Below are 70,656 nucleotides of genomic sequence, written 5' to 3'. Positions count from 1 at the left end.
CCTGTGTCCTGATCCAGAGCCCTGGACCTCCCACCAGCACCCCTGGGAATGGAAGGAACAACCACTCGGCCAAATTTGGGAAGGAACAACTCGGCTTAATACAAATATTGCCCAACGATGTGAAAGGGCTCAGGGACACATGGCTGCAACTCCTGAGCAAATCCAAGCCAAGGCAAGATCAAGGAATCCTGCTCTGTTGGGCAACATCAGCCAGAGAACAAACCCAAGGAGTCACTGAGGAACACCACGGCACTGGGAGACACGCCAGGACATCCTGGTGGGGCAGATCCGTGCCTAAGGGTAATGGTGACAGAGAGGAAGCTGTGAATGGAGTGGCCTTGCACACACTTCCCACAGCTTCGTGCTCCTCTGTTCCCTGCTCCCCACCTTCACCTGCACAAGGATGCTCATGCCCAACCCAGTGAGGTGCTTTAGGTTCGGCCAGGCTCTCCCAACATCCCTTCTGCTAAAATTCACTTGATATTTTTGCTATTGATTTTTCATCTGGTTTGTTTTTGTTTTTTTTTTTTTTTTGGTTGGTGTTTTTGTTTGTTTTTTTTTTTTTAATGTCCCCTGAAACAGTCTGCAAATGCAAATCCCGCTGTTAGGATTGTTGAAAGAAATCAAAAATTGAAAAAAAAAATAATAATAATAAAGAAAAATCAGAAGGAAAACATAAAAAGTAAGAGGCAATGAAATATCTCCCAGACGGAAAGGGAAAGAGTAAAACTGCAACAGTGGGTTGCAAAAGCAAAATCCATTGAACTTCACAATCCTAGCAACACATCCCTTTGTTTATGAACCATCTGAAGCAAGTTCTACCCTGCAAACTCCATGGGGAACCTTGATTTCTCTAGCCAAATTAACTAATTTTCCTAACACACACTAAAATCTGGCCATTTGATGTGTCGCTCAAAGCCTGTCCTCCAAGTAAATAAAAACACCCCGGAGTTCTGATTCCACAGCAGCCCATAAGGAGAGTGACAGCATCCCCAGAAACTGGGCGGTGTGAGGTGTGCTCCCCACCTCTCATCCAAGAGGGGCACCAAGAGCTCAATTGTGCAGGAAAAAAATATTAAAAATGACAGAAATTAACCCATTTTTTATATAGAAAACAGGTTCTATCTTTACAGCATGTATAAAATGATTGTCATTAAAAGTCACAAGTGGACTGAGGGGATAATAGTGGGACTTCACTTCCTTCACCTTGGAACCCCCGTGGCACCCAAGGTGCTGTTTCTTCCTCTGCCCCCAGGTACTGAGTAACTTCAGCTCCAGCTGGAAAAACCCACCCAGATGTGCATGGACACGGGCTGTGTGAGGGATTTACATGGAGCAAAACCTGGCTGTCAATATGATGGAATCACAGACTCGTTCAGGCTGGAAAAGACCTTTAAGGTCATCGAGTCCAGCTGTAAACCCAACACTGCCAAGCAATGGGCTGAACTTTGGAGGCACAGGAAGCCCACAGCTCTCACAGGATAAGGTCATCCTGAAGATTATTTTTCCACCCCCCATTTTTCCTACCCAAAGTCTATTTACTAACCTTGGAGAATTTCATTTCTTGATTCCAGCTAAGTACTGGGAAGGACTCCAGTGGCTGTGCATCCCTGAGGCAAAGTGCCTGAAATACTCCATGGAATCCACATCAGGGCAATAAGACAGGAGGAGATAAGGTCCATTCTCTGCCCCAAGGGGGAAAACTCTGGCCTATTCCTGCTCCACAGACTCAGAGTAATCTTCATCCAGCTCCTTCCTGGAGGTACACGGGTGTCCTGTCTCCCCTCACTCAGAATTTCAATTTGATGCCCTACTGGGTAGACTCCATCCCATTTGCTTCAGAAAAAAAAAATGAAGGGAAAAAAGGAGAAAGAAGAAATGATGCTTTGAGTGGTCCAATGCAGTAGAAAGACTTGGTGACATGAAAAATATGGTCCAATTTGTGTTTTATGGGATGTGAAATCCAACAGGTTCAGAGCTGCTTTCCCATCTTCACATGAGACTCCCAACAGCTTTGAAGCTGCTGCTGAAGCTGTTTTTTTTTTTTTTCTCTAAGAAAGCTTTTGTCCACCAGGACCAGATGGAGATCTCAAACCTCATTTGCAGTGAAGATAAAATGCCAGAGACAACATGAAGCAATAACCTAAATGGAAACGCTGATGATGGCTTAGGCTTTAAATATTCACAATATCACTGCTGTCACTTCAGTGTCAAAGTCTGCGTGCCCAGACAGACAGACAGGGAGTACACAGAGCTGTAACAGAACCTGGCCCATTTTTTTTCTTTTATGATTTCCAATCTGGTTTATAATTTCCCGATTATTCATGAATTATTTTTATACCGGTGTTCCCCCAGCCCCTGAGACATGACTAACCACAGAAGAGGCCAGACAAAAACTAGACTGTGTTTGAAATTCTTGTTGTAGTAGGTGAATGTGACTGGGCAGTTCAGTCCCCCTGAGCCAGTGACTCAGTGCCTGGTTTGCAGTGTCCAGAGCTGGATGTGACTGTCCTGCAGCCCCAAATGACCCATTTACTGAGGCCCTCCTGCAGACTGGGCTGAGACTGGAGTTATTTGCAGGAGAAAGGCAGAGGGGAGCACAGAGAAGCTGCTTTAGAAATAGGAGCAGGTGTAGAGAGGACAGGGGAAAGAAATGGCTTCACACTGACACATGACAGGGTTTGATATTTGAAAAAAATTCACCCCTGTGAGGGTGTGGGGAGACCCTGGCACAGAGAAGCTGTGGCTGCTCCTGGATCCCTGGAAGTGTCCCAGGTCAGGCTGGAGCACCCTGGGACAGTGGAAGGTGTCCCTGCCCATGGCAGGGGTGTTGAAATCAGGTGATTTTACGGTCCCTTCCACCTCAAACCATTCCATGATTCTGTGCAGACTGGGGAATGCTCTGCTGCATTCCCCCATCTTTGGGTGCTCTTTCTGCTATGTAGATTAAATCCAAAAAACGCACAGAAAGTTCTGCCAGCTTCAAAGAGGAGTTCCCAGTGGCAGCTCTGCCCCTCACAGGGTGCAGCTCAGTTCTCCCCTCCAGAGGCTGGGTGGGAGGCTCCCAATACATTTTACAGCTAAAAAAAATGATTTTTTTATTATTATGATGATTATTTAATGGGCTTTTAGGCAAAGCTGCTGCTGCCCTGTTTGAAAGCCCAGCTCTCACCCCTGCCTCTGACACACCCCAGGTGCACGGGTGGGAGCACATTGCAGCCACTGAGCTGTCACCAGCCCAGAGGATGTCCCCTGCTCCCTGGCAGTGCAGCTGTGCCCTCCTGGCACCACAGTGTGGAAAACCCCCCAGGCACAACGCTGCTCTTGGGAGAGCTGCTCTGCTCTCTGCTTGTGGGCCAAGCCCAGCCCCAGCACAGCAAACACCCAAAACTGGGGATGCTGGCAACTCCAGGGTTCCACTGATGAAAAGGAGCCGTGATCAGCCTCACCTTCTGCATCCTTGCCATGCAAAAAAATTGCATTTCCACTCATTCCCAGCAGAGCTCCAATGAGCCCCTCACAGCAGCACCTGTTTCATTCCAGTGGCACCTCTGAGTCTTATCCCTAATCCCTCTGAGCAAGGTTCAGGCACACAGTGCTCCAGTTTATTCCCCTGCAATGCAATTTCGTCTAAAACCTGCAGATTCTGGTGGTGCCACCATCTCGTGCGTTTCACCTTGCCCTGGAGCAGGCACAAGCTGAGGTTGTGGCCCAGGTGGGTCCCCATCGTTGTCCCCAGCTTTCCCCAGGGGCCATGCACACGCTTCTCCCTCCCCTGGGCAGGGATTTGGGAATTTCGCAGCAGAAATGAAGGTAAACAGAAAAAAAAAATAAAATTAAAACTCGGATTTCCCTGTGCAAGGTCTCCCTCTCACCCTGCCTTTGCCAGGACCTGCTGACATTCAGCCTCTGAGTTTTTCTTGGGCAAGGCAGGAGGAGGGAAGCATTTATTTCCCAGTTCCAGATTTTCCCCTGCACTTACATGTTTGTCCACAAAAACAAAAAAAAAGTCCTCTATTGTAAAACTTGTCAAATGAGACCACCCAAGTGGCCAGAGGGAGGGAATTGGGAAGGAGGAAGAAATGCCTTGAAAACCATTCTCTTTTTGATGGTTTAGAAAGGGAATTGAATGTTATTGTCTCACTTTAAATATGTTCTTTATGAGGAGGTCATGTAGCAGGCACATAATTTTCTAATTACAGCCACGCAGATAACATGGAAACAAAATATATGGAGATTTTCCAAAACAGAGGACGCCTTTTCAAACAATATACTGTACAATTCATCTTCCAGGGCCCAAAATAAAGCAGAGAGCTTTGCTCAGGAGGAACTGGATACAGTTGTAAGCTGCTAATCACTTCCTTTTACCCACTGTTTTATTGTCAGCAGAAAAACCTAAACTCAGTCAGCCACCAGATAATAACTGGGAAATGCTGTCTGAGCTTTGGTGGAGGTTTCTCATGATGTGCTGGTGCCATCCCTGGAAGTAGCCTCCCTAAACCCACTGGCAGGAAAAGAAAAAATCAGCCCCACTGTAACCCCTGCAAATCCAGAGAGTTTTCCCAGAAAAACCTGCTCACTGCATGATCACATATGATTAAATCGACAGCAAATGAGGCTTAAGTGAAAATTACTGCTCCTTTTCCTTGGGAAAGAGGGGACCTGGGGTCTGAGGTGGATCCAGGTGGAATCACCAGCTCCTGCTCCTCTTCCTGCCAATCCCTCCACTCCACCTTCAGGAAAGTCCCCATTTGGCACTGGCAGAGGCAGGATTCTCCCAGGGAATTTGAGATTCCAGTCCCTAGCTTGGGATGATGTGGCTCCCAGCGTCTTCCCAGCTGGAAGAAGGCACGGATGAGGAGGGGTGACAGCAGGAAAACGCTGCCCAGCTCCTTCCACACACACCTCAGGGATGGGAGGCTGCAGCAGCAGCCAGGGGTGCCTGCTTTCCCTCCAGAGTTTTGCTGGGATTGACTTTCCCCACCATCTCTCTGGTGTTTCAGCTGTCCAGACCGGGATTAGTGGATCAGAGAGGTGTCCACCTGCCCTGGGACACCTGCAGGGTCACCAGCAGCCTGGCTGCCAGGGTCAGCCGTGCCCTGGACAGGATCCCATGGACAGGAGCCCATTGCAGCAGCAATTCCTTCATGGAAAACAGGGGGACAAAGGTGGGAACGTGTCCCCTTCTTGGTCTTCTGCAGCTGCTGAGGTTGAAGGAGGGGAGGCATTTGGGTGCAAAACGGGCTCATTAATTATCTCTGGGATTTTAGAAAAAACACCCAGTGAGGGCAGTACTGAACATCCTTGTGTGCAAAGCTCCAGCTCAGGGAGGAACAGCAGAGTCCCAGAAAGCCAGGATGGAGCCAGGATGGAGCAGGATGGAGCAGGATGGAGCAGGATGGAGCAGGGGATGGAGCCAGGATGGAGCAGGATGGAGCCAGGATGGAGCAGGATGGAGCAGGATGGAGCAGGATAGAGCCAGGATGGAGCGGGATGGAGCAGGATGGAGCAGGATGGAGCAGGATGGAGCTGGGATGGAGCAGGATGGAGCAGGATGGGGCAGGATGGAGCAGGATGGAGCAGGATGGAGCAGGAGGGAGCAGGATGGAGCAGGATGGAGTCAGGATGGAGCCAGGATGGAGCAGGAGGGAGCAGGATGGAGCAGGATAGAGCAGGATGGAGCAGGATGGAGCAGGATGGAGCCAGGATGGAGCAGGATGAATCAGGATGGAGCAGGATGGTGCAGGACGATTCCTGAGCAGCCCAGGACCGCAGCATCCTCAGGACCCGGCCCGCTGACATCGGGGGTGTTATTCACAACTCTCCAGCGCACATTTTCCCAGCAGACAAAAACCTTCAAGTGCCACTCTGGCTCCATCCAGCTGGATTTGACCATAATGAGTGAGCAGGGTTTTGCAAAGAGGGTAATTGAAATGTGTTTACACTGCCACTAACCCCCCTGCTTTGTTTGCCCAAGATGCTCGGGATAAGGGGATGTGTCTCCGGGCTCTTTGTAGCTGAAGTGACCCAGTAGCAGATAATTGAGTGGATCATTTCTGGGCTAAACTGTCCTGCCTGCAATCCTGGATGACAATAAACGAGCGTGGAGTGAAAGGGCCATGGTGGCCTGGATTTCCAGCTCCTCGCATTGGAGGAAATCTTATTTTGGGAGATGCCACTCAATTTCTTTACTCATATCCCTCTCTGTAAAAAGCCATCCCATCCTGCTCCTTCCTCACATCTGTTCCTGATGCTCAGGACTGCAAATTTAATATACACAACAGTTTAAGCAGCTGGGGACTTCTGAGCAAGTACAAAATAATCCTTTATGGCCCGTAATAACCAACCGACCTGGTGCAACCAAAACCCCCACGGCTCTTTGCTGGTTCCAGTTTTACCCCTGAATAAAGTTCAAGCAACTCGAGTTTCCTCGTGGCCTTTTCATCAGAAATTTAGACCAAGAATATGATTTCAAAAGTTTGCTCCAGGATAAAAAAAAACAACAACAACACACCCAAACTAACAAAACAAAACAACAAATTAACAAATGAACAACAACAAAAAAAAAATCTAAAAAAGGGGGAAAAAACCCAACCCAAACAAATCCCACAATGAAAGAAGTGAAAGGAACCCACGTGGAATAAGGAAATAAAAAGAGCAGCAAAGGACAGAGGGGGAAAGGCAGGAGTGACCCCAAAGCAAACCACTCCTTTTGTTCAGTTGTTTTCTGTCCCAGCCTGCCCAGCAAGAAATGTTCCTTTTCAAAGGAATTCACACCTGGAAGCTGGACCTGCTGCTCCTGCCTTCGGGAAGGCCACAAAGCCCCGAGTCAGCTCGGATCAGTGTCAGTGCAGCGGGGGAATAAAGGGACCTGAGCCCTTTCCTTTCCACTGCGCTGCTCCAGAAGAAAGCTGTGTTTGTTCGAGGTGGGCTGGATGGGATTTGGGGGGACTGGTTCCTTTGTTTGGGGGGTTTTAGGTTCTTCTGTGGCTTTTTTTTTTTTTTTTAATGTTTGGGGGGATTTTGTTTCTGTTGTGGGTTTTGTTTGTTTTTGTTTTGGGTTTTGTTGGGGGGTTTTGGGTTTTTTGGTTTTTTTGTTTTGTTTTTTTGGGGTTTTTTTTTTACGTATCCACTTTGTATCTATTTCTGTCCCCAAAAGGGCAAGGAATTCTGCAAATCCACAGGAAAGTCTCCCTGGGAAGCTGCGGGGAGCTGTGCTGGGGGAATGCTCAGCCCCCTTGGGCAGGAGCACAACCCACTGCGATGCTCCAGCAAACCACCCATTCCCAAAAATCCCAAAAAATCAGCTTTAACACGGGATCAGCTGCTGCCTGACCAACCCCGAGCTCACTGATCTCTCAGACATCACCAAACCTGCTGGCTGGAATATTCCTAACCTGAGGCTGGGGCCATGCCTGATGCTCCAGGAAAGTTGCTGCTTTTTTAACATTTCATCGCCTCTTTTGGGCTTAATCCTGGTCCCCATCTCAGCTCGGCAGCACAAGTTCAGAGCTGGGCACACAGAGAAAATCGGTGATTTTCAGGGATGCACAAACCTGGAGCCCCTCAAGGGCAAATTATCAGGTGCACCCCCTGCCAGGATGTGCCTCAGGATCCATCATTCCCTCCTGACCCTTTACAGAAAAAAAACAAGTCCCCCCATCCCAAATCCCCTTCAGAGGGTTGACTACAGTCATTCTCCCAGCCCTAATCTGCTGCAGGAATTAATGACCACTGATGCTGTAATGCCTGTCCTTAGCTCAGGACCATGTGAAGCCCAGCATCTTCCTCATTTTGCACATTTCCTTCCACCACCAGCAATTCTAATGAGGTCAAAAATTATTTTCCTTCCTTCGCTCTAATCCCCTCGAAGAACAAAAAGAAGTATGAAAAGAAAACACAATATTTATTGTAAATCAGTGACTTCTGCATTAAAATGATCAAAGTGTGTTTGCTGCACACTTGAAGTTCAGATGCAAAGGGATTTCCAACTTAAATAAATAAAAGATTGTTTTTCTGTAATGCAAATCGTGAGGCTGGGAGTCGTCAGACACGCTCTGCACAAGGCCTGGCCCACTCCTGCACCCCACATATTTTGCATGGATGATGCTCTTCATCTTTTCAAAAGCACCACCACTCCACCAGGGCATGCTAATGCGAGCCGAGGGGGGAACTGGACTCCACTTGATGCCTGATTACAATGTGCAGCTTAATAATATAATTTCTCAGCTCAGATATTGATCCTTGGGAGCGAAGCAGCGTTGGGAATAGAGCGGAGCAGGGGGTGGAGAAACCTCTGCTGCCTGTTTTCTCATCTAACAACTCCCCAAAGAGACAGAGCCTTCCCCACCCCACACAGCCAGGCGTGACAGGAGATCAAAACTCACCGGGGACACGCTCGGTGCCTTTCAGGTGAGTTATACTATTATTAATGATCATAAAAGAAGCTATCAAGGTGTTTTACATTTCTTTCATCTGGCAAGGCTGCGAGCACGTTGATTAATTGAGGAAGCCTCACTTTCCTGTGAGGTAGACTTTAATATTTCTTTGCTGCCAGCAGGAAGTGGTGGCATGGGGCTGGCTCTGCTCCCAGGCAGGGCACAGCAGGGTCACCCCAGGGTGACATCAGCCTCCTGTGCCAGGGACAGGGACTGTCCTGCCCCCCCAAATCAGGGACAACACCCTGCCCTGGGCACCCAAAGCTCAGGCAGGTGAACACACCTGAACTCAGCCTGCTCCGGTGGCAGGCTGGGCTGGTGAGAGCAGAACAGCGCCGCTGAAATTTGGAAAATAATCCCTATTCCTGAATAAAAGGGGCCTTGTGCAGCCTGGCAGTGCCCTCCCTCAGGTGTCACCCTGCTGCACAGCCAGCAGCCGACACAGAGGTGCAGCACACCAGGACTCTTCACTTCACAAGGACAGCCAGCCACAGCTGGGAATATTTTCCCTCGTGGCAGTGGCACTCCAGCCATGGTGATGTTTTCTCCCTTCATGTGCTTCCAGAAGTTGTTCTGGTTAACCCCAGGACCAACACAGCTACTTGTGTGTCAGGAACACTCACTCATCTCCAGGAGACATCTGGACCCCGGGAAAAATCCCCACTGGAGATTAGGGACACTCACAAATCCTTGTGTCCAAAGGGCAAGAAGGGGATTAGAGCATCAAAGTGACTAATTAGGGCAGTTTCTGGAAAAGGACCAGCCCCAGTTCAAGGGAAAGTTGAACCTGAAATATTTGTGGCAGCCTCTTGGATGCAGCTAAAACCAGCACGTGTTTGGCTGTGTGTGAGTGAACACTCCTGGTAAGTGTGGGGAGCAAAACATGTGCTGTAGTGTTTGCAGGATGCAGAACTAAATCTGAAACTGGTGGGTAACAGGGGGATCAAAATCTGAGGGGAGTAAGTTCATTCACCCTGCACAGCTTCATGTAAACCAACTCCCAAGTTCCACCAAGAAAAGGCAAAGTTCAGCCACAACACAGCTCAAGCTCACTTGAACAAGCCCAAACTCTGTCAAAACTACACCAGGTTTTCACTTCCTTGCCAAAACCAGGAGAAGCCCAGCACAGCTCCAGGCCCCAGCCAAGGATCACGCTGCAGAGCTTGGATCCAGACTGAAAACTCCTCCAGATTTCAGGATTCCTCTGTGGTTCACAGCTCCACAACAGCTTTGCACTGACCTGCCCAGTCTGTGACAGCCTCGAGGTGTGTTGTGTGCTCCCCTTTCAGGTGACCACCTCGAGCTGAGCATTTTGAAGTCAGCTACAGCATCACCTGCTGTATTCCAGCACGGACTGGGTTCAGCAGGATGCTGTTTGTTTAGCTGGAAGTCCAGAAGACGTCTTCTACTTATGCATCTGGGTAAATTACTGTATTAAAGTTTTATTTTATTTCTCAAACAGAACAAAAATAGGCACTCACATACCAATTAGCCACTGCTTTGTGTGTATTGTGTACCCCGTAATTAGCAGGTAATATTCGCTCTTGAATTTAAGAAAAAAAAATTGTTATGCTAAATAGGAGGATTTTTGCTTAATTACAGGCTAATCCTATTTCCTCAGAACATGTGATATTTTCTTATCTCCCCAAATGGAAAAGGCACGTTTGAAAGAGAGGTATGCTTGTGTCCCATCCTCTGCCATACAGATCCCGAGGGATGTCCATTTTCTGTGGAGCTGGGAAACAGGAGGGCAAGCTCCAAATCCTGACAGCTCCTGGGGAAAAGAGGCCCCTTGGTTTGGCCACTTGTGTCCCTCGAGGTTCCTCTCTGAGGTACCCAAGGCTGGCAGTCCAGGCACAAACAGAGTCCAGGCAGCCAAAGAGGATTTTCATGGAGCTTTCCACGACACCTTAAATCTACATTTCAAGACGGGTGCTGGTTAAACAGGACATCCTACTCAACATCCTTTACTCCTCCAAAGGCATTGGGAGTGATAACTACACCCAACAAAGTGGCTGAGCGAGTGTTTTGGTGCCAAGTAATCGATGAGAGAAACCAAGGCCCAGAGAAGCAAAGGCACAAACCCTTTTGCAGGATCAGCAGTGGGGCTGAAAACAACGCCCAGGCTCGGCTGCAACCACCGGACTCGGTGGCTTTTGTGTTTCTCTTTCCATTATGCATACCCCTTCCTTTTTTTTTTTTTTTTTTTTTTCCCTTAATGATTTAGTGATGTTTGTTCCCTCACACTGCGTGCAGACCTCGCAGATCAAAATAGCCAGTCATCTAAAAAAAATTCCTCATCCTTTGTTCTTCAAAGAAACCAAATAATCTCAATCCTTTGAGAGAACTCAAAGGGTGAAGGCAAAGCATCAGGACTGATGAGAACAATAGCGGTGCGTCCCCCGACGGACGAGCATCTCCAGTGCTGTGTGGTTATTAAAAAAAATAATAAAAAAAAAAATAAAAAGAAAAAGAAAATTCCTTGTAGTGAAAATTCTTGGGTCAATTACTTGTTGCCACAGGGAGATTCCCCAGGAATTTTATTGTTGTTATCACCGTTGGGTGATTATCTGTAGCAAAACAACGGTGAATTTTGATGCGAGGAGATGCAACGTTTGGTAAATCTTAAACAACAGAAAGTGGAAGGGGGTGGAGTGATGGGAGATCAAAGTCCCTGTGATTCCTGCAAGGTTGTGGAGCCAGTGCTGGACATTCACTGCTGCTTTCAGGGGTCTGAAGTATTTTTTTCATCACTTTGGAAGGTTAAACAGTGGGAAAACAGCACTTGGCCATATAACCACAACATTTTTGCAGCAAGCATTGACAGTGCCAGGGTCTCACTGCCCATCCCTCACTCCTGGAGGTGGTGAAGGAAAACCCTTCAGTCCCCAGAGGACATGAAAATCCCAGTTTTCCAAGGCACACACCAGATTGTCATTTTGAGAAGGACTCAGATCTCTCTGGGCTGAGGACCCCATTTCAATCCATCACTTCCCTCCAGTTTGGCTTTTGCCCACCACAGTTTGAGCCCCTCACACTCCAGTGATGGAAGAGGCTGTGCCCACTCCTCAGAAAAGCAGGAACAAATGCAAAGTGAAGTGGGAGATGCTCCTACAGATCAATTCTCCCTCACAGAAGGAGCCTTTTGGCTCCAAATACAAATCACCTATAATTAATTCCCTTTTCCCACAGGTTTGCACACAGGGAGCAGCTTCCTCCAGGATGTGGCAGGGGCAGAGGCTGATTTGCTTTTTCTTTTGCGAGCAAAGGCAAAAGGAAATATCAGAGGGACAAGGCTAAAACATTTCCCACGCACTGGACCGGTGCCTTCCTTTGACAGAAGTAAAGCAGTAAAAGCAGTTGTCTTTTTTAAAATGAAAAAAAAAATAAAATAAAATACAGTATTTTCCACCCTCTGCTGTGAGCTGCTGTGGACTTTATGAATTGCTGTGGATTTCACATGGGCCAAGATGGAGGATTTTGAATGTTGTCTAAGTCCTTCACCTTCTTCCTCCTTCTTCTTCATGGGTTTAGGTGGTTTTCTGTAAATGGTTGATGGAGTCCACATTGCAGACTTCAAGTAGTTCGTTATTGGGTTTAAAGCGAAAATAATTTAGGTGGCATTTGATAATTGGAGAGATTGTCCTTGAAAAGACCTTTTCACACCAGGTCACCACTGAAATCTGCACGGAGGGCAACGCCTTGACTCGAAGCACTTCCTCAGGCCATGACAACCCAGCTGGAGGATTTGAGGGTCCCAACCCTTTTGGTTTTCTTATCCTCTTTTCTTCGTGTTAGAGCTGGGATTAATACATGGGAGTCACAGCTTTGTGTTTGGAGCTGGTGTTTATTAATTCTTATCCATAGTTCAGTCTTGAGTTATGAGCTCTAAGTAGCAAGGTAGAAAATGAAGGTAAAATGGATGCCTGAAACTCTTCCCAAGGTAACAGTGAGATGACACCTATATCATTTATGTTTTTGACCCAATAATGACCACCCAAAGCCTGCAATGTGGACCTTTTCCACCCAATTAGAAAAAAAAAAAAAAACCCTGAAACCAAGAAGAAGAAGGTGAAGAAGAAGGACTTGGACAATGCCCAAAATCCTCCATCTTGCCCCATCTATGTTACTAGATACTAAAATCTGAAATCCAAGGTTTTTACCCTGTGAGATCACACAATTCTATTGAAACTCCACACTCACAATCCCAGTGCCATCACTCAATTTTGGGAGCCTGTTCCACAGCCTCAAGTCAAATGTAGTGCTTGCTTCAGGGTCAGTGCCTTTTAGAACAGAAAGCCTGAAATTTTCAGCCCCCAGGGCTCCAACACAGCCCCACTGGTCTGATGGACAACCAGCCTGAAGAGCTCCTGGGCTGGGGCTGCACTGCCCCATCACACACAGATGGGATGGACAACTCGTGTTTCCCCCATCCCCTCTCCCACATGGCAGGAGATTGGGACTTTGCTCTGTTCTCTCTCTGCCACCACCACACAGGACTAACACTTTTCCCAGTAACTCCATCCTAAACCCTCCCACTCCTGCTCAGAACAAAATTTGCACATCTGAATCCCATCCCAGGGGATCCTGGGGTGCCTGCAGTTACTGACAGAAGCAAAGGGACTGCCATGGCAAGGCTGGCAGAAGCAGGGCTGGAAGAAGGAATGGCTCCCACTGAACTGGCTGCCTGAAGAGAATTAATCCAGTGAATGCTTGTTCTGGAAAAGAGACCCTGGGATATGAGGGCTGATAGGAAATGCCACCTGGGTATCAAACAGGAAGCTGAAATGTGTCTATCAAGCCCGTGCTCTTTGATCACCAGCAGTCACTTGTCATTTACACATCACAGGAGGATGCTCAACTCCACAAGGTGCAGTCAGCCAAAAAGGAAAGAGGATCAGCTGAGTATTTGTGTCCTAAAGATGTGCAGTGATTAAATAAATACCAAAAAAATAGCCCAGTCAGCCTCCCAAGGGCAGCAGCACCTTACACTCAGACAATTTACACATTTTACACAACTTTCAGCCCCACTGCTCACCAGAGTTGTTTTCATTCCTCATGTCAGAGCAATTTCACTCCCAGTTCCTCTTCCAAACCCGTCCTGCAGGATCTCTCCTGTGCTGTTTACAGCCAGACACCAGGACAGGGCTGGGGAGACACGTTTTGGGTCTAGGGATGCTATTCTCACCATTTATCCCATATTTCAGCAGCACAAGCTCCTGCAGCTCACAGACCCAGGACCCAGACTGGGGGATGTGGGGAGGAGAAGCTTTCCTGCACCTCCCCAGTGCCAGGACAGCCAGGGAAGGATGTGAAATACCGATTTGCTTTGCTTACACAACCAGAACTCAGTGCCACGGGAGGGACTTTTTAGACTATGTGGTTAAAACCACCCTCAGAGCAATATAATTTAAGGTTCAATCAAAGAGCAGGTGACTCAGAGGAGGGCAGAGCCTGGACACAGCACCTGCTCTGGGCACAGAACCATGGAGCAGGCTGGGCTGAAAAGGACCTTTAAAGGTCATTTAGTCCAAGCAGCAGGGACCAAATGTCCCAGGCTGCTCCAAGCCCCATCCAGCCTGGCCTTGGACACTTCCAGGGATCCAGGGGCAGCCACAGCTGCTCTGGGCACCCTGTGCCAGGCCCTGCCCACCCTCAAAGTGAAGGATTTCTCCCCAAAATCCCATCCCATTTTACCCTCTGTCAGTTTGAAGCCATTCCCCTCGTCCTGTCACTCCAGGCCCTTGTCAAAATCCTTCTCCATCTCTCTCAGAGCCCCTGCAGGTGTTGGGAAATGTCCAGCACAAAATCCTGGCTTCTCTTGGATCCTTGCAAGTCCAGAGCTCAGCTGAGCTGTTCCCAAAACTTTTTGCTCAAGTTTTCAACCTCTTTGAGCAAACCTGGTCACAATTTTGAGCAGCTTTGAACTCCATTTAAGCTGATTTGTATTTCAGCATCAAAAAACAACAACAACAACAACTCTTCTTTAAAATGGCAACTTTGGCCATAATTTATGTGAGTCCAGATGGAACTTGTTGTTGTCAATTAAGTTTCAGCTGGATTTTGTAATTTTATGGGGTTTTTTTGTTTGTTTGGAGCAAATAAAAAAAGAAGGAATTGAAATCATCAATTGATTTGCATCAAACTTAATGGGAGGGTAGTTATATAAATAAAAATTAATAATATATATATATTATATAATATATATAATATATATTTATAATATATAATATTATATATTATAAATATATTATATATTTATTATATATATATATATATATATATATATATATATATATATATATATATATATATATATATATATATAAATGTTATATAAATGTCTGGGGGCAGAGCAGTGTCCTTCCAGGTGCAAATGGAAGACAACAGTCCCTGGATTTCTCTCCCAACACCAGACCTGACTCTGTGGCCCCTTGGATTGAGCGTGCCATGCACAATGCTGTCTCCAAGACATTTTGACACCATCTTGTAGCTACTTTCCTTGAGATGCCGGTATTTTAATAGCCAGGATTAGCTCACAGCAAAAGCTGAACCTTTGACATTTCTTCCTCGCAAGCAACTCACAAATTGATGCTAATATTTGGCTGTGCTCAGCGGAGACCGAGTCAATACTTACAAAACTCCCTCCTCCCTGAGGTTCCAAGGCTGGGTATTTTGGTTTGGTTTTTTTTTTATTTTTCTTTCCTTTTTTTTTTTTTTTTACAGGAGGGGACTATCTGGAACCTTTTAATGGATTAAAAATAAGTTGCAGTTGATCATTTGTTTGCGAGACAGAAAAGGCTTCAAAGATGCACAAGCGGATTAAGCGGGAGCGCCGGGATGATTCACAAGCTGATACAGGCCACCAGGCAGGATGCGTCTCAAATGACTTGCTCCTTTGTGCCCGCTTCAAAGCACCCCCGAATGACTGGCAGCCCCTCTCCGGGGACACCGAGGTGGCAGCAGTGACAGTGCCAGCAGCGAGGTGTGCCTGCTTTGGGGAGGAAAAGGGAATTTGCCTCCCCGCTCGCCCCGCTGTGCTGTGCCTGCAGTTTGTGGGGGAAGCTCGTGCCAAAATGTGTTTTATAGCCACAACCTTCTCCTTGTGTTGTTTTCCTGCCTCGCTTTTCTTTCTTTGTCTTCTCATCCCTGCTTTATCTTTTTTTCCTTTTATTTTTGGGCTGGGCAGAGGACGCTCTGGATGTGTGTGTGTGTAAGAGTCTGCAGCCTGACCGAGTGTCCCCTCCTGTCCCTGCCTTGTGCCAAGGCTGCTGAGCCAAGGAATGCCATCCCAGAGGGAACAGGGAATGCCTGGTGCTGAGGGTGAGGGCAGCTGAGGGTCACCTTCAGGATTTATGGCCCTCTAAAGACAATGGGAAGAACATCCCTGACAGAACTGGGCTGTGCATGAAGCCTTGGGCTGACCCACGCAGGAAAATCTGAGTAAAGGCTTGGAGGAGACCATTATGAGTTGCAAAATTGCAGCTGGACCCATGGTTCCTCCCTTTTTCTATCTTTTTACTCTTATTTTGAAGATCCTGGGGGTCAAAAAGAGCTGTCTGCAGTACCAGTCCTCCAAAGCTGGGTGGGATGAGCAACAGTGAAGGTGTGGGATAATCCCAATTGCAGCTGCCCAGGAGCAGGACCAGCCTTGGCAGCCCACGGGGGCTGTGGCTCAGCAGAGGGCTCTGACACTCCAAAGGACACCTGGCCCAGTCCTCTGAGTCCCTGGGAGCTGGCATCTCAAAAACTGAAGGGGGATGTTGGGGGTTAGGTTTGGGTCAATAAGAGTCAAACTTCCCATCACTAGAATTTTCCCAAACACATCACAGCCCTGGGAATATTTAAGGCCAGGCTGGATGGGACTCTGGGCAACTTGTTCTAGTGATGTCCCTGCACGTGGTGGAACAAATGATCTTTCAGGTCCATCCCAACCCAAAGCAGGCTGTAATTCTATGAAACTTCTACTCAAAAGCTGCCAAGGAAAAGTTGGACCACAGGGCAAGAGGCAGAGAGCTCAGCAGATCCTGGAGGCTGAGGATTAAGCCCATTGATCTTCTCAGAAAGGCTGCAGGAGATGAAGGGCTGCCCACATTAATTCCAGGCAGATACACAAGCAGCAGCCACATGCACCATGTGGCAGCAAAACCTCCAGAGTTGGTGGCGAAGGATGGCAAGGATTTAATGGAGTAAACTGTGAAATCAGCTGGGAAAACTCTGCATAAAGGGAGGAGAGGTTTTACATATACACGTGTGGGATCATTATATTACAGAGACTTTCAACACCATCTCATAAGAAACCCTGAAAAAGACCTGACAAGAGACTAAAAAAAAAAATCCCACACCTCTTAACATCCTGCACTTTTAACCAAAGGTTTAACTTGCACAAAGAGCAATGTTTTTCATATTTAAATCCCATCAGCATGATGGCAGGCCAGGAGGAAACGTATCCTGGCTTTGGAGCCCAGCAATGAAGGGGAAACACATGAAAATGTGGAAATATTTTCTATTCCTCTGGGAAAAGAGGCTGACAAGCATCCCTGGGTGGCCAGCAGGTCAGTGTCTGGCTGTGAAAGGCAGCAGCCACTTCTGCTTTACTGGATCTCCTTCACCCTGTGTGGGGCTGGTGCTCCAGACGCTCTGTGAAGGAGCAGGACATCACCAGGAGAGACACACCTCAGAGCTCTGAGCTTTCAGATGGTTTGGTTGGAGCTGTAAAAGTGCTGGGAGGTCCTGGAGGTCTGTGAACGTCGTCTCCTGTGTCATCCAAAGGGATTTCTGCCCCGGGCAGGGAACACCGTGGGGTTGTGGTCCCAGTGCCCACCCCTCCTGCACTCCTGGTGAAGGTGTCTGTGCAAACCCAGCTCAGGAGGCAGCAGGTCCCTGTGCCTGCCCCTCTTGGATCCCTGCTCCCAGTGCCCTCTCCTGTATTTTGGCACTTTATCCCTGCCCCTCTTGAATCCCTGCTCCCAGTGCTCTCTCCTGTATTTTGGCACTTTATCCCTGCCCCTCTTGGATCCTTATCCCAGTGCTCTCTCCTGTATTTTAGCACTTTATCCCTGCTCCTCTTGGATCCCTGCTCCCAGTGCTCTCTCCTGTATTTTGGCACTTTATCCCTGCCCCTCTTGGATCCCTGCTCCCAGTGCCCTCTCCTGTATTTTGGCACTTTATCCCTGCCCCTCTTGGATCCTTATCCCAGTGCTCTCTCCTGTATTTTAGCACTTTATCCCTGCTCCTCTTGGATCCCTGCTCCCAGTGCTCTCTCCTGTATTTTGGCACTTTATCCCTGCCGCTCTTGGATCCTTATCCCAGTGCTCTCTCCTGTATTTTGGCACTCCAGCACACAGGCAGATTCCAGCTACTGGAGCTGTGGCTGCTTTCATTTGCTGCCAGAGAAAACTCTGAGCCCACAGCCCTGACCAACCACCAGGCCTGCAGCTCCCAGCCCTCAGAGCTCTTTCAAAGCAGCTCTTTCTTTTGAGTTCAGGGGAAACCACTGGCTTTGGTGAGGATCTGCTGCTTCCCTTTGGATCCAGGGTGTTTCTTCACGTGTGCAGACCCCTCTGCTCGTGTGGACAGACACACGAGTCACCCTCTTGCAGGGGGCAGGGGAAGGGCTGTGCCACCCCCCAGCCCTGCTCTGGGGCCCTGGCTTGGGTTATAATGCGTAACCAAAAATGGGAATTCTATTTGCCATCCATTGAAACTGGCTGGGGAGGTGTTTTTCTTTATCTCTTGTAAAACCCATTCCTCGTAACTCCAGGGGGATATCTTCTGTCAATGGGCAGCTGTTAAACCAGCTGGGGCAGTGTTCTTTATCCCTTCCAGGACCCATCCTCCCCCAGGGGTATCTGCTGTTCATGGGACATCCAGGCTCACTGCAGGGCTGAGAAAATCCCATCATCCCACTGGGAGAGGCTCCACCCAGGGGGAGGAGCCCAGCATTCCCCCCTGGATCAGCCCTGGGGTTCAGAACCCCAGCACAGCCTGTCTGCACTGGATTCCCAGAGGAGACCAGCCCCAGCTCAGCACCACTGGGCCCTTCTCCAGGATCATCTCTGCTCCCACAGAACCACATCTGTCACTGCAGGACGATTTATTTGGACTGTTTCCATCACCCTGACCAACAGGGGCCAGGCTGTGCTCTGACTCTGTCAGTGTTTCTAGGATTTTTTTTGTTTGCTTTTTTGTACTATTACATTTTTATTTTTAATATTCCTAGTAAAGAACTGTCATTCCTATCCCCATATCTTTGCCTGAGAGCCCCTGAATTGCCAAATTATAATCATTTGGAGGGAGGGGGTTTAAGTTCTCCATTCTAAGGGAAGCTCCAGCTTTCCCTGGCAGACACCTGCCTTCCCAAACCAAGACAGGCCCTCCTCAGCACCTTTATCCCGGGCATCACAGTGAGGAGGGTGGCCAGATGGACACAGATCTGGGCCCATCCTGGGTCAGCTCTCACACACAGACTGACACACACATCCCTCATCCACCCTCGGGGAGCTGCCACCCCCAGCCAGGGTCGGGGAGGGGACCTGTCTCTGACACATCTCAAAAGTTTACCTTTCCTAACAAGGCTAAAAAGATGGCATCTTAATTAGATGGGAAAAGTACATCAAGCTCATTAACTAATTACGAGGGAAAGTCCCTGCAGCAGATGCCTGGATTGCCTAAAGTACTGCTTACTCTTAACTGCTAACTTTGAAAAGGATTCTGCTATTAAAGCATTATTTTCTTCCAAAAGCACAACAAAGTCATTTATTTTTTATTGTGCCTCTCCAAACTAATCCCTTACAGCTTTTACAAAGCCTTGTGTGAGAGAGGCAGGGGCTGGGGGCACGGGGAGTCATCCTTAGAGATTGCTGGGACCCTCCCCAGTGGCACCAGCTGCCTTTGGAGGGACAACCCAGTGCCTGACACACTTCAACTGCCTTCAACTGGTGCCTCCACAGCCCTGCCAGGAGCAAAATATTAAACGACCTGAGGGATGAAGGCTGAAGCGTGGACTTATCAAGCAGCCAAGAATAAACTCAGCCAATAACCTCCCTGTGATCAGCAGGAGACTGTCCTCCTTTCCCTTCTAGTGGGAGCTGATAAAGCAGAAGGAGATGAATCTTGTGGCCACTCCTCATTGCACCAGATAAGAACATGAACTAGAAATGCCATTTCTATCTCTGAGCACCCATCCCTGCTCCTGCACCAGCTGGGGAGGCACTGCTGGGGTGTTGGGGCTGCACTTGGAGATGGGATATTGGGAAGAAGTCCTTCCCTGTGAGGGTGGGCAGGCCCTGGCACAGGGTGCCCAGAGAAGCTGTGGCTGCCCCTGGATCCCTGGAAGTGTCCAGGGCCAGGCTGGAAGGGGCTTGGAGGACCCTGGAACAGTGGAAGGTGTCCCTGCCCACGGATCTTTAAGATCCCCTCCAACCCAAACCCTTCATGCCAATAACATTTCCCCCCCACTAAGTCCCAGTGAGAACTGGGGAAGTTCCAGAGAACTGCAAAAGGGGACACACATCTTGCAACAGCCCAACCAAAGCTTCCCAAAGCCTGAGGAACCCCAACTTCTCCCTGAGAAGCAGCAGCTAGAGCTCACCAGTACCCCTTGGGAAGGAGGCAGTGCCCTCCATCATCATCGTCATCATCATCATCATCATCATCATCATCATCATCATCATCATCATGAGCGCTCTCCGGGTGTCTGCTCCCCAAACTACAGACAGCAAGCCTGAAATATCTTCCCACCACCCCTCTAAATACCTCCCACCTCCCTCTGGGAGGCTGAAGGAATGCCTCAAAACATTTCTAATTGTGTCATCTCAGCTGTCTAAATGGCCTCAGCAACAGAATATGGCCAGATTCAGAGGAAATTCTTTGCCTAAACCTATCACTAACTCCTCCCCGCACACACCCCCCGACCCATTTCAAACCAACAACCAAATGAAAGACCCCAACAGGGGTGTTGCTGCTGTTTTCCTTTCCCTGGGCAGCCTGAGGATTTCAGGGCCAGGAGAGCCAGAGCCCAGCTCTCTGAGGACGCCGTGGAAGCTGCCCTACCCCAGCCACCCATCCCTGTGCTCACGGGAGCATTGTCAGCCAGCAGAGCCATAAATCGCCCTCGGGACAGGAACCTGGAGACCAAAGCCATGTAACCCAAACAGGCTCAAAGCAAAAGAGTCCCTTTAGTGTGAGGGTGGTCTGTGTAAAGTTAGGAGACACCTGCTAGCAAGCCCTGAGACACAAGCATCTGTGTAAACTTGCCCCCTCCCTGCGCCCGCAGCCCTTAGAAGGTGTTGAATGAAGCAGCTTTCATGAAAAAGGCTCTGTTTGGGGCAGCTCTGAGGCTCCCACGTACCTCAGCAAAACAGAGGCAGGGCTGTGCAGCCCTGGGATGGATTACCAGGGACCACAGGGAGGCCTATTAATTATGGTGACACGCTGATCTGCTGCTCGCTGGGGGCTTGGGTTGGGTGTCGGGGAGATAAGAGCCCGCTCTGTGCAAGGGGCTGGGGCAGCACAACAAAACCCAGAGGATCTGGAGAAACCAGAGAGGGACGGGGGAACCCCAGTGAGCTTAAAGGGGGGAGATCAGCCTCAGCCCCCTGCACATCCCTGGGCCAGGAGTGGGTTGGCAGCACAGATTTTGGCCATCCCAGCTGTGGTCCTTCACCGCCTCGGATCAGCAGCCAGCAGGATTTGAGCACTGATTTATTTTTAATTGGGAAGCAAAAGCTAAACAGTGAACCCTCTATACACAAGGCCATCACACCTTCTTATGAATTAAACAGTGGAAATGCTTGAGCACTGGCAAAGCTGAAATCTGGAAATACCAATATTTCACCAAAGCGGTTTTTAATATGCAGAAGTGTCATACACATTGCTCTGAAGTTCCTAGCTGTAGGTGAAATCTTCTCATCATCAACTCTCAATATAATATGTGCTTATCTTAAAGGACATTTACTTTCCTGTGCTTATGGCCTGTATTTGAATTGTCAAATGACACTTTGCTGAAATTATTAAAACCTAGAGGTCACAGGGAGCCCGACTTGAAAGCGGGAACACACATTCTTTCGTCTGAGCAAAAGTGCATATTTGGAATTTTAAATGCAAATTTTTTTTGGAGGAAGAATCGCTTTTCTGGCAGCCAAGCACAGATGGAACATTTGAAAGAAGGTTCTGCTTTAATTTTTGACAAGAGCTGAGAATAGACACCCTGCTCTGCTGGGAGAGAGGAGGGATGGGGCAGAGCCCCGACCCCAGTGGGAGCCTGGTGGGGGTGAGTGGGGGTCTCACCCTCACCCAGCCCTCTCTGGTGGGTGTTCTACAGCAGGTTAGACCACACCAGACTGCAGGGGAGCTGGGAGGGGGTGAGGCAGGACAGGGAGGGCTCTGAGGGTGCTGGGGGCTGTCCCTCACCACCTCCAGCCTCTGGCTCTGGTCACAACCCCAGCAGAGAGCAAGGCTCTGGCTGATGGGATATCCAGGCTCTGGGTTCTGGGATAGCCAGCCTCAGGATTCTGGGATAGTCAGGCTCTGGGTTCTGGGATATTTAGCCCCTTGCTGCTGGGATATCCAGGCTCTGGATTCTGGGATATCCAGGCTCAGGCTGCTGGGATCCCTGCACAGCTCAGGCTGAAGGAAGGCAGGCAGTGTCTGGCTGATACACCCTGACTCCAGGAATGTTTTCTTTCTGAAGGATAAGGCTTATCTGTTCCCTTTGCTCCTATTTCCTTTTAGGGTGTTCAGTGAACAGATAGGAAAGGGAAATAAAGATGTTCAACATCTCTCTCTCAAAAAAAAGAAAAACCCCGAGTCAAACTCCTCATGTGACATTTGCAGATCAGCTGTAACCTTGCTGTTGTGTGGAGGCTCTCCTCAGGATGAGCCATGGTGCAATCCAGGACATGCCTCCCTGTGAGGCCAGACCATGCCAAAAACGCTCAGGCAAAGAGCAGGGAGGCAGCAGCTCCAGAGGGGATGAAAAGCCACTGTGCCCAGGTGCAGAGCCAGGTGGGTGCCTCTGTGGGGACCTCACCCTGTCAGTGAGGATCTGGAAACAAAAACCCCTGGGGCATTGCAGGGCAGAGCTTTCCTGACCACTCTCAGCTACCCCTGGGCTGGTTTTTGGTCCATATTGCACCAAAGCTTCAGGAAATGATTTTATTCTGCATGAGCTGCAGGGAAGAGCAGTAACACAGGGATGATCCTGTTCCTCCACCAGCCTCCTGCCCAGCCAGGAGCTCCCTTTGCACAGAGGGAACACTGGAGTGGGAAGAGCTTCCACAGGGCAGCCCATGCAGGGCTTGATCCGTGGCCACCATCTGTGAGCAGCAAGCCCAAAAACAGCAGGAGCCACCAGCCCTCTGAAGCCTGAACCCAGCCTGTGCTCACCCAGGTGTCCTCTCTTGGGTGAAGGTGGTTGGTATTTTAGCTGTGCTTAGCTAAACATTTGATGGAAAGGATGAAAATTCAGCTTCCTACAGCCCTGAGATGAGTCTGGTGATTCTGGTCCCTCACTGCAGAGCCTCCAGCTCTGCAGCTCTGTCCAGCCAGAACCTCTCTCCTCACTCACAGCACTGATGTGAACAAATCCTGCAGAAACAGCCATGCCAGGGATGAGTTTGCCTGAAGACAGACAGACAGACAGATGGACAGCCAGGCAGACACTGTGCTCTAGCATTTGCTGTTAGCACTTCGCCCTGAAAGTTGTATTCAATACAACCCACCTTGAGCTGATTTCTGGGTGCAAATCTTGGGTGTGGTGTCCAAAAAATTCGGTGACAAAAACCTGCTGCAACCCCAACCCCAGCACCCAGAGGTGAGCAGCAACAAGGCAGAGGTCACCCTGAAGAGGAGGGGATGGAAGAAACCTGCACATGGTGGCAGAGCAAGGATGGGAAGAAATTTCCTACCGTGAAGGGCTCTTCTCTTTTTTCCCCTTCTAGCACAAACAGAGATGAGGTTTGAGGTGTGCAGGCTCACAGCTGGTGACAGGGCAGTGGCACCACCATCACTACACTTCCCAGAGCAAACACAGCCCAGCCTCCAGCCACGCTAAAACCCAAGTTGTTCACCTCTGCCCAGGTGCTTCACCTGCCCAGCCTGAGCCCTTTCACACAGATCTGCTCACAGCCACCCCTTCATGTCCCTGTGAATCCAAACCCTTCTCCCCTAACATGATGTGACCTGACTTAACTATGACACTCTCCATCCCAGTGCCTGCCCAAAGAGGGGGACACTGCCTGTCAGCTCCTCACCCCCCTCTCCATCAGCACAGCTCCTCAGCCCCTTCCCATCCCTCCTGGAGAGCTCCTCAGTGCTGATCTGAAGTTTGGATGCAGTGTTGTTTTTATATATAAATGACATTATGACAAATGATGAAGGATTAAATTACACTTCAATCAAATCATGCCAAACCAGTAGGGATTGAGGTCCCAGTGGAAAGTATACATGGAGTTCCTCAGCTTCCTGATTTGAATGACTTTGTTCTTCTTCCAGAGAAAAGGGGAGGGGGGGGGGGGACGAAGGAGAAGAGAGGGAAAAGGGAGAGGAAGGGGGGATTTGGCCTAAAATGAAACATTTTCCTTTTAAGTTGAACATTTGAAAATGGCTGGGAGGAAAGAGCTGAAACACTGTAATGGCTGATACTGAAGAACAGCCTGGGACTTTTGCTTTTCGAGAACAGAAGCCAGGGAGAGAGCTGTGGTGTGAAAAAGGCAACGCTGTGTGCCTTGAAGGGGAAGGTGTTTGCAGCAGCCCACCTCCTGCAGACACTGAGAGCCCCCTGCAAGGCACTAACCCAATTAGCTTTGCTAGAGCTGTGCCGTGCAAAGGCAAAGGACTGACAGTGGTTTTGGTAAAGGCTAAAGACAGCTTCCCTCTGCCTTGCACTCCATCGGAAGCGCTTTATTATCTTTGTGTTACCACATCTTGCAAAGGTTGGCTCCAGAGCCTCCAGCTCTGCAGCTCTGTCCAGCCAGAACCTCTCTCCTCACTCACAGCACTGTTATGAACAAATCCTGCAGAAACAGCCACGCCAGGGATGAGTTTGCCTGGAGAGGGACAGACAGACAGACGGAGAGCCAGGCAGACACTGTGCTCTAGCATTTGCTTTTAGCACTTTGCCCTGAAAGTTATATTCAATACAACCCACCTTGAGCTGATTTCTGGGTGCAGATCTTGGGTGTGGTGTCCAACGGAGCCCATCAGTGGTCAGGCATTGGGATGAGATGCCCAGGGAGGTGGTGGATCATCATGGAATTGTTCAAGAGGCATCTGGATGTACTTGGGGTTACAGTTGAGGTGCTGGGTGATGGTTGGACTGGGTGACCCTGAAGGTCTCTTCCCACCTTGATTCTGTGATCAGTAGAAACTGAAATAAGTCAAGCAGAAGACACCAGAGACCCCTTTGGCTTGATAGTTGCCACTGAGCTGATTCAGGTGTGACACAGTCCAGGATGGCATCAGTCTGACGAGCTCAGAGCAGCTCAAAGCCTCCCTGGCAGATGAGAACAACATTTCAGTGTGTTCTGAGAGCTGTGGCTCCATGTCTGTGTGTGAACCACAGAGCCAGAGAGGGTACAGGACCTTTTCCCACCTCTCCATTTGATTATTTCTGTCCTCAAACAACACACATCACCTGTATGTGGTATCTGTGATGGACAAGATCCTCTCTGGTCACATTATTACATTATTGTAATAACTTAATCTTGCCAAAATTAAAGGCAAAGAGAGCACTCCAAAAGGTCTAAAACACCACTCTCAGGCAGGGCAAGGGCAATCCTACTCAGAAAAGAGACAAGCCTACAAAAGCACACATATGCACACAAGTTTGCTCAGGCACACACTCCTGCACCTGAGCAGGATAAAATCAGATCATCCCTTTCCCAAAGTCCTTTCGCTGCAATTTTTCTCCTCGTAGTAACAGGCTTTGCAAAGTATTTTAAAGAACAATTCAGCAATAATTCCCAGGAAACCATTTGTTACTGGTGGTTAACGTCCCATCTGCTCACATGGCAGCTCAACTTTCTGACACAGAAATCCAGGAGAACACTCAGAGAAATCAAGACCCAAATTGGTTCAGCCTCTGAGGATAATAACGACTTAGAAATATGTATAAATTTAAGTGGTTTTGAATAAGGACAGCATTTCAAAAAGCACTCGAATTGTTACTTTGAAATAAGCCATTATTTTCTGCTTTTTTAAATTCCAGTCTTTAATAGGGGATGAGACCCAGACTGCCAAGAACCAAGGAGAGTTTTTGATGCAAATGAAAAGCGGCATTTAAGAAGTGCAAGTATCCCATAATAGAGCCCACAGCACATTGCCAGCTCCCAGGCCTGCCTGGAACATCCAGGGATCCATCCAGCCTGGGACACCAGAGCAAGGGGGTCAGAGGCCCCCTGAGCTCATGGCTGACCTGGTTTGTGCTGGTGAGGCCTCGAGGCTCACACCACAGCCCCACATTCAACTGTTTCCAGTCAAAAAAACACAGAAATTCCAACCTGGAGTCAGATCCAGACACACATGGGCAGATGTGGCCATGCAGAGAAGGGATGGATGACAGGGGAGCTCCTGAAGGTTCTTTGGGTTCCTGAAGGTTCTCTGATTTCACTGATCCTACTCCTGCCCAACATCCCAGCAAAAGCTCTGTGTTTCAGTGGGATTGATAAGGGTCATACTTGGAAGAAAAAAAAAAAAAACCTCTGGCAAAGAAGCATCACTGGGATGAACATGGAATCATCAAGGTTGGAGAAAACCTTTAGGATCATCGAGTCCAATCATCCCCCAGAGCCACCACTAACCCAGGTGCCACATCCAGGTGGTTTTTGAACACTTCCAGGGGTGGTGACTCCATCAGTGGCTCTGCCTCCAGGGAGAGTCACAATCTACCTTGGGCAGGCTGTTCCATGCCTTACAACCTTTCCTGTTGGAATTCTGGAAACAGATTTGGGGATTTTGGTAATGTGTTTGGGACAGGATGGAGGATTTGAGGCATTGTCTAAGTCCTTCTTCACCTTCTTCTTCATGGGTTTAGGTGGTTTTCTGTTGTTGGGTGAAAGAGGCCTGCATTGTGGGCTTGGGTGGTCATTACTGGGTCGAAAACATAAATAATGGGGGTATCACCTTGTTATTGGGTAATTGGCTCTTGGATAACCTTGGAAAGAGTTAGAAACACTCCATTTTACCTCCTTTCTCTGACTTGCTAGTTGGAGCTCACGCTTCATGAGTCTGTAAATAGATAAGAAATAATAAACATCCGAACTCAAAATCTACATTTCCCGTGTATTATTCATTCTGACCTTGGTAGAGAAATGAAACCAGAACTGCAACACCTTTCCGTGAAAACTTTTTAATAATATCTAATCTAAGCCCACCCTGGTGCATCCCCAGAGGATGAGGCTGCCCCTCATGCCAGGGGCAGTGGGAGGAGGGAAGGTGGGAGCAGGGAGGGGCCTGGCACGACAGGGGAGTGACAGAACAGGAGCTGGCCCTGGACAAAAGGCCCAATTAAAGCGTCCTCCCGCAAACAAACATCCCCACAGCCCAACTTTTTCAAAGATGGCTCAGGAAAAGAAAAGGGCCGCGGGATCGGCGGGATCAGCCTAAGTCATGTACATCTATTTAACAAGAAAACTCATTGATAAGCAAACCACCTGATGCTTGCACAGCAGAAAAGAAAACACCTGGTTCTGCCTGTGGGTTGATAAGCCAATATCTTTAATCTTTTTTTTTTTCTCTTGATGACTGAAGTACACACTCTGTGCGGCCCTATGCTCCAGCCACATTGGTAATAGTAACAAAGCTTTGATGTCCCCCTCATTCAACAGAATGTTGTTTAGTTCAAAGCGAAGAACAGAGGCAATTCTTTGCTTTTAAATTATTAGCTCCCTAAGTCTTCTGTAATGATATAGTTTGACTGAAGTGTGCAGTTTATTAACTACATAAAGACGATATTATTAGAGCGGAGAAAGGCAGCCGAAAGTTTTGCCTTTCAGCTCAGCAGCAGGGGTTTTTGATACTTTGATCTCAATCAATGCTAAATGTCTTTGTGAGATAGAGGGAGCAGCAGAAATTACCTTTGGCACCATGACTACATCAATTATTTAGTTCTTTTTCTTATAAATTAAAGTGTTCTTCAACTTTTACCCCATTTTTTTCTTCCTCTTCTTCTTCTTTTTTTTTTTTTTTTTTTTTTTTTTTTTTTTTTTTTTTTTAACCTCCAGTTATTGGTGAGGGGGGTGGGGGGAAGCTGACTGGAAGAAGTCTTGCTGTGAGTATTAATAAAAATTCCACTGACCTTTCCCAGTCCTGGTCTGGGAGGGTCTCCTCTGTGTGAGGAGGTGGATTCATGGGAATAACAGCAAAAGGGGGGCTCGGGGTAATGTGCTGTTTAAACAAATAACTCTGTAGGCTCTTACTCCAATTTTGTCTATATTTAGTCTAATTCCTCTTTTTTTCCTTTTTCCCCTTGGTCTTTTCCAGTATTGATACTATGAATGCAGCTGGAAAAAATGGGACACCTGACAAGAAAGGTGGAGGGAGACTATTTACAAGAGCAAGTAGTAACAGGATAAAGGGGAATGGCTTCCCACTGCCAGAGGGCAGGGTTAGATGGGTATTGGGAAGATATCCTTCCCTGTGAGGGTGGGGAGGCCTTGGTGCAGGTTTTCCAGAGAAGTTGGGGCTCCCTCTGGATCCCTAGAAGTGTCCAAGGCCATGCTGGAGCACCCTGGGGACAATGGGAGGTGTCCCTGTGGGACTGGATGGGCTTTAAGGTCCTTTCCAATCTCAACCATTCCATGACTCCAGGACTCCTGAGGCTGAAAGCTGAGCTTGCAGAGAGCCAGACCTCAGCCCTGGGGCTGCAGCAGCTGCCTGCAGGACGCTGGATGCAGAAATTCTCATTAAAGGCACTGGTGTCAGGTGATCCCACCCAGAGCTGTCACCAAACCCTACCCACACAGAACTCCTGTCCAGCCTGGAGTTCATCCCCTAAAGCCAAAAATAAACCCTTCCCACAGCTGATTCATCCCATCCCAAGGGGGGTGACAGACTCCTTCCCCGGGACAGAGGGAATCCAGCATGATGGCATGAGAGGAGAGCGAGGATAGCACAGCTCAGTGCTTCCCTTGGGTAACAACAAATGAGTGGGTATTTCAGTGGGATTTGTGCTCTTTTGATACTTCAGGGAAGAGGCTGGAGCAGAGCCAAGGGAGGAGGGTATCCCTGCAATCTTGGGGACAGCAGTTGGTGGCTGGGCTCAGTGCTGTGGTGCACCAGAGTGTGTTAGAAACCACTGGAACCAGAACCTTGGCTGGGAACACAAGCAGCAGGACCACAGAGGTGCTGAGGAGATGCCTTTAAACCAAGATTTAAAACATTGACCTCTGGCCAGATAAATTCTTTGTGAGCAAGAAATAAAAGAGGTCTTTGCCGAGGTGTTGAGGCATGAACTATGGGAACTTCAATATATTTATGTGTAGAATGTGTTGGAGAACAACATAATTCTGTTTTCATGGTGATCAAAGTTTTGCAAGAAGGAGGACTTGAGACAGTGTGCTGAGCTGCTATGGCAACATGAATTTTAAGAAGTAAACTGACTTGCAAGAGCTTATCTTTTCCTCTTGAGTGTGGTGCAGAACAGATCTGGGAACCTCTGCCCGAAAGGGATCCTGTGAGGTGCTCACCTCTGCTTCTGGGCCAGGTGTATTGCAGGATGCATAAAACATATCCCCCGTGGCAAGGGGAGAATTATTCCGTGCCTGGCTTTGTCCTGCGCCCCGAAGAGCCAAGTCACGCTGGGTCTGTCCTTGTGCGTGTATCAGGGCTCAGAGATTCAGATGTCGGGGTGGATGCAGCACGAAGCGCTGGGGCTGTGCTGGAATCCTATTCTGGGAGCGGGGTGGGCTGCCAGGCGCTGCTCAGGGGTGAATTCCACCCACGGGCGGCCGTTCCCAAGAGCACCATGACGTGGGCTCGGTTTACAGCTCGCCTTTCAAGCCGCCCGCACAAAATGTAGAGGCAGCGGTGTCAGGAACCCTCCCTGACAGCTCCTTTCAGGAGGGGATGCTGTGAGGAGCTGTCACGCTCTGAGTCAGCTGTTCTTCCAAGGGCTGGCGTTCCAGGCAGGAAGAGCCTGCCTGCGGAACCATCCCAACCACGCCGCCTGCCAAAACCACACTGGGAATCCCATGGGAACCAGCCCTCTCCCGAGCCAGCTGGTACTTCCTGCTCCCGAGGCCTGATCCTGCTGGATGCTGAGCATTCTTTGTTCCATTTTTAAATTAATGAGGCTTGAGCAATGCACGGTTCCAAGAGCCCGGGGAAGAAGCAGCCCCTCGGTGTTTGCAGCGCTTTGGCCGCGTGGCCCAGCTGGAGAGGAGAGGGAAATGGAGATACCAAAGATGCCTGGAAAACAGATCCGTAATCTGGAGATTTTAAGCAGGTTCTCCAAGCTGGCTCCTACACACAGCTCTCCTCCCCGGCAGAGGCTGTGACCCCCCAAAAGTGGCAGCCCCATCTCTCCAGAGAAGGATGAGGATCTCCAGCGCGGGACTCGCTCCCATCCTATCCCAACAGTGTCCCCTTGAGGCTGGTGGCTGAGGCAGCCTGGGAAGAGCCCTCATGGAGGTGCAGGGGAACCCCAGAAGCTGCTCTTGTTTTCCAGGCTGGTCCAAACAACAAATCCCAGCAGCTGTGGGTCAGCCTGAGCGCAGGAACCTGGAGGAGCCCACCCCACAGCGGGTGTGGGAGCTCCACACTCGGGGAACCACTCAGATAAAAATCCCCTTCCAGCTTTGCTCTGTGGATACCCAAAGCTGGACCACTGCAGCCCACCCGGCAGCAGCTGGAGCCAGAGTGGGAGGGTCTGTGCAGCCATGGGAGGCTGGAGACAGGAGCCCCTGCAGAGGACACCCTGCCCTCTCCGCTGCTGCTGCTGCTGCTGGAATCTCCTTTCTTCTGGCAGCCAAGCAGCGGGGAGTTTTCTGAGAAACTGCCCACAGGGAGCGATCACTTTTTCCAGTCATTAACCTTACACATCCCTCACATTACAAGAATACCTTGGATGTCTAAGTTGCTGCAGCGAGCTAATTCCTCCAGGTGACTCCAGGCAGCGCTAAGTGGGCTCCTGCACAGCGAGGGGATTTGAAGTGCCAGAGCTGAAAGCGCTCCCGACTCCGGCACGCCAGGCCTCCAGCAGGGGACACAGCCTCAGATGTCACAGCACGGTGGCAGGAGGGTCTGGGGCCTCTGGAGCTGTCATTTCCACCCTGCAGTCAGCAGGCACCCGGGGGAGCCGAGGCAAAGGGAGGAGGGCCAGGCATGAGCTCGAGATGCTCAGTGCAGGGCCCTGTGCCCCCAGGGAAAAGGGCTGTAGTCGAACGATATTGGGGGAAAAGATATTTGGAAGATATTGGGGGAATAAAAACCAGCGCCCTGAAGGGATAAATGTTGGGAAGTGCCAGTGCTGGCCTCTGGGATAGGTGTGTACCTGGCTGGATGTGCTGCACTGGGTGTCCCAGCCCTGGCAGAGCAGCAGATTTGCATCTGAACTCCTTCCTCTGGTGTGGAAGATGAGCACGAGGAGTATTCAAAGGCAAGGAGGTGCCCAAAACCAGTGAGAGAACTATTTACAGTAGGATGGCTCTTATCATATGTACAAAATATTAAATATATTCTTTTCTCTGACAAATCACCTCTTCCTGTTGTGTTTCCTAGATTATGCATCACCAGCGTCCTGCCAGGACTGGCTGAGTAACAATATTCACCAAAAAAAATTGCAGAAGACACCAGATTTGTCTCTTATCAATAAGAGATGTCCCTGTCAGTGACAGCAGAGCAGGAGCAGGTCCCTCTGACAGAGCAAAGCCATTGGGAGCCAACGTGTGTTTGTACAAGAGGAGCAGCACAGGCAGTGAGGGCCAGCAGCCTCCTGCCCAGCCCTTGGCTCCCCTGGGAAAGACTCTTTGGAGACAGAAGCAGCCTTCTGATTTTCCCAAAGTGCCCTGTGATGGGAAGCGTCAGCCCAGACCCCGGGGAAATGGGAGCACTGAGCGTGTGTGAGGAGAGATTTAAATCCCACAGCAGGACTGAGCCTGTGGAACCACAGCAGCCACACAGGAAAAACTCCATTTATAATCAGAAAGTACAAAACAGCAACATCAGAAGTCACAGGTCATGGCCAAGGTACAGAGCAGGGACCCACAGCACATACACACACACCAAGGAAACTCCTTCAGGGAATAAAACAACCACCTACAAACACTGACACAAGGAAGGCAACAGTCCAACACCCAGTATCAGCACAGCCTGTGGCAATCCCAGCTTGGAGGGGCCCAAAACACCAACAGGGATGTGGCCTGCATCTCCCCAGGAGTTCTCAGGTTGAGCTATGATTTCAAACCCATGTGCTGGGAACCTGGAGCTAATGCAGGAGACTTCTGCACCCCTTGATGCCTCTGGGATCATGTTTGGTTTGGCTGAAGGAATGATGCTTTGCTACTCAGCACACAGCTGCTCATGAAGGGCACTCCATTTTCCTGTGTCTCTTAACCAGCGTGCTTTAAAACCTAAAAATCATCATTAATGGGAGGTGGGCCCAGGCTGGGGACACAAACATGCCCCAGTTTTGGCACTGAAGCCTGAGCCCTGCTCTGCCAGCCCTGCTCCAGCTGTGCTGTGTTCAGTGTGCTGACACCTCACGGCCAAGCCAACAACTCTGATAAGACACCATTTCCCAGGACATCACCCACACATCCTCCATCTGCTCTGAGGCATCAAACCAGGCTCATTTATCGACAGCTTTGTCACGAGCAGAAACGAACACAGCAAAGAAAGGAAAGAAAACCAGTCCAGGAAGGCTTGGAGCGCTTGGATCACAAACAGCTGGGCACACCAGCGGCTGGTATCCGTGGTGGTGGTGGTCCCTGTGCTGGAGGATGGCTCTAACACACTTTTCCAAATACACAGCACTCCATGTGCTGAGCCATCCACGGCAAACACTGAGGTCTCAGGCCTGAGAGGAACATCCATGTCGGGGTCACCCTGCTCTGCCCTCCTCTCTGGGGGTCTCCCAGGGGCAGATCAGCTCCTTTGCAGAGTCCTCCTGAGCTCGGTGCTGCCCGTCCTCTCCCTGCCCAGAGCCCCCAGGGCAGGCTTGGCTCTCCAAAGGCGTTTTGACTTGGAAGAAGCTGCGTTGGGAAACAGAAACTCATCACACACACGGCGCTTGCTGATGTTCTCCGAGGCGGCGAACGAGCTCTTTGGCTTTGAGATTTCCACCATTCCAGCCCCAAATCCCAAGGCAAAACTCCCAGGCAGGAGCCCACGGAGAGGGAGAAAGAAGGGAATGTGTGCTGCCACCCGTTTGAAGCTGCAGTGCCGTGTGACAGAGCTCCAGAGTGTGGAGCCAGGTAGAGTAGGGGCCCTCAGGTTTGTGCTTTGGAATTTCTGATGTGGTCTCATCCACCTAGCAGCAGAGCTGGGTTAAACGAGACCAGGACATGCTGCTCCTGCTGAGGGGCACGGCCTGGGGTTGGTTCCTGCAGGGGCAGCCTTTCCAGGCAAAAATTCCCCAGCTCTGCCTTGGATTGACTCTCTCTCAAGGTTTCCCCTCCCCTGTCAATTCTGGTTCTCCTTTGACCTGAAATCACTCAACCAAGCCCGAGTCAATGCTCAGGAACACGGAGATTTTCCAAATTCAACGATTAAAAGTAACACCTGAGGGTTTGCACCCTGAACAGGAGGTGTGAGAACAGCAGAGGCACTGCCGGCATGGGCTCCTGGCCTGTTCCCATCGGAAAACTGGGAGACGGGGAAGAGACGCTTCCAGAGCCTGGGGTTTGGGACAAACGCGGCATTATCAGGTTCTGTGTGTGAAGGAGAGGGTTTGCTAACCCGCAGCCCAACCTGTGGCGGAGCTGAGCCCTGTCCGGGATGGTGTCCCGGTGTCTGTGGGGTGCTCACCTGCTGACGGCTCCGGTGTCCGGCCGCAGCCGCCGCTCCCGCCCGCCCAGCGGCTGCACCTTGCCGTGAGGGACGGCGCGGGCCCGCGGCCACGGCCCGGCCGAGCTCCAGCAGCGGCCCCGGAGAAAGCGGCCCCAGGAGCGGGCGGCAGGGCGCCATCTCCGGCTGCCGGGGCCCGCGGTGCCGCCCAGCGCCGGCCCGATGGGCGAGGGGCAGCCGGTGTCCCGGGGCGGGCCCGGGGACACGGGGGACACGGGGGACACGGCTGGTGGCAGGGCAGGGCCGCTGAGGGCGGTGAGGGCGGTGAGGGCGGCGGGGCCCGCGGAGCAGGAGGCGAGGGGAGCCGGCTGTGGGGAGGAAAAGGAGAGAAAGGCTCGGTGAGGGCCGGGGGTGACACCCGGGGACAATGGAAAACCCCAGCTCTGCAGAGACGGGGCGGCTGAGGCGTTTGTAAAGGGAGAATGGCTGATGGAATGGTGCCGGGTTTTACATCTCCTGTGTCTCACCCTGCTACGAGACTGATAACGGAATAAAGTCTTTAAAAACGCCTCTCAGCCGCCCTGTCTCTGTAGAGATGGGTTTTTCCAACACCAGGATCCCCACGCTTCTTCAGGAGGAGAACGCCGCTCCTGCTTTAGTGCTGCCGGGAGAGAAGGGCTCCAGCCACCCCAGTGTCCCTATGCCAGTGTCCCCTCCCTGCAGCTCTGTCCCCTCTCCTGCAGCTCTGTCCCCTCTCCTGCAGCTCTGTCCCCTCTTCTGTAGCTCTGTCCCCTCTCCTGCAGCTCTGTCCCCTCTCCTGCAGCTCTGTCCCCTCTTCTGTAGCTCTGTCCCCTCTCCTGAAGCTCTGTCCCCTCCCCTGCAGCTCTGTCCCCTCTCCTGCAGCTCTGTCCCCTCTTCTGCAGCTCCGTCCCCTCTCCTGCAGCTCTGTCCCCTCTCCTGAAGCTCTGTCCCCTCCCTGCCCTCGCCGTGCCAGAGCCCCGAGGTGTCAGAGCTCGCCTGCGGGCTCATTGCTGCCACAGCCCCAGCGGTGCTGACAGATCGGCCCCACACCCGCCGGGATGCTGGAGGAGACACCCGCCGGTCTCATTCCTCACAACGATTAGCTCCAGGCACGGCGGAGGCTGTCATCCCGGGAATGTCATCTTGGTTATGAACAGCACAACCCGTGTCACACCCACGGCACCAGCCGGCGCTGGGAACAGACCCCGAGCCCCAGCCCTGATGGCTCACGGTACCAATGACACCCTCAGTGTCCCTGGCTGGGAACAGACCCTGAGCCCCAGCCCTGATGGCTCACAGTACAATCACATCTCCAGTGTCCCTGGCCGGGGCTGGGAAGGCTCCAGCACAGCTCAGTCAGCCCTCAGGACAAGCTCAAGCACAGACTGGACAGGACAAGGACAGCACATGCTGCATGCCAGCTCCCCTCCCATGTCTCAAGGACTTAACTCCTAGCAGAAATGAAATACAGCTCCACGGAGAGGAGCTGAGAGCAGAGGACATGTACACACACATGCAGAGATGGCACAGGGAAGGATGAACACACTGAGACATGACAGAGAAGGATGAACTTGGTTCTTTTCCCATTTTCTACATTTATTCTTTTTAGACAGATGAATGCATGGAAGCCATGGCCAAAAAAATGAAACAACACACGGAAACAAACAATTTCTTGGCTGGCACAAAGTGAAGTTCAGCTTGTACCAGGTAACTTTCCTCTTCAGGGACTGAGCAGCAGAGGATGAGGAGCAGAAGGCTGGGCTGTTACAGCTCCATCAGCCTGTGGCAGGGCAAAGACAGCTCCTGCCTGTGTGTGAAGGATGCTGTTTGTCCCACAAGCAGTAACTGGTGTTCCACATGCAGAAACTGGTGTTCCAAATGCAATAATTGGTGTTGCACAAGCAGAGTGACTCTCGAGCATGCAGCAGGAACCCATGGCAGGGGAGCAGTGATGCCAAGCAGAGATGATGAAAAATCAGAGAAAGGAATGGATACAGAGAACATAACAAGCAAAGCAGCAGACAAAATAGAAGTAGAATCAGAGGGACTGACGGGAACACACAGATTTGTTATTTATTATTTATACCCTGACTTGATCTTCCACATGTTACTACATACTGGCAATCCCAACATGCTCAGTGCTCCATGTTACACAAACTCTGCAGAGACTGTGGAGTTCATCACAGCCAAGTAGCTTTGGGCCAACCCTGCCAGGTTCTGGAGTGTCTTTCAATGCTCTGATGTCAAAGCAGGCTGAGTGAGGGTGCTCAGCACCTGATGTAACAAAGCCTTGGGGTTTTAAGCAGAATTTTTAAAAAAACAGCAGCCTGAGCCTGCTCCCCTGCACAGCAGTGCAGGATGTGCCTGTGCTTCCAGCAGGAGTGAGAACAGAGACTCAGCACAGACATCAGAGGGGAAGTCTGGGGTAATTCTGTTTGAATTCCTCGAAGGAGATTTATCACCAAAGGGGTAAGGAAGGGCAGGACAATCTCCTGCTCAGCCACAAGGGAGGAGAGGCAGAGTGTCCAGTCCTGATCCTGCCTCCAATGTCACACACGGGGAGGGCCAGAGTCACTGTTGGAGCTGCTGGGGACACAGTGACATCATGACTGTCACAGGGAATTGCCCTGCAAGGACTCCAGAGCTCCAAGGGCATGCATGCACCCTGCTATCCAAGGGCTCCCACTCCCTGCCAGCTTTCTCCAGAAGCTGCCCTGTCCCTGGAAGTGTCCAAGGCCAGGCTGGATGTGGCTCTGAGCACCCTGGGATAGTGGAAGGTGTTCCTGCTCATGGCAGGGGGTGGGATGAGATGAGCTTTAAGGTCCTTTCCAATCCAAACCATTCTGGGATTCTATGATCTCCCATTTTCTGTAAAACCCTAACAGAATTAAAAATGGATGAACAACGTGAACTGGAGAGAGGCAGCTTCCCAGACTTCAGTGCTTCCACCCAGTTCCTCTGCTTCCCCAAAATTTCAACAAACAAGGAAGCTTTTCTGCCCCTTCAATTCCCTTTACTGGGCTTTGCAGGAATTTTCACACTTCTGGTAATCATTGGCCTGGTCCAAGCATGGCTGGGCTTTTCCAGCAAGGCCTGGAATCTCCCTGAGCTCTTTAGTACTAATGTGGTATTTTAACTTGCCTCATTCTACAGAGCAAAAGAGACAGAGCAAATGAAAAAGAAAATACTACTTAAAGTTGAAATCAGCTCTTAACACCTCTACCCTGTTCTCCCTTGCTTCTGGGCTACAAGCCAGTGACAACTGCAGCTAACTCCTGCTGGATTTTTAACAACAGAAAATAGAAGAGCAGGAAAAAGACAAGACAAGAGGTGGGAAGGATTGGATAAAATCTCTCTTGGCCTCGTGCAGGCTCTGGCAAGGGGCAGCTCTCTGCACACCCAGCTCACGGCACAGAAGTCACGGGGAGAGCAGAGCAGAGCTTCCTGCTGATCATCTCCAGCGTGCCAGGGGCTGTGGGAGTGCCATTCAAATCCAGAGGGTCAGCTAAACCTTCCGAGATGCTCGTGCTCCCGTTCCCACAAGCAGGAGAAGTTCCTGTTCTCCTGCCTGTCGTGCTGGCTGGGGGTGCAGGACTCTGGGGGTGCCAGATGCAGCCCTTGGGAGGGTGCAGAGCCCCCCGAGGGGATGGAGGCCAGCAGGGACACTCGGGGCTGGGTCACCTCGCCCTGCTCCCCTCGGGGTTATCCCTCTCTGCGCCAAGGAAGGCTCGTCTGGAGCACAGCTTCACCCTGCCTTGTGCCAGCCCAGGGCAGCGGGGAGAGGCAGCCGGGCTCCCCAGCCTCCCGGAGGGATGTGCGGGCAGCAGGAGGAGACGTCTCCCCTCCGAGGCGTGCACCCCGAGATGGCACAGCCGCAGCCCGGCACTCCCTGCCTGGGAAGGGACATCTGCTCTCCTGAAGCCATGGCAACACCACGGTGCGGGGAGCTGGCGCAGGGCAGAGCCGGCCTGCCAAACCTAAAGCAGCACTGACACCTTCAGGAAGGGGAGACGAAGCTCAACGCCAGCCTCGCCTTGTCTTTTCCCTGCGGGGCTCAGAGCCTACTTGGGAGGAGCATCCTTCTGGAGCTGGTTCCTGCGATCCAGCTTGCTCATGACCTGCGTGATGTCCACGGTGTTGGCGGCTTCTCGGGCTTTGGCTTCTTCCTCCTGCTGCCTCAGGATGATGGGGCTGGGGCTGGAGCGGAGGTGGCGGCGGCCGAACAGACCCGTGCTGGGCAGAGAGAGGGGAAGGAGAGGGGGTTACTGAGGAGAAGGGCACCAAAACCTCCCCTCCGGGATGTAAAGTGATCCAGGAGGACAAGCTGGGACAACAGAGATGGCCAAAGGAGTGCAAAAGGCTTTAAACAGCACTGGGTGACACAGCGTCACACAGGAGCTAAAGTGTAAATGTGCTGCTCCTGAGGGACTCCAGGGCTCACCCACATCACTCCTTCGTTGTGTTTGCACATAACTCACACTCAGTGTGAAGCCAAACAACTCCCACCCGTGGAATTTTTCTCTAGTTCCCTCAGGAAGATCAAGGCAGGGACCAGTGTGGGTGATTCTGGTGTCTGTGATGCCCCCCAAAAACACTCTACTAACCAGCCTCAGCAAAGCCACTTCCCCAGCAGTGGCACCAGGGGCTAACTCACCTCTGGATGGGGTACCAGCTCCAGGTGAATGGGATGCTGAGGTTTGGGGGGTCCAGAACAAGCCCTGACACTAAGGCAGGATCATCCAGCATCTGCCAGTGACCTCGTGATGGGGCTCAGGGAAAAACTGACCCCACCCCAGGCTTTTTCCACTGACTTGAAACAGGCTTTAGATGAAATACCAGTGTGAAAGTCCACGATTCCTCTTTCTTGCCTGCTAGGTTGATGAGTGGAAGAGGAACAGAGAAAGGAACACCACCCAGTCTGGCACTGCAGGCTCAGCTTTAGGAGCAGCTGCAGTTCAAATCTGCTGTATGACCTTCATCTTGCTGGGAAAAAGCCATTTCCAAGGCCATCCACCTTGTGCCAGCTGTCACTCACAGGATGCTGCTTGTTCCCACAAGCCTGTCAGCTTCCCTTACACCAGGGGTGTGTGGTTTTGTCCAGGCAGAGCCAGCAGATCCCACGGATTATCCCAAACCTTGGGTCTACCTCTGCTCTGGCAGCCAGTGTTTCATGGGCAGGAGTTTTCCCATGCCCAGGACACCAGTGCTCTCTCCTTCCAGGAAAGGAGCCATGAATTAATTCAACAATCAGAGCCCTTCTCAGCAGACCCACCAGAGAAGGCAGCTGAGCAATCAGCAGCTCCATTCCGACTGTTCACAAGCCACTTCTAAAGGGCTCATGAATAAACAGTCTCCAAGCAAAGCATCTTCTCCGTGCAGAATTTTATTTAATTAAGAGAACATCTAAATCATAGTAATTTTGCTGCAACTTTGGGCTTTTTCTACCCTTGCTACAACAAGAAAAACAAACCCCACAATTACAGCCAGTTTCACTTGCCTTTTTTTGACACCCTCTTGTGGCACAACAGCCTTGGCCAGCATTTCCTTGTATATTGGAGACTTTAAATAGCGGCCATAGGAGTCCTACTAGGAGAAAAAAGAAAAACTGGTAGTTATGGGCTGCAAACATCCTTATTAAAATCACCACCAAATACAGCTGCTCAGGAGCCAGGGAGGCTGGGAACTGGATAATCTCCCCCAGCAGCCCAGGGGACTTTGCATCTTTCAGGCAAATGTAGCTATTTAAACCAATCCCCTTTCATCTTGCTGTAAAATTCCCAGGATTTTCCATCTCACAATAAAGCTTCACAGGTAAGACCCAGATCAAAAGATTGGAATGAAGCTTAGCCTGGGCCAGTAGGGTCTCAGAGTCACTGCAAGGTGAGGAGCTTGTATTGCAGGAGCCAAACTTTTCACCAGCGGGTGAAAATCAGTCCAGTTCTGCTGCTTTCAGTGCATGAATTCCAAGCTGGAATTGAAAAGCAGGACTTGCAGCAGCCACCTGACCCCACCACCTCGGGGACAGGCTGCCTTAGAGGGAAGAAGCAGCAGCAAAATACAAATGCCTGAAGCAGCACTTGCTTAACTCAGCAAATTTGAGGGATTTTTCAAACAAAGGCCCCTTGAAAGGGACAGCTGATAGCACACACAGGCACTGAAAGGCCCGGAGGGCTGGAATCCCCCTCAGGCTCTGGCAACAAATAACAAACCTTTTTCATCAGCATGTAAATGTGGGTCTGAGCAGCATCTAGAACGTAACGATGAGGGTGCTCCAGGCCTTTGACTGTGATGCCCATTGTTTTGCCATCGATGTTAATCCAGCGCCTTGCTCCTGGAGCCAGGAAGAGCCTGCCAGGAGGAGGAATCAACAGTGCCATTAGCAGCTGGAGAATTCACAGATTCCTGTCTATGCATGAAAGGAAAAGTCCCTTCAGCTTCCTGCTGCAATTTGCTGTCCTGATCTTGGGCAATCAATGTTCTTTTCATCAGAGACGTGCACTCACTTCCTCTTGCACATAATAGAAGCCAAATTTTAGCTCACTGGAAGCAAAAAAGCCTCTCAAGAACTTTGATATTCCACACCGATATTTAAATTACATCCCAAAACTGGAATGTAATAGAGAATAGAGAGTAAAAGTAAATATATTTATATATATAAAAAACCCACTTCTGCTTGGCACAATTCTCCAAAAGCTCCTTTCCTATGTTGGGACAAAAGACAGCCATGTCTGGTAACAGCCTACACGTAAAAATCTTAGGAATATATCACTGGAGAATGAGAACCTGTGGAAGGTGCAGGAACTCGTGCACAAAGAGCTTAAGAGTGAAAAGTTTTCACACTCACTTGTAGATTTCTTCTGCTTTTTCTTTGACTTTGGATTGGTCTCCATACTTGAGATCCTCACAGGCTTCCCAAAAACCCAGATTCTCTCCTGCATGACAAGGACACAATCAGCAGAGAGTGACATTGAGGAAAACAATTCCATTTATTAACTCCTGGATTTGTTTGGCACAATTTGTTGGCCCCAAACCAGTCTCTCCAATTCTTCAGTGCCTGAAAGAGGAAAACAGCTTTCCTCCGTTCTCTGCCCACTGACACCTCTAAGAACTTGTGATCTCAGCCAGTTCCAGCTTCTCTGGGAGCAGTCACAGAATCATGGAATGTTTTGGGGTGGAAAGAACATGAAAGTCCCATGGGCAAGGACACCTTCCACTATCCCAGGCTGCTCCTAGTTCCATCCCATCTGGCCTCGGGCACTGCCAGGGATCCAGGGGCAGCCCCAGCTTCTCTGGGCACCCTGTGCCAGCCCTGCCCACCCTGCCAGGGAACAACTCCTTCCAAAAATGTCACCTAAACCCTCCCAGGCAATGCCCCGTGGGCTGTACAGTGTGTCCCGTGCCACTAGATGGTACCGCCTGCCCTGTGCCACTGTCACCTCAGCCTGGGGACAAAGGCACAGAGACCACGGCCCACCCACCGCTGAACTCCTTCTTGAGGAAGAGCTGGAAGTTCTGGCGGCCTTTGGGGTCCCGGATGAGCTCGCTGAAGTTGAAGGCCCATCGCTCCACGCGCATCCTGGTGGGCACCTCCACCCTGCGCGGGGACAAGACAGACAGCGCCGCTGCTTTCTCCAATTAGCAGATTAATTAAAACCAAAGTGCCCCTTGCTGCAATGCCGAGGGACTTCTCAGCATTCTCTTGTTTTCCAGAGTGGTGTAATGAGCTCCTGAAGTCAACCCACAAAGTAAGTTGTAATTAAACGGGCCGCAGCGGGGTGAGGATTGAACTGGGATTTATGCAGCTCTCACAGTGACAGTCCAGCCTTGCCCTGAGGTTTGACTCAGTCCCATCCTGGAGGAGGCACTGGTTGCTGCCCAAAGCTTTGCTTCTCATAAAGGCATCCCCTGGGGATGTCTAATGGGATACAGCCAGTCCATAACAGGGCTGCTGCTCTCAGAACCACTGAGATGTTGGATGCTCCAAGCCCCGAGATGCCATCATGTAATTAGTAAATCCTATCCAAAGGGAAAAACAAGGGAGGCCTCAAAGAAGGGATGGACCACCAGTGTGTGCCTCCAACCCCAAGCCTCTCCTAAGGAAGCAGCCTGAGGGGTGAGCAAAGACCCAGGGGAGCAGCTGAACCCTGAACTGGTTCTATTCCATTCCTGTGCTAGTTAAGGTGGGCTTCACTCATCCAAGGGGAGGATCAGACCCACTCAGCAGGGTCTGAGTGCACACTCCCATCATCAGCTCAGGAATTTCTGTGATGTTAAGGAAGGCTCCATTTGAAGAAGGCAGTGCTGAAAGTTCAGCATGGAGTATTCCCAATCTCAAAGTAAGTTTGAAAGGGAACGCTTCTCTGATCATGAGCAGAGATCAGATACCACAACGAAAATCAGTGGTTCTCTTTCCTGATTTCTATCAGTATAAAGGTCACTGCAAACCACAGGCTGGCAAAACAACAGAAATACATACAGCTTTGCATTGAGATCCCAAAACTCAGGGTCATCTGATATCCAAGGGTTGCTGGGGAGACATCCAGATAGGATGGGATCATTGGAGAGGAACTGCTCAGAGTACTTCACAATTCTGCAACAAATCCAGAATCAAAATATGAATTTGGAAGCCAGAATTACAGCCTGCCCCATTATAGCCAAATAACAGACTACAGATATCCTCAGAGGTGCAGGACTCTCAGCACAAGGATCTGAAACACGGCCCCTGCCTTCCTAGAAAAATCAATTCATTATCTCAGTTCATCTTTTCCATTTCCCAACAGAAGTCTCCTGGTTGTCTTTCAAAGCAGGGAATTTGTCAACTCAAACACAAGAAGATACGACACTCCCTTCCATCACCTCCTTTTGCCTTTTCATTTTAAGGAAGTGGGACTAAGCCCCCAGACAGTTCCTTTCTCCTGTTCTCGGCTGGCCTGGGCCTGACCCTGCACTGTTCTGGGAGGGAAGTGTCAGGGAAAGGAACACAGGGGTTGTGTTCCCTCAGGTGGGTTCTCTGCAGCCTTCCCATGAGCCCAGGGAGAACTCAGGGAGCTCTGGGAAAGTGAGGGAATGCTGAGGGCTCATCCCAGCCTCTCCTTCCCTCCATCACCTACCACAGGGCTCATTCCTCTGCGAGTGGCTCTGAGGGCTTGGCACAAAGCAGAACTGTCTCTCTCCCAGCAGGAACCAGACAAACACTTCTCCTACCTTCTAACTTGGCCAGACTTCTAATTCCAACTGATTTCACTAATGTCCTGGAATTTTAGCTCCCGTCTCCCTTTTTCATTCTTGAAAAAAAAAAACCCCAATCCTCTGGTTTCTGTGTTTAAAATTCCTTCCAGGCCAAAGTGCTTTCATGTGGTCAGAGTTGGGAGTGCAGTGTCCAGGGGACTGTGGCTAACAGGCACCTTGGCCCAGCTCCTGCAGTGATACAATGCTCCTGCACAGAGCAAACCACGGGCTGGCACACAGCTGCTCCATCCGACCTTCTCACTGGGAATGCCAAGGCATCCAGCACCTACATCAGGCACTCCAGCCCATATTCTGATCAAGCAAACCTAAACCTGTCAGCTCAGGTAGCTGTGGAAGTGCTTTGCAGCTTCTCCTCAATCACAGCAGATCTCTGAAGCATGCACATTGCCCAGCTGCTGCTCATGTCCTCAATAAAAATTTGATTTGGACCCAGCCCCTGCAGCTGAAGATGGAGTTCCAAAGTTCCTGAGATTTTTAATCCAGGTGATGGGCATTATCTCACCAGAACTAATGAGAGAAAAGCCCCATTGCCAAAGAGCTGAGCACCACAAAATTCCTGGGAAGCAGCCAGGTGTCTCCAGCTCCAGCTCAGAGTTTGGAAAATTGAGGCAGGAGAGTTTTAGGTGACCTGAGAGTCAGTGACAGACAAAACGAGCAGAGCTGCTGCTGCCCTGCAAGTTGTGGCTCTTAGAAGATTCTGTCTTCCACCCATTTCATTCAGGGAACTGGCCTGAGCACCTTGCTTATCTCAGGTGTGACAGGAATCTCTGGTGGCAATGACAGTGCAAACCAGGCAGGTGCTCTGGGCTGCACCTCGAGGTGCCTGCTCAGCACAAGAGGCTCCAGGCAGGAATGCCTGTGGCAAACACACCAGTGCCTAATGCCAGGGCTGGCTGCTTCATCAAGAATCTGATCAGGAAACACTCCCACTGGGAAGGGGAATTGCTAATTAATTGCCTGGATGTTCATGGAGAGGCAGTTTCCCTTTGCAGGGCAGAATAACCAGTATTATATAACCAGAGGTGAGCCATCACCATGGGGCAGGGACTGTCAGGGGATGAATCCAGCCCAGGGTGGGGAGCAGAGACAGGAGGGTCAGTCTGTCCTGCTGAAGGACAGACAGACTGCTGGATCCTCCCCTGGCTGCAGGGCTGGGCCCAGAGCAGTGTCAGCATCTCCTGATTTCAGTGGGATTCTCAGCCCAGGAGAGAGCCTCTTCATCCTGCCTGGGGCTCTGATCCCTCCTCATCCTCGTGCCTCCTGGCCCAGACAGCACTGGGCCACCACATGGATTCCCTGGCTGAGTCACCAGCTGCCAGAGCAGACAGTTTCATCAGCTCATTAGGAGATAAGCACGGAAGACTAATTAATGTGTGGACAGAAGGATATCAGGACTTACCCTCCAAGAGAGACAGAAGATTTCACTCTGGTCTTCATGATGGCCTGCTGATAGTACATGATCTGAGGAGATCAGACATGGCCATGGTTAGGAGCACAGAGGTTTGAAGATAAGGCCTATCTAAACCTCAAACAGGTTCTCTCCCAGGTAGTGGGGCTAATTACAGCAGGCACTGCTTCTTCCCTAATTACTGGATGTCCAAGGAACCAGAGGATCCTTGAATTGTCTCAGTAAAATGTCTGTTTTCACTGAGCTCACTGCAAACATCAGAAGTGCACTTTGCAATGTGCAAGTAATTAAAAAGCACTCCCCATGTTATATAGAAATTGAATAATAGCTACCATCCTCAGCACCTACAAATGCTCTGGATGATTTAGCATGTAATTATCATTGATTCTTGGCTGTCTCTGTGCTGGCGCCACTGTGATTTCCCCACCACTAATTCTGATCTATTGGATTTCAGCCCTGGTGTCTGTCCTTGCCTGAGCCTTCCCGTCACTGGGAGAGCTGCTGGCTGCCTGCAGTGGGAGGGAATGGCCTGCAATTGCATTGATAAAAGCTCCAGGAGGCAGGGATTCTGCTTTTCAAAGAGCCCATCCCTGCACACAGGGCTTCGAGCCACACTGGTGTAAGCAGCTCATACAGGATGAGCCCCGAGAAGGGAGGGAAGCAGCACTTACCTCTCTCCTATAGAACTCCATAGTGTTTTTCTGTAAAATATTAAAAAAAAGAATCATTAAATTGGGATGGGTGCCTACACTTGTTTTTTTTTTATTTTATTTTTTTTTTGAGACATTGAAACACCGTTGCAGGGCTGCCGTTGTGCAGCGCTCTCCAATTAATTCTGATTACAATTAAAATCAAACACAGCAGCTGAGCTAATCAGGGTATCATCAAAGCTAAGAGCATCCCCACACGGTAAATTGTCCCATTAGCTGTATTTACTGTTTAGCATTGCTTCTCCCATCACAGGCTGCCTGCATGCCTTCAATTAAGGGGTTATTCTAATGGAGCTAAAATAGATTCATTTACGAGACACAGATTAGATCATTCAATATTAGCTAAAGGAGACAGGAACCAACACATTGCAAAATATAAACACCACAATTAAAAGCCTCAGAAGCGGTATCTGCTGTGCAAAGGGTGTTTACGTTGCGATTTGAATAACTCAGACTATGTTACATGTCATCCCCAAATGAGCAGGCAACCGAAGGCAAGAAATTAACTGCAGGGTGTTTATTCACACAGCTTCCTTTGAAGCACAGTTACTTTGTGTGGAATAAACTGGAGAAGGGAGAAGGAAAGACAAGGCTAAGTCGGGGATGCTCCCAGCCAGCCTTCAAAGGTTCAGGCAGGGTTTCAGTTCCTCAGCTCCCATTCCAGTCAAGACCTGCATCCCAGAATTATTCTATCAAACGAACGCCGTGGCACGTGGGGGTCTGCAGAGTGCCTGGGTGAAGGGCAGTTTGTGAGGGAGGAGGGATGAAGATCGTGGTGCTGAATGGCACAGGCAGCTCTGCTCTCCCCTCACCTCCCCAGAGACCCTGCACCCCAAATGCCCATTTTGGGAAAGGCAAGATGCTCTCCCTGGGCTGCTTTGTGAGGACACTGATCTGCTTTTGCACTTTAACCACTGTCACCAGCCCTGCTCAGGAGGGAGAATCTCTTCTGCACGTGGCAGAAAAACATGCACATTTTGCTGACCTTTGGTTCTCACTGAAATGAGAGGCCCACTCACCATTTCAGCAGCAGGAGCCAGACATGCAGCAGATGAGCCCAAATCCCTCCAGCACCACCACAGAGCCAGCCCTGACCCTGACCCAGCCTCAGCCTGGCCAGTGGGGCACCAAAAAAACTCCTCCCAGTGGTACTGTGAGGGGAGGAAGCTTTTCCCGCTGGGAATACCATGACCAGCCCTGAGTGGGCAGCACAGACCACCCCAGCAGGGACAAACAGGGCACAAAACCCAGCAGTGATGCTGTGCTGGCCCCCTGTGTGACAGGGGGAAAGGACTGACACATCAAGGGAGAGAAAAAGCTCCAGGACAGCAGGATTGTTGCTCACAGGGCTGTACAACCTCCCCTGCTGATTGACAAGCTCCTGGGACACCCTTATCAATGATGGAGGAACTGAGAAACAGCTTTTCACCCTTCTCTGCTCTTAGCTGCATCCCTGATTCCAGGCCACCATCCATACAGACACCATTTCTTCCCCTCATTTCTACAGTGTCATTGTTCCAGACACACTGCAGAAATGGAATGGAGGAAAATCACCTGCTTGCAATGAGAAATTTATTGTATTTACTGCCCCAAAGTGTCCTGTTTAGAGACCTGTGGTTCTGCTCCAGGCCAGCTGCCTCCTGCACCACAGCAGTTCCCTGTCTCCTTGGGGAATCTGAGATATAAACCAGATAAACCTCATCAGGTTTACAAGTGCCAGCTGAAGGGAACTTGTGCCTAGAGCATTGATTTCAACACGTCAAAATAATTTTAAAAAGCCCTGTTTTCTTCCACTTTTTCCTCAACTAGGGCCTCAGACAGGCCTGGTGTGGGGAAGGAGAAGTGGGTGCTGGCACTTGAAGGCAGCTCACGTGGCAGGAAAGTGGTGTTATCTTCTAGAGGGGACAGAGAGGCTGGCAGCACACCACAAACACACGAGACAAACAGCTGTGGGAAAGAGAAAGAGAACACAGTGAGTTAAATGTTATACACAGACAGAAAGGCATCAGTTAAAATGCCATCACAACAGAAAAGTTCTATGTGGGTGAAGGAAGATCAGCAAACAAGGGAAGATTTTATTTTTTTTACATGCCCCCCACACCAAGGATCCCCTCCTGCCACAGTCTGTGTGGAGGTCAGTGTGGTGGGCAGCTGCTCCTGGGAAAACAAGGACAAAACAAGGACAAAGCTCTTTTTGCTGAAGAGCTCCAGGTGGGGAGGGGGTTTGCCAAGGGTCCCCCAGAAAAGGGCCTGAGCATCTCTGAGCAGTGGCACAAACTGAACTGCAGCCACATCCAAGGGGATTCAGCCCACTGCTGAACACCCTGGGAGGCTGAGCACAGCCCCTTCCAGTGCTCAAATCAGCAGTAACTGGGAAGAATCTCAGTTATTTCACCCCAGAGCTGCTCATCATTTCATTTCCCTTTGTCCCACAGTGCCCCCACAACCAGCTCCCAGTTCCCTGCTGCTACAAGTGGCCCTGAGCACTGTCCTTGTCCCACAGAGCACTGCCAGCTGCCCCCACCTTCCACCCCACAGTGCCAAAGTGCCCTGCACCACCCACCCACTCTGCCTCATTTGGAAGGAAATCACATTTGGAACAAAGGAGTCATTTCTCATAATGAGATTAATTTTGCAATGCCCTTAACGAGTGACTTATCGCAATTACTGCGGCTCAGCTCCCCAGCCCTGCGGGCTGCAAATCAAGATGGCAATTAGTGAAAGGCCTCAGTCTGTCTCAAGCCAGTGCCACGAGCTGTTCCACACCCTCTGACACCCCCGAGACACCCCCTGGCACTGGGACACCCTGCCTGCCCTGGTGACACCCCGCTGCCACCAGCTCTGTGCTCCCTGGGGCTGCAGAGCCCAGCTGGGAGCCAGCCAGGACCTGCTCCAAAGCCCTGTCTGCAGCTGATCCACGTGGCTGAGCCACCAGCTCCTGCAAGAGCTGGGAGAGCTGCTGATTCCCAGCTACCTGTTTGCTGCTCTGCTCAGTGTGAGACTTCCTGAGCACTCTGGGGAGATGGTGGTCATGGTGGTTCTGCCTGCCTGGCCACTGTTCCCTGTTTTACAGAGCTCATAAACACCTGGAAACAGCTTTGGGTGAAGGAGCTGGGAGTGAAGAACAAGCACAAGGTTGTGCAGGGTTTGTTTGGGACCAGGACACTGCAGATCTCACCCTCACTCTGCCCCAGTGCTCCAAGTACAGAGCTGGGCAGGCTGAGGGTGATGCTGGGAATCCTGTGCAGGGAATTGGCCACTGAGCACGGGGCAGAGCCAGCCCAACCTCCGTGCAGAGCTCTGGGCAAGGAAGATTTGCCTCTCCAACCCTGCAAAGGGCACCCTGGCACTGCCTCTGCACACCCCAACAGCCCTGCTCAGTGCAGAGCCAGCCTTTCCCTACACTCAGCCAGCTGAGAGCCTGCAGAGGCAAATCCTGACTCTGGGATTAGATCATCGCAACACTCATCTCCACTGGGCTGGTGCATCCAGCCCTGCAGCTGGAAATCAAATCTGCCACAGTCCATGCACCCACTTTTGTTCAAATGGCCCTTTTTTTTCCCCCTCGTTGATCTGACCCTGTGCTTTCCAAACTCGTGATGATGCAGCAGAACTTTATCAGGCAAACTGACAGGGACTTATGAAATTAAAGGCCAGCAATGACTCGTTAATCTGTGGCTGATTTGCTGTACAACAGACAGCAAATGTGATTTGTGATTTGTGTGCCACAAACCAGGGCGTTTCACTCATCAGCCCCCAAATCCAGCACAGGGATTTTTGGGGAGCTCAGCCCCATTTCTAACCAGAAAGACTCTGGTTCCAGGAGACAGAGGCTGTGCAGGTGCCTGCGGGCACTCAGTGGTGGTTCTCAAGCAATGAGGTTTGATGTGAGCCTGAAATCCAGGCAAGAAAAGGCAAAAACATCCCTTAATTAGCTGTTCAATGGGTGGCTACTTCTGCCTGACTCCTCCTGCCCATCCACAACCCCTGACTCATTACAATCGTGAGGGATCAGTAATAAAAGTCCCCTTCAAAGGAGTTTGAGCATCTGTTTATCCCCAGAGGGGATATCAGGGAATTTATCCCCGAGGGAGGGAGCAGCCCACCAAAGGGGCTGAGCAAGAGGAGGAGAGATGTTCATGGGAATGTCAGCTTCAAAGAAATCAGAAATTAATTCTTGTCTTTCCTTTCTCAGCTACCAAGATAAAACCCCCCATTATTCGTGCAATGAAGTGAAGGTGGACTGAGCAGGAACAGGGACACAAATCAGAGCCTGGCCCATTCTTTCTGCTCACCAAAGGCTGCTGAGCCATAGGTGTTGGTGAGAGCAGCCCGCAGAGGACAAAAACAAAGCTGCCAGTCCAAAGGTGGCTCCATGAGGGCTCTTGGCTGTCTCATGTACTCTCAATCACTCTTGCAAAAGCAAAAGCAGGAGGAAGGAGAACCTTCCCTCTTCAGCTCAGCCTCCAGAGAGGAGGCACAGCTCAGAGACCAGCCTGGGGGAGAAGGGCAGGGAAGTCACCCCAAAGCTGGTGTCCTTTGCTTTCTGCCCTCCTTGGAGCCTCCCCTGATGGGGGACACTGACTTTGTCTCTTATGGCCAGGGTGGAGCTGGGCAGACCTCCCTCAGCTCCCCTCCCCTGTGCCACCAGGCTGCTGGCACATGGCTACAGCTTTCCAGACCGTCTGCAAACCTCAAATCCCTTCCATGTGAACTGTAAAACTGTGGGCAAGAAGTTGGCTTACTCCTCTTTCTATCCCTCTCCCTTTCCACTACTTCTTTACTCTTAAAAAAGAAGAAGGAAAAAAAAGGCTTTCAGCAGCTGCTACTTACAGCAAGAAAAAAAAAATAAAATACACCCCAACCCTACACTTTGCTCCTTTTCAGTCTCTATAGCAACAGAACACAGCTGGCCAAAGCAATTATCCTGCCTCTGGCTGCTGAGTTGTTTAAAGGCTGTTACAAAAATGGGAAGTTGTGGGAATACTGTGAGTGTGATGGCAGTAACATTTGCATTGAAATGCTGAGAGATGCTCTGGCTTTGTTTCCAAATGGACACTGCCAAGGGAACAAAGACAAGATCATCTCAGAGGGCTGATGGAGAAAGGGAACAGCAGCTCCAGCTCCTCATCCACTGGCTGGATCTGTGTGACTGCAGACCCTGAACCAGTTCACCCAGTTACAGCCCTCATGGTCTCACTTCATTGGTTCTGTTTCTTTATGGTCTACAGTATGCATTTTTTGGCAACATTTTGCGTCTCCTATCCACCACATCAACTTCTTCATCTTCTTACCACACATTAATTCCCCTTTGGGAGGTACTCTGTAATTTTATCTTAAACCTGGATCTTTGCACTGACCCTTTACACCCCACAAAGTTCATTCAGCACTAATACAAAGGCAGCAACGAGCACCTGGAGACAGAGGATTCCTTAACTCAGTTTCACCAGCAAAAAAAAACATGTCCTGCAGCCAAGCACTCACAGGAACTGGTGTGGCAAGAAAGCTGACAAAGTCTTTTTGAGCCAGAAGAAGCTGCCAAAGCCTGTTTTGAGGGCCTCACCTCCTGGGTGAGAGAGCTTCAACTTCTGGCCTGTTCAGCTGTTATAGCTGAGCTGACACACTCAGCCTGCAGTGCCCAAAACCTGGCAACCCCAGGGACACTCTGGGTCCTCCCAGATAAATGCAGTAGGTGTGTAAAAGAAACCAACCAAAAACCAACCCTGTCTCACCTGGTTTACCTTCTTTTTATTGGGATCTTTTACCCAAAAACTGGCAACCCCAGGGACATTCTGGGTCCTCCCAGATAAATGCAGTAGGTGTGTAAAAAAACCCCAACAAAACCCAACCCTGTCTCACCTGGTTTACCTTATTTTCATTGGGATCTGTGACACGGTCTAATCCATACTCGAGGGCATCCAGCATGCCTGGCTGTGGTGAACAAGAAGCCACAAAACTTTGTCACTCCTTTGATTTAAAGGCTGTGGATCACACAAACGCAGGAGGGGACTTCCCAGCAGTGCCTTGGGAACCCCCAGATTTGGGAATGCCCCTCTTCAAGCACAGACCTCTGTCCCTTGCACCTTTGAGAGCAACCAAGGGAAGGTGGTGGGGACTCAGGGCAGGCCGGGGCTGACCCTTCCCTGGCACACAGCCCAGAGGCTGTGCCCTTTCCACACGGGACCTCTGGCTGCAGGGAGGGCACCAGCGAGTCACTGAAGTCACCCTGTCACCTTCTACTCACAGGAGTTCTGTTCACAAGCCAGTAGGCTCTCTCCTGGCAGTCCAGGGCATACCTGTCCTCCTTCTTCCGCTCCTTCCCTGCCCTGCAAAGCCAAGAACAGGGGGATTCATGAATTCTGGCCCTCCTAAAATCAGTGGGATTTTAGCTCCAGCCTCCTGTGCCCCGTGGCTCCCGTGACTGTGCCACTGATGCTGCAATGTCACCTCCTGACCACGCCGTGCCCTGGCTCACTCTGGCTGCAGATCATGTTCACATGGCCACACATGACTCTGGGTTTGGAGAAATCATCGTTTTCCTGAGCTGAGCTGGGAGCAGATACATCCCCTTTTGATCAGGCACACAGCCCTCTGGTAGCTTTCTGCTGACTTGCCCTCAGTGCTGCTGCTTCATGTTTATCCCTGTCCCATGTCCCCAGGCAGCATCCAAGGACTGCCACCCAGGACATGTCTCATCCCTGTCTCTCAGTAAAGCAGGAGCAATTTCTCAGAGAAACTACTTGGAAATGGTTCTGAGGACTGTTCCCAGACACTAAAACCCAAATCACCTCCACAATTAAACAGAAGAGGCACTAGCATGGTTTGGGCTTGGACCAACTAATTCTTTCCCAGAAAAGTCCTGAGCACAATTTGGGCCTTAGCATGGGGAAAGGAGCATTCCCAACAGGCTCTTTGCATGTGGCCTCCCTGCTGTGGTTAGCAGGGTGGGTGCTCTGCACCAGTCTGCCCCAGCAGCACCATCAAACAGCCTCAGACGAGTTTAACCCACTGCTTCAGACACAGGCTGGGTATCTCTAACTTTGAAACTGCATTTGGCATCTCTTAGCCCAAGTCTGACCTCAATTTACAAGAACAACAGTCTTGTGTTTAATGAGACAGTTATCTGATGAGCTGCACTCCGAGGACTTGGCTGCCATCCCAGGGAAGACAGAGAGGCTGCTGAGCTGCAGAGGCACTGCCTGCCCTGCCAGCAGGTAAAGGAAGGAAAGAGGAGTCCACAGAAGTAGGAAAGATCCCTGAAGGAGTAATCCCATCTCATGTTCACCAGCTTTCCTGGGAATTTGAAGGTTTCAGCTCCTAAAATCAAGTTGTTGTAGCTGGGTGCCTAAGTGTGTGCATCAGTTTTCTCCAGAAGTCCCTGCTGGGAACATTTATTGCTTCTTGATTCACTCCTGATTCAGCTGAGAGATGGGCAAGTAACTCCTGACCCAGACCACCAACAGGCCCAAAGCCCAGTGCCTGACCCACAAACACCCATGGAGAACACTGAGCTCAATGAAGCTGTTTCTAATGAGGGCTTGCAGCATCAGAACCCAGCTCCTTCACAGAACCACACCAAGTGCAAAACCCAAACCTCCCCTCTGAGCCATTTTAGAGCTGCAGTTGGGGTTTTTGATGTGTGATTTTACTGTGCACTGCAGAGCCAAGCTCTGCTCCTCACGCCCTCCCCAGTGATGCAAACAATGCAAGTCAACTCACTTATACTGCTCCTTGGCCTGCATAATAACAAAATCCCACTTGTAGTTTATTTTTTGATTGAGCATGTTGTAATGTTCCTGGAATAAAAATAAAAATTAAAAAAAAGCAGTTAGTGTGATAATTCTGACCAGGGCACTCCCATGCTGGGGTTTTCTTAACTCTCCATAGTTCAAGGCCAGGCTGGCGACTGAGCCAAGAAATCTGGATTGTTCTGAACGTAATTACAAGAATTGCAACAGTTCAAAAATACCATTGCAAGGAGAGCAATTACCCCTGCTAAAATTATAATTGATTTCACAGTAGTTTTCTGTACTGGTCGTTTTCCCACTTGCAAAAAGTTGGCTTTTGATACTGCTGGAGTAACACCTCATGCAATTGAAGAGGGGATTTTTTTTTTTGCCATGCTCCACTCATTAGCAACAAAGGGCTAAAGTTGTAGCAAATGAGGGTCTTGTAATGGAGCAAGTGCAGTGTCTCCTCACCTTTTCATATTCTTCCAAAATTCCTTTCCTTTTAATGTTCTTCTTTGCTAGATAAATTGCTGTGGAGGTAGAAGCAAATTAGCAGTCAGTTATACTCAGACCAGCAAGTCTAAGAATAATTATTAATTTACCCAAATGACAAACACAGGAGCCTATGTCTGCTACAGCATCTTCCCAGGCGTGAGCTCCAAGCTCACAGAAGCTCAGTGAAGAAAAAAAGAACTTTTTAGTGTGTGACTGATGGCCAGGCTGGGAGCAGCCAGGCAGAGTGTGTCTCCTGCCAGCAGCCACCTTCCCTTGGCAGCTCAGCCAGGCTTCCATGGGTCAAGGGACACTGCACCAAATCTTTCAGGTGTTGAGCTTCCTCAGAGCTTGACCTCCAAGTTTTCTGAGCACAGGCCAGTGTTGTTTTTTGTTTTTTTTTTTTTTGCTAAAGTATAATAAAAACATTCCGGTCTAAACCAGGCTTTTTTATTTCCTCGGAAGATGTGCAGCATAATGCAGATAAAGAGAGAACAATCCTGGTATGGACAAATCAAGCTGTGAACTGCACAGCCCACAGGAACAAACCCAGCTGATTAGCACAAGTTTCATGACCAGCTCTAAAAAAAAACCCACCAAAAAAACCCAAAAAACCAAAACAACCAAAAAAAAAAAAAAAAACAAAAACCAAAACAAAACAAACAAAACAAACCAAAAAAAAAAAAAGCAGAAAGTCAACAAGAGATTTATAAGGAAAGAGCCATCAGGAGATATTGGAAGTCACTGTGCTTTCTATAAAGAAAGAACCATCTCTGAACGCAGGGCTTGATCCAAATCTACACCAAGACAGCCTTGGGCTCACATCCAGCAACACACTTAACTACTCAAGGAAATCTGATCTTGGTGTTTAAAGTCTTTCCTCCCCAACAAGGTAATTCAGATGTGTGATGGATCTTAGTGGAACATAAGAGCTTCAGCACTTTCATCAAGGCCACCACAAGACAGTCACACCCTCAATTCACCATTACTGAGAATTATTCACAAAATAGCATGAAAAAGAAATGCCAGGGCTGGTCATTGCAGGCAGAGAGCACAAGAACATGAAGAGTAGGTGTGGAGCAGGGCTGTGTGACAAAGCCACAGCCCTGGTCACCTGCAGTGCCACCACTCACCATAGTCAGTGTCATCAGCAGCCCAGCTCTGCACTGGCCAGAAATAGGGGGTCTGCAAGGAAAGGAGCCTCCTGTTAGTGCACAAAGGGTGTCAACTCCTGGACTGCTCATTCCAAGTTCCAGGGATATCCTGATTCCCACAGTGGAAACAGTCCAACCATGAACCTCGATATCATCCTGTTATTACTGTGCTTTCTGTATATTCATTATTCAGGGCCCCCACATCGTTCTACTTTCAACCAGCCATTCCATTTGCTACTTTAAGACCTGGAAGGGAACACTCTTTGGAGGAAAGCACAGCTATTTTTAGGTTAGAACAAGTACACTAATTTCATTGAAGAAACTATCACAGGTTCCCTGTAAACTGCAATCTCAGTTTTCTCTGTGCAGACTTCTCTGAGTCTTCTCCTTCCTCCTGCTACACAGCTCCTGGGAACTGCCCCAACTGCCTGTTTTTAATAAAAACTAGTGCTGAACTCCTTCTCAACAGCTTAGAGGAGCTGCAACTCACTTGAAACCTGTAGAGGCTGCCGTCTGCCCTGAGGGTGAGGTTCTTTGGCTCCTGGAGAGGGTAGATGTATCCATATTTGACAAACTGGTCTCCCAGGTGGAGTGCCTCTGAAAATGGAGAATGCAGATGTTTTCACTGCACAGAAACACTCCACCGGAATTAAAAGTGAGCTCTTATGCAGGGGAGAATTCAGCTAAAAGGTTTTGCCTCTTGAGATCCTAGTTTTATAGCTGAAAGCTGAGAAAGCCTCAATTTTCACACTTTTACCCACCTTCTGCGGTGATCTGCAAGCGCTGAAGAATCCACTGCATTATGTCATTACCTGCAAAGGAAAGCAAAGGTCAGCTTCTGGCATCAGGAGTGTGCCCAAACCCGTGGGTGGAGAGGAGATCCCCCCATTCCTCACTGTGCTCTGGATCCCACCCAGGGCACAGCCCCCCTTTGCTGCACGTGTGCTTTGAAATGCAGGGAGGCACAGATCAAATGCACTGCTGGGCTCCCACTGGCCTTGCTGGCATCCCCAAAAGGGATCCAGCCCTGGGAGAGGGAGCCCGAGGCTGGCAGTGACCTTGGGATGGCACACAGAGAGTGTGCACCAGCTCCCACATCCAAACCCTCCTCAGTGGCTTAGGAAGGGCTTAAGGATGCAGCAGCTTTCACATGCAGGCAAGGGATGTCCAAATCTCACGTCCAAGCTGCAATGGTTACATTGATAAATAAGGATTTATCAAAGGGAAATGAGATTTCTGCAGTCACACACATTTCACCTCTCCCAGTTCCTTTGTTGGACTGTGAGCAGTTGTAGCCATGGGCAGCATTAACCTCTAGTAGTTTAAGTTTTATGTTCTGGGGGGCAAATTTCCTAAACCTCCTTCCACTGAAAGAGGGCAAAAATGCACTTGTTCCCCAATCAGTTACTGGCCTTCTCCTCCAAACCTCCCCTAGGACTGCAGACTGAGGTGTTGACCTTTCTTAACATTGCAGTGATGACTTAACTTTCTAATAGGGGCTCAGAGCTCTTATCCTACTGCCTGCTTCCTGAAATAGATGAAATTAAAGGATTATCTCATCACTCATTTCTAGACAGCTCCCTCTGCAAGCACTTTCCCCCAAGGGTGCACATTTAACATCGAGGTTTATTTGTGAGCCATTTTCCTGACTTTCACTGAATTTAACTAGTTAGCTCCCTGCACAGGCAGAGCCAGGCTGTCTCCAATGAATCTGTGTCCCCTGCTCCCATATCCTCACCACACCCTCACCCAACATGAATCAGTCTCTTCTGCAACACCCAGAAGCCAATCAGTACCCATGCAGCAGGAAAAATATTGATTTAGAGAGGGATGACCAGCACACAGGGGAGTGGAAGCCACTTGCCTCTCAGAGGTGGACCAGAATTTATGACTTGTGCAAGAGAGAACTTGCAGCAATTCTAGTTAAGGAACCAGAGTAAAGCAGACAGCACACAATGAGGGTGAGCGCCAACATATCAGACGACTGTGGACTTTTAGGAAGTGGGATTTTACATTGGGCAGACATCAAGAGAAGTTCTTGTTCCTCTGCACTTCGTCTGAGTGAGACGTCAACCTCAGCACAGGGAATCTCCTCTTTGTGCTGCCTTAACTATTCCCTGACAGCTCTGAGAGGCAAGGCTCTGGGGATCTCCTCTGCACAGGCAAAGCCTGCACCCAGCTCAGCTGTACAGCAGCTGTGAGCCAGGATGTGGTTTGCAGTGCCCTGCATGCAGGCTGCTGCTGAGAGCAGGCTTCACACGTCTCCCAAGTTCTCCTGACCCTTCCACTGACCGGCTCTTCCCACGGGCAAGTGCCTTCAGTGCCTCTGCAGCCTCATTTTTATTTAAAAAAATAAAATAAAATGGAGCAAACAACACACTGGGCCTACCAGGCTTTTGCAAGGACAGTGGGGAAAGTCTCTTGACTTGCCTGGAGCAAACTCACTGGTTTCAGTGGGAGTTTTTGTTCTGAATTTCAAAGCGCTGAAGAAAGATGGAAGCAGGAGGAGGAAACTTGGGTATGGAGTATGTGTGAATATTTATAGCAGAGGATTCCTCACAAGAGCTTTTGTGGAGGCTTGGAGAACAGGGAAGCAGAGGCACTGATGGTGCCTGGTGAAAGGAGTAGCAGGCACAAGGAGGCTGTGATAAGAGCTGCCTGTAACACTGCACATGACACAGCACAGCTCCTGTCTGCTGCTCCCTCAGCCTCCTTGAGGCAGGCAAAGCTGTCACTTACAGGCACAGAAGTGGGTTGAATAGTTTGTTCTCTTCCTGCCTACTCAAGAAAAAATATTGCTAGCAGTAAACATAAAAAGGGAGACTAATTGTGCATTGCTCATTTCTGAAGTACCATCTTTCAGTCTGCCTCCAGGCTGCTTGTTTTAATTGGATTTTAATATTTATCTTTATTTGTGAGCCAGCCTCACTGGGAGCGTGGAGAGGTCTGGAGGCTGCAGCATGGCCTCACCTCTGTGCCAAGAGAAGGCAAGGTCACCTGAATTAACCCCCATGAGACAGGTGAAGGTGCCTGGGGATCAACCTTTGTGTCTGATCCAACGAGTAGCAATGAAATGAGCCATGAATGAGAACAGATAAAGGGAGCAGGTCCATTCCAGATGATGCACAGCTGATATTTATGGACAGAGCTCCAGCATGCAGCCAGGGGGTCCACACAGAGCTTTTCTCAGCTGAGCTGTGCCCAGTCCTGTCCCCAGGGCAGCTCTCACCTGTCACAGCGTGGGGGATGCTGGCGACCATCACCGTCTGCGTCTGAGTCTTGATTCCCGTGTCTGGGCTCTGCATCTCCATCATCAGCCTCTCAACCTGCAAAGCAGGGCAGGGATGGATTTCAGGAGAGGGCAGGAGGCAGCCCTGCAGCCAGCACTGCACAGGGGTGGGCACTGGGGTGCCACAGCCCTCCCTGAAGCCCACCTTGGCACCAGAGATGCCAGCTCCAGCCCACGGCAGTTCACACTGCCACTGGACACACACACACACAGCCAGGGCTGGCACAGGAGAGAGAAGAAAACAAACAACAAAAAAATAAAATCTCTGCTACCCATAAAGATTCCTCTCTGGTTCTCTGGGTAGTTAGAAAGAAAAATAGGGAGGGAATAAAATCTGTGCTTCTGTTAGGAGGTGCCAAAGGAGGTGTGTGAGGGGCTCTCTGACCATTCCTGTGCAGGGCTGTGCTCCACCAGCCAGGTCCTGGCCAGCAAAGCTCAGCCTCTCCAGGGATGGGGCAGAGACATCCTCCAATCTGGCAGCATCTCCTGCCTGGGATTCCTCAGGGATCCTGGTGACTCATTTTTAACAGAGGATGAGTCTCACACTCAGGGCCAGACGACTTTTATTTCTCATTCCCAATTATCTTTATTGCTTTTTAAAAAGGTAAATATTTTCAAAGGTGTTTTCCTCCTCTTTGACTTCCCACCAGCACCATTCCAAAAGCACAGAGCTTCTGCTTTCACTTGAGATCTATGCTCAGATGGATGGAGTTGGGGCACACTCCTCATCCCCTCGGTTTTGATTGCCTGAGTGCCATGGGAGCTTTGGGGAAGATGCACTCTTTTTTTGCCTTCTGCTTCCAGAGATATTAAATTAAAACTGGCCCAACAGGACCAATTTGGTCTCTCCACACATTTGTTTTGGGTGAGGCTGTAGCTTTTTAACTGAGAGTAGAGGATTTAACGAGAGTGACTTGATGACACACACATAATGGAGGGTATTGTCTTCACAGGCACCACAGTGACTTTGGTCCCAAGTCTTGCCAAGTTCTGTGAGGATTTAAGCTGTAGTGACAGGAGACACTCTGGGCTTGTCAGTAAAACTGGATTTTCAACTGCTTTTAAAGGCAGCGACAAATTAATGTAAAAATGGAGAAGCCTGGTAAAATTTAACATAAATGTTTGTATAAATACTTATAAAATATTTTAAAAGAGCAAAAAACAGACCAGAAGTGATGGAATATGGAGACATTTTTTAGGCCTTTTAACAGAACCCACAATTTCAGCCTCAGACAGTTCAGCTGTGTGGGATGAGGTGAAGCAGGATGGTCCAGGGCACTCATTCAGGAAACTGGGATTCTAAGCAAAGCCAGGTACCTTGGGAAGTCACTCAGGGACTGCACAGACCCTTCACAGGGAACAGAGATCCTGGGAGCAAACACAGCCCTGCTCACCCCCTGTTCCAGAGCTGTGACCACCCTGCAGGTCCCAGCAGGATCCCCCCAGGCTCAGACAGGACAGCACATCCTGCTCCAGCACTGCTGGACTTCTCCAGGTGGGCTCCAGAGACATCTCCAACCAGCTGAGAGCAGGGAATTGGCTCAGCACATTCCCTGCTTTTAACCAGCAACTCTTCAACTCTCATCATGCTCCTACTCTGCCACACTCCCTCTTGTCACTGGAGAAATGACAAATAGATTAAAAAGCAAGAAGCTGCTTTTGGGGGGTGCCTGACTCTGGCTGCAAACCATCCACCTTGCTGATCAAACCTCAGCCTGTGTCTCTTGTCCCAAGGGAACAGAGGATTAGAGCCCTCAGGAGCTGCCAGCAGCACCAGCCTGCCAGAGGGCTGCTTCAGACCCAGCAGGAACACCTCACTGCTTTGCTAAAGCCTCTAGTACATTCTGTCACGCTTTCAGCCAGGAAAGAGCTGTCTGGTTTGAATTTTGCAGAAGCAGAAGCCACTTCCTGACTGGCTGAAGGGTGGAGATGCAGACAGAGGTAAATATCAGGACTGCCAAAGGAGCCAAGCTCATCTCACGCGCAGAGTCACCACAAGGCACGAGCCCCATGGAGGTTTTCCTTCAGGTCAGCTGGAATCTCTGCCTGGAGGTGAACTCACCCTGAAAGCCACAGAGGAGACAACAGGAAACAGCAGAAAACTGTCTGTCCCCGCTCTCTGATTGCACAGTCACAGGGTTCAGTTCACTGAGTGCAAAGCAGAACTCAGACTGCCATTAAGTAAGAAAAAACCATCACTGGAGTTCAGGAGCCCATGGGACACCCCAGGGAGAGGGAAATGGCCACTGATTGATGGGGGGTCCAAGGTTCTGGAGAAGGATGGATGCTTTCCTACAGCAAGGAGCAGATGACTGCTGGTGCATTGCTTGGCTGAGTTACCCTGGGTGCAGGTCTGTCACTGACAGGGACACAAAAGAATGAAGCAGGCAGCAGAAAGGTCAGCAGGAAAGCTCTCTATTTTATTTCTCTAACTCCATAGATCTACACTTTGACAAGCAGGCCAAAGATTGGCTACACAGGTATCCACCTCTTCCACCTCGTTGGTGAACGTCCCCATCAATCATCTTTCTCCTTCCAGAAGAGAAAGATGTAAACAAAGTAGATAAATTCTAAAAATATACATCGTTTTCTTGAAGCTGCCTGAGAACAAAAGGCAAACAGTGAAAAGCAGGCAAACGTGAGGCAACATAGGTCTCATCCCTGTTTGCTTGAGCCTTACCCTCTGGGCACCCACCAGCTCCTCAGCATCAAGGCATCCACAACGCAGAAAAAACAAACCCCAGGTGCTGAGAGTCAGAAATGCAACAGCAAAACACTGCCAAGGTGAGGAGTTCAGCCCTCCTCAGCATCAGCCCAGAGACATCTGTGCTTCAGACGTAGGAAAGATGCATTTTCCCAGCAGGAATTTCCAGCTCCCAGCTGAGTGCACAGACCTGCTGCTATAATTAAACATCTGCTGCTTTCTCCATCGTATTTGCCTGGTTCTAGCCCACCTCACTGCCTGCTGCTATTTGCAAAGATCAGTCCTATCTGCTCTGATTTCCAAGGTAACAATTCAGCCTTTATCCCCACTCTGGCCTCTGAAGGCTCATTCAATTGTTTTCAAGGTCTACAACTACCAACTTTGCTTTGCACATTGATGTATGATCAGAAAAAAAAAAAGAAATTTAAAAAAAATCCATTGTTAGCCACCTAAAACTTCCTGCTTTCTCTTAATTAAAGCTGAGGGGAAGTGGCTTGTTCCCACTGAGTGATGCCTCAGCTAGAGGAAGTAAATCTGCGAGTGAGGAAGGCAGGGCTGGAGTTGGCTCTTCTCAGTCTGGAGGAGATTTTTTTTTTTCCCAAAGAAAGATGCAGCACTGGCATCTCCCAGCCTGGGAAAGGGAGGATGGGATGAGGCTGAGCCTGGCCTAAGGCACAGCTTAAGCCATATCCAGGGCCTCACTTAGAGAGCAGGAGTTTGCTGGATTCCAGCAAAAACACACTTCAGGTGCTCACACACTTCTGGAAATGATGAGGGCCAGCAGCTGCTGGAAAGTCTAAGCCTGGAGAAGCAAAGCCAGGCTGGAAAAGCCCCAGCCATGCTGGAACACTCTGGAACAGTCCCTCCCTGGTTGCTGCACAGCTCAGGGAAGCCACCAGGGACCAGAGTGAGGAGGAGGCAGAGGAAGAAGGCATCCATCAGCCTTACCCACAAGGTGTGAGTCACGGTGCAGCTCCTGTAGCACAGCAAGGAAAAATACCCAGCAGCTCCTGGAGAGCAGAGCCCAGCTCTGCCAGCTGATGCCCAGCAGAGCCAGATCTGGCTGCTGGAGCAGGCACAGGCACCAAGAGCTTGGGTTCATTCAAGCTCTCACAGCATCCAGCCAAAATGCATTTCAGAGGCTTGCTTGCTATCCCAACAGACTTTTGGGTCATTCTTCTTCCAGCCAAGATGGTTTAGAAGGGAGAAAAAAATAGAATAAAACAGCCTAAGTGCTAGGATGATGAGCAGGTCTTACAGGGCTTTGGGGGCCTCTGATCCCCTCATAGTTCAGCCAAAAACACCAAGCTCCACATCCTGCCTGAGTCATGGAGAGCAGCCTCACAGCAGGAACAGGGCACTGCTCACCACCCCTACACAACCCCCTGTGCTCTCGCCGTGTCCCACGGCAGGATTGCTGCTGTGCTCACCAGCCTCACGCTGGAGAGGCAGCACAGGGAGATGCTGCAGAGGCACACGGGGCCCAGGGGCTGAGAGCACGGCAGGAATCCCTCCCTGCAGCTGGAGCAGCCCAGGAGCGGCGTGTGTCAGCTGGCAGCAAAGCGTGAGCACAGGCTTAAGCAATTAACAAAGCTTCTTTCTAGCGTTTTAGCTCCTCATGGGTCTGAGCCTGTAAGGTGCTGGCTGGGTGCATGCTGAGCATCCTCAGCTCCTGCTGTGGGAAAGGTGCCTGGTGTTTGCAGCTCTGAGGACATCCACACCTCACTGCCACGGAGCAGCCAAGGCTCCAAACGCAGCTTCTCCAAAGTCTGGAAAAAACAAAGCAGGAATGGAAGTAGAGATCAGAGCCAAGGGCTTTTGCTGACCATGGGGAGCTTCCCTTCCTACTGCTACCAGGTCCTAAACTTGCACAGCACTGGAAGTGCTCAGCCCCTGGCTGCTCACAGTGCACACTCAGTGCACAGCCATTCGCTGTGTTTTCACTGATCTTCCCACCTGAGGAACTCGGAGCACTTTGCAGAGACTGCTGCACTCCCACGGAGCAGCTGAAGCACAGCTGCAGCCCGTTGTTTTCTCAAAGCACGCAGCTTCTCCTCTGCACCCCCGCACACAACTCCACCGGGTATTGCTCAGGACAGAATTTGGCCTGGAGTATTGCCCTCGGCAGGGCTCTCCAGCCAAAATTACCCTGCAAGACATTGCACCAAAGAAAATACCCTCGTTACTTCCTCTGGTGTAGTAAGTACAGTCCGTGTAGTGCCAGGCTCATGCCTTAGCATTGAATATCCCCAAATTCCCCTTCCTTTACCCTTGGAATGCTCCTTAGGTTGTGGGCGTTGAGGAAAGCTAACTACAATTCCAACAGCAACTTGCTGGCTGTACTTGTCACTGGGAATTCAGTTAATGCCATTCAACAGGATAAGCCACACTCAGGAGAGGTGGGTGGGAGAAAAGCTAGCTTAACACTGCTTTTTAAATCTGCAGATACTAGCTCCACTACAACTGGCTATGATTTGAATGAACGCTACAGAAAAAGCCCCACCAAGTGCTTCACAAAATTACGCATTACACCCAAAAGCGTGGGCATACAGCATCCCACTCCTTCTACTGCTCCTGGCCACAAATACGCTCATTTCTATAAAAATGGAAGGAGGTGGAGAGCAGGCAGTCTGCTGTAATACACCCTCTGAATGTGGGCATCAGCAGAAAGCACTGGGAACACACACCGGAGCCCAGCTACACTGAGTGGCCTGGCGCTGCAGGTGATGGCTTTTTCCCTGAGAACAGATGAGGTTTTGAGGGACTTTGGAAAAAAAAATAATAATGGAAGAGGGAGAAAACGTGTCAGGGGAACCATTCAGCTGAGATAAGCTACAAGAGATAAACAACATCTCAGTCCTATTTTCTCCATCCCTTCAGCACACGCTGCCCCTCCAGCTGGGATCCACAGCGCTCTGCAACAGGTCATCACCCAAACTCCCGGGGAGGGGCAGTCACCCCTCGGACCCCACACGCCCAGAGGTGCCCCAGCGAAGCGTGGACGAGCAAGACGCTGTGAACACACATCACCCGACTCACCGCCAGCGCTGGGCATCGCATCGTCCCGCCCGCACGTCACCCCGGCATAATGGTGCGGCTGACCCTGGCTCTGCTGAGCCCTCACCTTTTTCAGGAAGGCCATCCGCGGGCGGTAGCGCTGGCCCTGGTCGAGCCGTGTGACGGTCATGGTGGCGGTGCGGAGCTCTGAGGAGCTCTGAGAAGCTCTGAGAAGCTCTGAGGAGCGCGGAGCGGAGCACAGCGCGGAGCGGCCCCGGCCCCGCACCTGCCTGCGGACACCGACACCCGCCGGGGGCGGCGCCACCGCTGCGCGCCGCAGCCAATCAGCACCCGCCGCCCCGCGCTCATTTGCATGAAGGCGCGCGGCCGCCGCCTGGGGGCGCTCGTGGGAGAGAGGGAACGGGACGGGATGGGACGGGACGGGATGGGATGGGATGGAATGGAATGGAATGGAATGGAATGGGACAGAATGGAATGGGATGGATTGAGATGGGATGGATTGGGATGGGATGGGATGGGATGGGATGGGATGGGATGGGATGGGATGGGATGGGATGGGATGGGATGGGATGGGATGGGATGGGATGGGATGGATTGGAATGGGACGGAATGGGACGGAATGGAACGGGATGGGACAGGATGGAATGGAATGGAATGGAATGGAATGGGACAGGATGAGACGGGACGGAATGGGATGGATTGGGATGGGATGGAACGAGACAGGATGGATTGGAATGGAATGGGATGGAATGGGATGGAATGAGACAGCATGGAATGGGATGGATTGGGACAGGATGGGACGGGACAGGACAGGACGGAATGGAATGGAACAGAATGGGACACGATGGGACAGGACAGAATGGGACAGAATGGAATGGGATGGATCGAGATGGGATGGAATGGGACAGGATGGATTGGAATGGAATGGAATGGAATGGATTGGGATGGATTGGGATGGGATGGGATGGGATGGGACAGGATGGAATGGAATGGAATGGAATGGAATGGAATGGAATGGGATGGAATGGAATGGAACAAGAGGCTCAGGGTCTTGGGCCTGGTTTGGAGCAAGCACAGAAATGGATGGAAGCTGATTGTCCATGAAGAGTGATGCAGTGGCAGGGCAGCTCTCCAGTGGGTGATCTATGGTCACAACATCCCATTTGGCCACAGCTCCCCTGGGCAGGTAGGGTCCAAGGAATGACAGCCCCATCCCCCAGAGTTTTGGGTCATGACCTGTTGCAGAGCCCTAGAGATCCCAGCTGGCTCCGGGGCTCAGGCCTGGGGGGCAGCATGTGCTGAAATGATGGAGAAAATAAAGGCATAAGATCATTCTGGAATTTGTGAAGTGACATGAAACAAGCCAAGGCCAAGGTGGTGTGATTAAGTGTTGTGTATGTGTAAGGACTGAGCAGTGCTTTGCTTGAATGCCACCAGCCTTGGACAGCTCAGCTGTGGATGCAGGAGCCAGATGGGCAGTTTGGGGAGTTGGTGGATTTTCACACAGGGAAATTATGATGAAGAGTGACGAGAGGAAGACCATGTGGTTAAAGTGTTTCCTCACACTGGAACTGCCTCATCCCACGGGGTGGGAGCATAACAGTACCCGACTGGCAGCACTGGAAACCAAGAGCTCCAGCAAGATTTTGCCTGGTTCCTCCAGAAAGTGGCAGAATTCCCTCTGCTCCCCTCAGCTCAGCTGCCAGCACAGCTGGGCAGGAGGAGAGGTTGAGATTCAGTCACACAGAATCTGACTGTGCCAGGGCTCACATGATGCATGTCCAGGAATCCTGCCCAGCCAAAAGGCACTGTTCTTTGTGTGAGCACCTTCCTGCACACCACAGAGAACACACTTGGGGTGTGTGCTCACACCTGTGTGTGCCTGGAGTGTCACCTGCACACGTCCTGAGCAGGCACTCACACCACTCTCTCCGTGAGCTGATCCCACCCAAACACTGTTGGCATTCTCCCTGAGTGCCCAGGACACACTCTGGGAGTTGGTGTTTGTGACTGCTCTGGATTTGGGATCTGTGGTTCTCACACTCGAGGGGAGCAGAGCTTTTTCCATGAACGCTCATGCCCTGAAGGCACAGGCTGCTTTCCCAATTGCTTTGCTGCCCTCGTGGAAGTGTTTTACCTTTAGCTCTGCTCTTTTGTAGCACCCAGACAAGGCAGTGCTTTGGAAGGCCTTTCCCCTGTGTCTGCTCAGCCATTCCCACGTGGAATTCCCCTGTTAGTCACAGCAGCTGCTGCACGAAGATGATGAGCAACCTCTGTCATTCCACACTGGTATCCAAGTTATCCTGCCTCATGCTTCAAGGCATCAGCTGATGGCCTAAAGGAGCAGGGGGAGAGTTCCTCATCTTTGCAAGTGTCTCATAATTCAGGTTCTGCCAAACCAAGCCCAGATCCTGGTGTCCCTCTGAAAGGCTGAGGGTGACAAACTCCAGTAGCACAGATGGTTCTGGGGGCAAAAGGCAGAGAAAGGGAGTTCAGAGGGGAGTTAGGAAGCAAGAGAAAAGACAGTGAAGGCATGCAGGTATTGTGATGATGCTAGTGAACAAAAATGCTTCCATCTCTGAGAGGAAGGAATACATTCAAGGAATTCTTGAGGACATAAAATCAGAGTAAGGAGCACATAAAAACACGTAGCTCATTTTTTTGGTTTGGTAGGTTATAATCTACCATGGTGCCTCTGAACCATTTGCAGTTTAAAACCAAACAATTGGGTCTGTTTCACAAGTGGCCGTAAAATGACTCAGAAATACTCCAGGTGGGGTGCTAACACTGGCCTAAGTAACTTCCTGTGCCCCATATACTTAAAGGAATAAAAATGGTCATTTCATCCCAAAATACTGACTTTAACAGTTGCACTGAGGAATACAGGTGTCTTATTGACAAGAAGCAAGGTGTCCTATTCATGAGGTGTCTTATTCTAATTTGAAATCTGGGTCTTCAAGTGAGTTCAAAAATAAAATGTCTTGCAAGAGATCCGGGAGAAATAGCTCTGAGAAGCTCGTGCTGAGGTGTGAGCTCTTCAGCCTCGCTGAGCTCCAAAGATTTCAATAATTTTAAATCCTTCCGATCCCCTAAACACCCCCTCAGAGGTCAGGTGTAGGTTTTTTCTATTTCTAGTCTTCTCTGACAAGCTATGATGAAGCTTATGGACATTCCTCTATTGTAAAGCTACTTTGTGTAATTTCCACAAGATGTCCAAGGTAAATTCAGCTTTGTAACGTCTGTGAGTGACCCACAGCACCAAACACAGAGTCAGAGATGAGCTGAGATTTCACCTGTTGCCCAGGTGAACCACCCCAGCACTTAATGCTCTTGGGCAGATCTGCCACATGAAGCACGAGGCATTTAAATCAGATTATAGAGGCTTGTCTAGGGCAGACACTCCTGGGCCTCTAATCACGAAACCCACACTTGTGGAAAGCAAAGAATTCTCCAGTCCTTGACGCAGCCTGGCTGGCTGATGTGTGAAATTGTTGGTCAGAAAACAAGGGCCTTGAACAGCAGGAAGAGTGGTGGAGGGCACTGACAGCAGCTGGCTCCCTCCTGATTTCTGACTCCTCACATTCGTCCTGGGTTTTCTGCTCCCCAGATAATGCAGAAAGGCATTTTCTGGGGAGTCCCCTTTTGTTTTGTATGGTAAATGCAGTGGTATTTATGTAGCTGCAAGTTTCTGTGGGTGCTCTGCTCAGAGGGTAAATGATGCTATAGTGGAAATACACTCGTGGTCACCATATCACATCACAGGGCAATGGTGAATGTCCATGGGCTCTCCAGAGCCCAGAGATCCCTGCCAGCCCCTCACACGGAGTGAAAGGTCTGCTGAAAGCTGGATTTTATCCCTCTGGCCTCCTTGGGAAGCCCCAACAACTGTGATTGTTCTCAACAGACCCACTGTCAATTCTGCAGTTTCTCTTGTGGAAAGCACTGCCAAGGGAATCCCCCCCATTTGCTTTAAAAAGTCACATTTCCTACGTGGTTGCCCCTTCTTCACACATCAGAAAGTTGAATCATGCAACAAAAAAGGCATGTGGTGAGTAAGCCACCTTTCTATGTAAGGAAACTGGGGACTGCCCTGAGGGGAAGGAAGACATAACGTAAGTGAAGCAAGTGGCAATTGGAGGCTCGGTTTCAGCACGGAGTTCCTTTCAGGAAGATTTCAAAGCAGTTTATTAAAAAAAAAAAAAAAAAAGATTGTGCAAACTGTGTCATAGAGAGAGACGTGACTTAAGCTCAGGTCTGCCAGCAAGGCAATGAATGGTTAAAGAAATCTCTCCAGAGTCCATTGTCCTGCCTGGTGGGGCACACGGACTCCAAATGAGAAGCTTCCTCAGCAGCCTCATGGGAAGAGCTGCGAACGGGCAGCTTTTGTTTGCCGTCACTCCTGGGCTTTCCAGGAAAGCTAAGGAAAGAAGTGGCAAAGAGGAAGGAAAAAAGCCAAGCAGAGAGAGACCTTACGCACCCTGCCTTAGAGCTGAAGCCTGGCTGCTGGGCTGGGAGGATGCAGCTGGTTTCACAGCTGAGCCGGCTGTGCTGAGCCCTCCGCAGGGAGCAGGGCTGTGCAGGGCAGGAGCAGCCCTTCCCGCAGGACACAGCTCAGGGCCAGCCTGCTGCGCCAGGACACGGCACTGGAGCCTTGTGGAGAGCTGCCCACACGAAGGGGAGAGCAAGGACTCACCAACACTGAACTGACTTGGTTGTAGAAACTTAGGAATCCTCTGCAGCTAGGGAGGTGAGATGAGAGTTGAGTCAAATACCTAAAAACTTAGTTTTAAATGTCAGACCAGAGCTCAGGAATGACTGGCTTCCACATCTGTACCAAGAACACCAGAATGTGCTCCTTGTATTAATTTTATACCACATCCTGATCTCCTATAAGAAATGCCTTTTTTTTCTTCTTCTTCTTCTTTTTTCTTTTTTTGGTAAGGCCCTGTGAAGTCATTCTCATTCATTTTACCTCCATGTGGGACCAACCCAAGGTGAGAACATTGATACCTGTTTCAGATTTTGAAGGTCCTTCCAGCTGGATCCAAGCGACATTCCTTTGTTCTAAACTCACCTTGCAGTTTCTACATTTATTCCTTCCTTTTTCTAAGTTATGATTAATGTTGAGGGAAAAAAAGCAGAAAAAAACTGAGAGGAAAACTCAGCAGATATCAAAGACTAGGAGATGACAAATGTTTAATGCAACCTTTGCACTATGATGGTAACTGATGATAGTAAAAGTTAATATATTAAATGACTAAAAGAACAGCTGTGCTTAGGGCTGGGCTGAATGAAGTGTAGGATTTTCAGTCCTTGGGCTTTTCAGTCCTACAGGTCCCTCAGCCTGCTGAGGGATTGTTCTACCCCTCACACGAAGAGTTGCCATCGAAAATAATGTCATTGCTCCTTTTAACTCAGTATCAGATAGAGTCCCACTCTCTTTTGCTCATCGTACAGCCTCCTGAGAGCTCGGCCCCAGGGTGTTTGCTCAGCTTGGTGCTGCAGCGCTGCAGTGCCGGGAAGCTCTTCCCAGCCAGGCAGAGAGGAAGGACGTGCCAATTTTTCCAAGTGTTTTAACAAAACGACTCTCTTTCTGCGCCGAGAACAAAACCTGCTTAGCTGGCAAGCGCCATCCTGCCCCCCTGCCCCAGGGCTGACCTCCCTGGGCTGCCTGCCCGGCAGCTTCCCTGCAGCCACGGGGTCAGCTGAGCCTGGGGCTCCTTTCCATGGAACCCCAGAATCCCAGATTTGTTAAGCTTGGAAGGGACCTCCTGGGATCATCCGATCCGATCCAACCCCCCCCTGCCTAAGCAGGTGACACAGGGACAGGTCCAGGTGTGTTTGGCATGTGTCCAGAGAGGGAGGAGGCTCCACAATCTCCCTGGGCAGCTGTTCCAGGGCTCTGCCCCCTCCATGGAAAGAAGTTCTACCCCACATTGAGGTGGAACTTCTTGTGTTTTAGTTTATGGCCACTGCTCCTCATCCTGGGTACCACTGAAGAGTCTGGGACCATTCCTCCTGGCATTCACTTGGGAGATATTTATATGCATTAATGAGATCTGCTCTCAGTCTTCTCTACTAAACATACCCATGAGAGGCCAGCAACAGGGACAGGGACAGGAATGGTGTGTCAATTCCTGTGTCCAGTTCTGGGCCCCTCAGTTCAGGAAGAGGATTGAAAAGCTGGAGCATGTCTGGAGAAGGGAATAGAGCTGGGAAGGGGCTGCAGCAGCAAGAGCCACTGAGGGAACTTTGGGGCCCAGCCTGGAGAAAAGAAGGTTCAGGGGGGACCATCTCACTCTCTAACCCCTGACAGAGGGTGCAGCCAGGTGGGAACCAGGCTCTGCTGGCAAGAACAATTGACAGGACAAGAGGGAATGACCTCAGGCTGCTCCAGGGGAGGTTTGAATTGGATATTATGGAAAATTTCTTCATAGAAATGGTAATTAGACATTAGAATGGACTGCCCAGAGATGTGTTGGAGCCACCCTGGAGGTGCTTAAGGAAAGACTGGATGTGGCAATTGGTGCCATGGTCCAGTTGACAAGGATGTGATCAGCCACAGATTTGGCTGGATGATGGCAGAGATCTTTTCCAACCTAATTGATGCTGTGTTTCTATGATTTAGTCTCTTCTGCCATGCCTACAGCAGACATGGCCTCAAGATGAGACATGGGAGATTCAGATTAGAGATTAGGAAAAAAAAATAAATTACTTTTAGGGTAGTCTGGCATTGGAAGGGGCTGTCCAGGAAGGTGGTGCAGTCACCATCCCTGAAGGTGTTCGAGAAACATCCGGACCTCGATGGGTGATTGTGGTTTTGTGTTTACAGTAGCAGCGCTGGGTGGATGGTTGGACTCGATCTTAAAGGTCTCTTCCAAACCTTAACGACTCCATGAAATCATTCTCCACCTTAACTTTATTTTCCATTACAAAGCATGTAAAAATTAGGATCACGTGCATCCATAAACCTTTAACTCCATTACACAGCAGCACCCTGTGCCTGAATGTTCTTGCACTGCGTTTCCTCATGAGCAGCCTGGTACCTGCAGCCTGGATCTCCTCCAGGAACAGTGCTGAAAAATCGCAATTTCAAGCTCAAGTTCTAAGCGAGTCGGGGGCTTTTCTTGAGAAAATAGCAGAGTTTTACAAATACACTGTCGCTCTGGTTAGAAGCAGCTCTGCGTGCCAGAGCTCAAGGAGCGCTGGGACAAGGCTCTGAGGCACCCGGTGGGATGGCGGAGGCTGTGCCGGGCCAGGGCTGGGGCCGGACACTCCTGAGGGCTCGTCCCGGACACTCCTGAGGGCTCGGGCCGGACACTCCTGAGGGCTCGTCCCGGACACTCCTGAGGGCTCGGGCCGGACACTCCTGAGGGGCTCGGCCTGGACACTCCTGAGGGCTCGGCCCGGACACTCCTGAGGGGCTCGGGCGGGACACTCCTGAGGGGCTCGGCTGGGACACTCCTGAGGGGCTCGGCCCGGACACTCCTGAGGGCTT

The 70,656-nt window shown here is 50.2% G+C and overlaps 1 protein-coding gene across 3 annotated transcripts; it reads right to left on the bottom strand.

Annotated features, from left to right (window-relative positions):
* Positions 1 to 34,979: 34,979 nt before the first annotated feature.
* On the bottom strand, positions 34,980 to 63,356 carry RGS9 (regulator of G protein signaling 9). Of its 3 annotated transcripts, none has more exons than XM_066332343.1 (17): positions 63,265 to 63,356; positions 57,377 to 57,473; positions 54,909 to 54,959; positions 54,638 to 54,744; positions 54,127 to 54,178; positions 52,973 to 53,031; positions 52,491 to 52,567; positions 51,016 to 51,097; positions 50,631 to 50,702; positions 44,733 to 44,762; positions 44,053 to 44,114; positions 41,881 to 41,994; positions 40,883 to 40,998; positions 40,249 to 40,336; positions 39,614 to 39,752; positions 38,902 to 38,987; positions 34,980 to 37,637 (listed from the first exon to the last, which is right to left on the bottom strand). In XM_066332343.1, exons 1-17 carry the CDS (start codon positions 63,325 to 63,327, stop codon positions 37,466 to 37,468), a joined length of 1,467 nt encoding a protein of 488 aa, XP_066188440.1. In that variant the 5' UTR covers positions 63,328 to 63,356; the 3' UTR covers positions 34,980 to 37,465. The 3 variants fall into 3 exon arrangements, with proteins under 3 accessions (XP_066188440.1, XP_066188441.1, XP_066188442.1); XM_066332344.1 differs by having other exon boundaries at positions 50,640 to 50,702; XM_066332345.1 differs by lacking the exon at positions 34,980 to 37,637 and having other exon boundaries at positions 38,915 to 38,990.
* Positions 63,357 to 70,656: the final 7,300 nt, after the last annotated feature.

The sequence above is a fragment of the Sylvia atricapilla genome, chromosome 18, assembly GCF_009819655.1.
Source record: "Sylvia atricapilla isolate bSylAtr1 chromosome 18, bSylAtr1.pri, whole genome shotgun sequence".
In the NCBI taxonomy this organism is placed as follows: domain Eukaryota; kingdom Metazoa; phylum Chordata; class Aves; order Passeriformes; family Sylviidae; genus Sylvia; species Sylvia atricapilla.
This window is presented reverse-complemented; position numbering and strand designations above follow the sequence as displayed.

Coding starts and splice junctions, on each gene's coding strand:
- RGS9 (XM_066332343.1), bottom strand. CDS start 63,327: ATGACCGTCACACGGCTCGACCAGGGCCAGCGCTACCGCCCGCGGATG. Junction 54,960..57,376: donor CATCCCCCACGCTGTGACAG/GTGAGAGCTGCC, acceptor TTTCCTTTGCAG/GTAATGACATAATGCAGTGG. Junction 40,337..40,882: donor CCTCAAGAAGGAGTTCAGCG/GTGGGTGGGCCG, acceptor CTTGTCATGCAG/GAGAGAATCTGGGTTTTTGG.